This window comes from Crassostrea angulata, chromosome 8 (assembly GCF_025612915.1).
Source record: "Crassostrea angulata isolate pt1a10 chromosome 8, ASM2561291v2, whole genome shotgun sequence".
NCBI classification, from domain to species: Eukaryota; Metazoa; Mollusca; class Bivalvia; order Ostreida; family Ostreidae; genus Magallana; species Magallana angulata.
Window position 1 is genome coordinate 39,409,901 of NC_069118.1, and position 72,089 is coordinate 39,481,989.

The 72,089-nt window shown below is 33.7% G+C and overlaps 4 protein-coding genes across 8 annotated transcripts; 2 read left to right on the forward strand and 2 right to left on the reverse strand.

Moving 5' to 3' along the window:
• Positions 1-10,022: 10,022 nt before the first annotated feature.
• LOC128160175 (uncharacterized) lies at positions 10,023-12,488 on the forward strand. Its single transcript, XM_052823458.1, has 2 exons — positions 10,023-10,083; positions 10,618-12,488. Exon 2 carries the CDS (start codon positions 10,618-10,620, stop codon positions 12,340-12,342), a length of 1,725 nt encoding a protein of 574 aa, XP_052679418.1. The 5' UTR covers positions 10,023-10,083; the 3' UTR covers positions 12,343-12,488.
• Positions 12,489-15,659: 3,171 nt separating this feature from the next.
• On the reverse strand, positions 15,660-27,741 carry LOC128161200 (battenin-like). Of its 2 annotated transcripts, none has more exons than XM_052824426.1 (15): positions 27,624-27,741; positions 26,377-26,422; positions 25,617-25,719; positions 25,097-25,159; positions 24,772-24,851; positions 24,132-24,217; positions 23,241-23,313; positions 22,903-23,046; positions 21,992-22,098; positions 19,748-19,797; positions 19,406-19,474; positions 18,823-18,878; positions 18,628-18,721; positions 16,911-17,051; positions 15,660-16,436 (listed from the first exon to the last, which is right to left on the reverse strand). In XM_052824426.1, exons 2-15 carry the CDS (start codon positions 26,412-26,414, stop codon positions 16,308-16,310), a joined length of 1,233 nt encoding a protein of 410 aa, XP_052680386.1. In that variant the 5' UTR covers positions 26,415-26,422; positions 27,624-27,741; the 3' UTR covers positions 15,660-16,307. The 2 variants fall into 2 exon arrangements, with proteins under 2 accessions (XP_052680386.1, XP_052680385.1); XM_052824425.1 differs by lacking the exon at positions 27,624-27,741 and adding an exon at positions 27,162-27,267.
• LOC128161199 (uncharacterized) lies at positions 27,717-33,989 on the forward strand. Its single transcript, XM_052824424.1, has 7 exons — positions 27,717-27,999; positions 29,666-29,919; positions 30,030-30,176; positions 30,512-30,732; positions 31,318-31,623; positions 32,122-32,448; positions 32,708-33,989. Exons 1-7 carry the CDS (start codon positions 27,717-27,719, stop codon positions 32,994-32,996), a joined length of 1,827 nt encoding a protein of 608 aa, XP_052680384.1. The 3' UTR covers positions 32,997-33,989.
• A 330-nt stretch (positions 33,990-34,319) lies between these two features.
• Positions 34,320-39,808, reverse strand: LOC128161635 (GTPase IMAP family member 4-like). Of its 4 annotated transcripts, none has more exons than XM_052824952.1 (5): positions 39,673-39,808; positions 39,140-39,247; positions 38,301-38,378; positions 35,809-37,004; positions 34,320-35,223 (listed from the first exon to the last, which is right to left on the reverse strand). In XM_052824952.1, the coding sequence occupies exons 1-5, from the start codon at positions 39,674-39,676 to the stop codon at positions 35,131-35,133; spliced, it is 1,479 nt and encodes a 492-aa protein (XP_052680912.1). In that variant the 5' UTR covers positions 39,677-39,808; the 3' UTR covers positions 34,320-35,130. The 4 variants fall into 4 exon arrangements, with proteins under 4 accessions (XP_052680912.1, XP_052680910.1, XP_052680911.1 ...); XM_052824950.1 differs by having other exon boundaries at positions 35,698-37,004; XM_052824951.1 differs by having other exon boundaries at positions 34,320-37,004; positions 39,146-39,247.
• Positions 39,809-72,089: the final 32,281 nt, after the last annotated feature.

Consider the following 72,089-nt stretch of genomic DNA (forward strand, 5'->3'; position numbering starts at 1 on the left):
ATCAAGTGTTGTTGACTATTTTATTTGTAATGAAGATTTTTTTGAGTTTGTTAAGCATTTTGAAGTATTAGATGCCCTTTGTACTCTGATACCCACATGCCATTGACTTGTCAGTTAAATAACGAAAATTATAAGGATATATCCTACAGAAAGAATTAGATCATGGGATTCAACCAAGTCGAACGAGTTTTGCCAAAATTTAAATACATTAAATTTATTAAGAACTAATTCTACTACAGTTATTGCCGAGATCAAAAAGATGCCGCGGACATTATTCTCCAATATACCACGAACGTCATCAGTAAATTATCAGATCAGAAATACTTATTTGTCTCGCAATGACCATGAAAGTACAACTTTAAACCGTAAAAAGTTTTAAAATCATGTCAATTTCACGTGTTAGTTCCAGTCAAAACGATGTGAATTGCCTCAAATGTTTATTTTTAAGAGATCAATGCGGCTGTTCCTAGGACCTCCCCAGCACATTTTCACTGCGTGTTTTTACATAAAATATATAACGTGTAGTAGTTATAATCGTATTAAAATGCCCTTAAAATATTAGAAATATAACTCAAAGATATTTTATAAATAAGTGAAGAGTATTAAAAATCCAAAGAAAAATTATGTCGTCTGCATGTGATTCCTTTGATCGATACGCATGTACATGTAAACATTACTAACAAAACCATTGGGGTTACACGGAACAGCCGTCAAAATGACCTAGATCGTCTCTCTATAGGAGAAACGATCTGTATAAATACTGGACTATTAGTAGAATAGAAATAAAGTTCTTGTTATCGTGAATGTTGCAGGATAACCTCCTCGGTCTCGGCTTTTATATTTCAAAACAACATTTCTCGACCTCGGAGGTTATTCTGCAACATTCACGATAACTCGTACTTTATTTCTTAAACAGACAATAGATAATAAAGTACGCGACTCGACTATTATACTCAGCTAAGACTACGTTTGGAACATTTGTACCGCGTAATAAAACTTTAGTTAGAAATAACAATACAAAACTATGGTTTAATGCTGATTGTTTTAGAGGAAGAAAATTAGATACTGTTGTTAATAAATATATTAAATCATCCATCAATATCATGATACTATTATATGTAAAACTTTTTAATTTAGTGTTTGATACTGGTATTATTCCGGAAGTCTGGCTGGTCGGGAACATAAAACCAACATATAAGAAAAAAGGTAGTTATAGCGACCCACAAAATTATCGACCTATTACTCATTTGAGCTGTGTTGGAAAGGTTTTTTGCGTGGACCCTGAGGTCCACGCAGAAAATATATAAGCGAGGTTAAACCGGATGCTATGGGGAAAATTCAGGGTATCAGGAGAAAACGTACCCAGGAGAAAACGTACCCAGGAGAAAACGTACCCAATTTCTAGGGTACGTTTTCTCCTGGAGAAAACGTACCCGGGTACGTTTTCTCCAGGAGAAAACGTACCCTATGAAAATAATAAATATACTACTTAATAGTTTTTAATACTTTTAAATACTATTTTACACTAAATATTCCGGAAAGTATGAATTTTATAGATATATGAATTTAATACTTTATATATTTAAAGTGTTTGGACATATAAGATAGTTTTCAAATGCTACTTTTATGCATATTTTAATGCATAAATATATAGAAATGTATTCATTTATTTTAGTACGAATGACCTGTCATACATTGTTATCTGTCTACTTCTTCTAAGTTTTCCAATTTCCATTTACCGTAAGCCTTACATATTTGAGTATTTTTATGCGAGATCCCCTGATTGCCTTTTAATTATAGAGATAATCAATTAAATACCTGAACAGTTATTATTATGTAATGTTATGCATTGCCTCCACGCGCTAAGGAGGTAGAAATATTCACTCCCCACACATTATACATGTCAGTGCCATCGGAAGCAAATTGAAAGTGGGGGAGGGAGGGTAGGGGCTAGACTTATAGGGATTATTTATTTATGATCAGGAAATCACATATTTACTAAGACTGACTGTTCAGTGTGTTGTAGTTCATCTCGTAGTATTTTTCATATATATGAATCAAACAAATATTTAAAAGACTTGGACTTGATTTGAGCTAAAAAATTTCAACTTAGTTTTATAAATAATTTTCAATAGTTGATAGAATTTCAATGTTCGTTATAAGTAATCTCCTATAAACCTTTGAGACTTTCAAAGTATGGTCAATTCTTGAGACATTTCAGCAATGAAAACAAAAACTCTGAATATAGGTGACATATTATTTTTTTCGTTTATTTACAACCTATATATACATAAAACATGTAAAACGCGCTATCGACTTCTTGAGATACTCATCATTTAGTTCTCCAAATTAGATTGCAGTAAAATTCATTATTTAACGGTTTCCTTTATTGTGGATCAATTGCCGACTCAGGCGATGTTCGTGTATGTGAATGTAACAAATTATTGTCTAATTAAACAAAATTATTATCTTAATAATTTATGTACGTGTTATGTATTTAAAAACAACAGCAACATTTGAACAATGTTTGTTGTATATTTTATTTTGTTTCATCCAAGAATATTTATGAAAAATACAATTTATTATTTTCACAGGGTACGTTTTCTCCAGGAGAAAACGTACCCGGGTACGTTTTCTCCTGGAGAAAACGTACCCTAGAAATTGGGTACGTTTTCTCCTGGGTACGTTTTCTCCTGGGTACGTTTTCTCCAGCATTCAAATTCAGCCTGCGCATGAGCTAGCCTGGTTCCTGTGCGTAATGGGTAGGTCAGGGAACCAGGCTAACACAGTTTATCTGAATCGGGATCGGGATTCCGTGCCATATGCACACACATAAGTTCAAAGGTAATAGGCGCTATGATTGTAAAGTTATCGGTAAACAGTACAGAAACAAAGTATTCTTTTTAAGATCGGCATGTGATATGAACTGTCAGTATTATGAAATAAGTTATGCCGAAACTGCAATCTATGCATCAAATAGCATAATTTGCAATGTTTGGTTGTTTCCGAATACACATGTAACTTAACTTTACTTTATAATAGGCGAGGCTAGAGTACTTCCCGATTAATTTTTTTAAAGCATTTAAGTATGATTGAATAATTATGTCACTGTATAAAAGTTTAAATCTCAAGAAAAATGCATCAAAATATGAAATTTTAAATTTACACAAAGCTATCACTGCATAGTGAACAAAGTAGTGCGAATCGTATTGTGTGCGCAAATAGTAGAATTCACCGAATGCCTGATACTATACATGCAAACTTCATTAATAGATAGATCATAATTATTTTAGAAGTATGAACCCTTTAAATTCTGAGATAAAAAGTCAGGGCTACACATACATGTATACGTTATACAACGTACAAATTTAGTGGTTACAAGCAGGGGGCTAGAGTCGGTGGAATCTCTAACAATCTTAAGGCTTTAACGTTTTCGTTGAAAACTCATGCAAATGGTCCACGTATTGTAGTCCTTTTTTTAAGGACAGCAACTTGTACTTCTGTATTGTTTAGAAGGTTAACTACTTTTGCTGATAATGTTTATCTTATCAGGGAAAATCAGAGTGGTTTTAGGGAAAATTATTCTAGAATTGACAATATGTTTGTTCCTTACTCCCTAATTGAACTGTCTTGACTTAAGATAACATTTTTAATAAGATTTTAAAACCACTTAAGACGCTGATAAATTAGATATTGCATGTTCTTATCGAAAAAGTTTTCAACAGTTTGAGTCATTCAAATAAGTCTTTAGAGTGTTAACTATCATGTAATCTGTATTTTTCGCAAATCGAATCTGAGTGTAAACGAATAAAGCAGAATATTCACGCGGGAAAATATTTCCCTTATAACATTTTTTGTTTCCGTGCCATTGCTAATTTTAATATAATTAAAAATTTAAAAAATATGTAGTATTTTGTGAGAATCTCCAACTTTTATCCAACTTCCTATTTGCGTAAAATGGCAAAGGATTCAAATTTGTTGTAAAATACTTGTATATAAATTAAGTTTATTTCCTTAGTAGGACTGAATCAAAATATGTTTTAATTATTTCAACATGCGAAAGTAGTTTATTCTTTCATTATTCAAGTTTTTTTAACATCGATTAACGCCAAATAACAATTTTTATTGGCAGCTATACATATTTTCAAATGGTAGATATTATCATATAGTAAACACCCGTACAGTGAGGAATGTATGTTAAAAATGTCACTTGTTTGACATTTGATCTTAACTTTGTTAATTTTAATTTGTCTTTGTATTTGTACTATAAACGTGTATGTACGAATAAAGATAATCAATAAACGATAGCTTATGCATGGAATGCAGATAGTTCCTTATCATCATAAGCATATAATGTTAAATTAGATTGAAATTGATACTTTAACCAAATGGAGTTCTTCCTAAGTTTTATACTAAAAACAAACTCAATTCCAAATAATATCAAAAAATTATCTTTAAAAAAGAAATTTTAGAAAAAAGACAATTTTTCAAACTTTAACTGATTTATATTGAAAGACCAAAATCAATGGCTATTAAATAATCACGTAACCAACCCGTATTTATATCCCGATATACATCCAAAAATGATACCTTATTTCTTAAATAATCACCTCGAATGTAATTCGCTCCTCAGCCAAAACTGTTCTTATAGTCAGCTTTGACAAAACTCGTGCCTAAAGAGAGAATGTGCATAAATAGAAATATATTGATATATAATATTAAATCAACTAGATTAATCTGTAATATGTATATTTCAACTGGACAAGTTTTTATTCAGTACCCCCTCTCCAAGAATTATCTCCCCCGACACGGCACAAAGTCTGGAGATGGCCTGAAAAACACGAGACTGAATTATTAAATGTTCCAATTTGTTTTGATACTCATAACAAGTATAGATTGGTGAGAATGTCTACAAAATCGAAACATTGAATCAGTGACATCATGAAAATATAATTAATCTGATGAATCTGATTAAAATTAGTTATGACCATACCACCTGGTCCAGTTCTCCCTCAATGTCTCCACGTTTCTCATTCTCATGGTCTACCATCATCGATATCATGGAACATTTGTTCATCTAAAAGAAAAACAGGAGCACTTTTCCATATTAGTTCAACTCTCTCTCTCTCTCTCTCTCTCTCTCTCTCTCTCTCTCTCTTTCTCTCTCTCTCTCTCTCTCTCTCACTCTCTCTCTCTCTCATTGCATAATTAAAGATTTTACAAAGCGCAGCATAATGTCCAAAAATCAACAGCTCGATTTTTGTAAAATTGAATTTCATTTTTCAATGTAAGAACCACCTTTACACAATTATTTTTGGATCTGATAACAATAAATCATGCATATGGTCGATGTAAACGAGGGACCCGGTATATCCAAATCTCTGGTATGTTGAAATTTATAACATATGAATTGAAGTTAGTAGAGGAATAAAGAAATAATAAAGAACAATACAATTCATAATTACACATCAATAATTAACAATTCAGCGAAATGATAAACTTATAATTGCCTTGGGCTCTGAAGATTTCTCGAAACGTTCACATGTTGCATCTGTTTGTATAAATCCGGTTGCCTCTGTATTGATTTTCGGGGGCATGTTCTGTGTCCCTAGGTACCCGGTTTTAATCTCTTGGAACAGGTCGTGGGCACCTGTGAGCAAGTGCTCGGCCTCTGTAGGCGCAGTTGTCCCTCTTTTGTGAGTGCGTGATGTGCGTCGTTGGGCGTGATATATGCCTCTGTGGACACGTGCGGTGCCTCTGTAGGCACGAACTGAGCCTCAGTGGACATGGAATATGCCTCTGTAAACATAATTGCTTTGTTTCTTATATAGTGCCATAAAAAAATGGCATTATCATAATTCTAAAATATATATTTAACAATAGTTGTAAATATCGTAGAATATTTTTACTTCAAGCCAATTCAGATCCGGTTCAACTCCCCACCCTCCTTTATCCATCAAATTCGCCGCCCCAATATGAAATACCTTCCGACGACTCCCCTGTGTTTGAAATTTCTTGAAGGGGGTGAGTGGGCCCAGATTCCACTATCTATCTAGATACAGATACAACTAAATATATATTAAGTAGTATTTTTTTAATTCTGATATTAAAAAATATTAATTCAGAACTCTAGAATGTTAAATATTATATTTCAATTTTCACAATAAAAAAAGCCAAATATGGACCTCAAAATGCATATATTCCTATTGTGAAATCTAAAATAACGGTGACGATTGGACTATAGCATTGATTGCATTGCCTTTATCATGCAAAGATCTAGGACATAGTCAACGCAGGGGGGGGGGGGGGGATGGCGATTTTTTTTTGCAGGAGGGGTGTCAAGAAGTCAAGTATAATTTTCGGCAATTTCGGAAATTTTTAATTTATATGGGGAGGAGGAAAGGTCCCCACATCCAACTTAATCCATGCATGTCCCTAACGCACAGCATTAATAAAATCAGTCATTGAAATACAATTTACGCTCTAAGTATATCTAATTTCATGCAGTCTGTAAAAACAGTCAAAAGGTGCAATGATTTTAATGACATCATAATCGAAACATGAAACATAGATTTTCTGTCTAATTTTCTTAAAACCAAATAAACAACGTGGATTACATGAGCAGATCCAGAATATTTCCCAAAGGTAACTCGAGGCATACTTTTGTTTGCAAAGGGGGGGGGGGGGGGGGGGTAAAGGTTGAGACCTATTTTTGGTAACTGTGCTGCGCCTGTGTGTGTGTGTGTGTGTGTGTGTGTGTGTGTGTGTGTGTGTGTGTGTAGGGGGAGGGTGTCAAGACATACACAAACCCTGCCGACCCTCCCCCCACACCTTTCTAGTCTAGATCTGCTCATGGGTAATGCCTGTATGTTAATGCATTTGTGTGCCTAATTTCAATTAAATATTTCTGCCAAATGTCACTACTTTTTTTCCTTTTTTTGAGGGGGGGGGGGGGTGTTAGACTGACAATATGCAACCACTCAACCTTGGCATATTAAAATTTAAATTAAACATAAATATTGAAAACTTCTGGGCATCAAAAAAATTACAACATGTCTTTAATCTAAATTCAGGTAAATGTTTTAACTAAAAACTCAGAAATTGTGGTTGGTATATTTTATTATTTCCTTCATAAAGTGAAATAAACACCAAAGTCAGATACCATGTATCTTTGACTACGGGCGCTTTCTGTTTTAATCTTGCACAACTATTATGACGTCATAATTGATTTTAAGAATCTTTTTCTCGTATTTTACGGCTTAATAGAAATTATGTGGAAAATTAAACAATTTCTTGACATTCCATTTAAATGCATAGGAAAATTAATCCTGATATCTATATTGAAGTTGATATCATTTTAAAGAGGAGATGAAGAGCTTGTTTAATTCCGTTTTGGGGAGACTGTAGGTATTCTACATGTAGATATATTTTATTCGTCAAAAATGGATAAAACTCCGAAATCTGTTCCTCAGTTCCTTCATATTTCATGGAAAATGACAGTTTAAGACATGATTTTTCATTGTGTTTACGAAACATTTAGCCCCGGTTCACCCTTTCAAACAGCTTTTGTTATGAAGCATCATTGAAAGAATTTATATTTTAATTTTATGAACCTGTAGGTTTTCATTTACTAAATATTGACCTTTAAACTGTATAACGTACAATATACAGAATAAAACTATAAAATGTTGTCACAAATGTAAACAGATAGCCATGCTATGACCTTAAATTGAAAGTATTACATATTGGTCACTATGATATTTATGTGTACCTAGGTACTGCGCACTGAATGGTGTTAATGATAATTAACAGAATGAACTCTGTGAATCTTGTAGCACTGCGTTGTATTCCTAAATGATGTTATAAAATCAGGTGAATAATACGGGCATAATAATAGAGAGTTTAAAAACAAGTGTCATATTTGGCAATTCTGTGTCTGCAACGATAGCTCTGGTACTCTATATTGAGTCATGTATTGTGTATTCTATATATTAATCTTGGTAACCTTTTATTCCATGTATGAATGAACGTATTATGAGTAAGTGATGCCATACCTAGGTGGGGGACTCCGAGACTCAGGACTCGGAGACTAAAATCCTGCATCCGTACTCTCTGATTGGCAGTTTTGACAGTTTTGTTACTTATATTAATCTTAATTTTGAACACTAAATGTTCACTTATGATCGTCGTAAATGGGCCGGACTAGTCAGAACTGTCCATCATAAGTAAAATGTTATATATACCCATGTAAAATGATGTTAAACAGATTTAGAGATTCCGCTTATAGAGATTCTTAGACTCTTTGATTTGGGCTGCTTTTATTTGTTATAACTATACGATCATGCTTTAATAAAACCGCCTGAGAAAGAAATACTGCACTTGTGATTACTAAGTTTGAGCTTATCCTCAGTTGGATCCGTAAGACAGAAGGCTTACACAAATTACTGTCTGCAATGTTCATAATTTTTATAAGCATATGTTAAATAATATACACTATATATTAACATAATAAACAAGAAAATAAAGCAAGAATTTAGATGATTGACGTGTAGTATTCATGCATGTAGTTCTTTTTGACATGTATTGACATGTAGAAAGAGAGAGAGAGAGAGAGATACTTGTATATAAAAAAAATCTGCATTTGTTATAACTAAAAGCAAATCAACATTTCAATAACTTACTAAAAAAAAAGGCATATGTCACAGCAGTCAACAAAAATAAGATCAAAGTGTTTTCCTTATAACATGTTATAATTATTAATAAGCTTTTATCGAAAAATGTGTGATGTTTTCAGCATTCTTCGTAACTATTCTATAAAAATTTAACACCACCAGCACAGAAAGTGTGATCACAGAATAAAATTTACTGAGACAATTTAAATTGATTCTTACCAAATAATAATATTAAAAAAACCTACAACTATGAATATAAATTTCTGTGAATAGTTGGTGGATCTAGGTACTTGTGGATTTTTATTCCAGATTAAGTGGCATCTCAGTCAGCTTTCAAATTGACTATGTTTACAGCTTGCCAGTCATTCATTCTGTTGTACAAACAGGGAAAAGTAAATCTCCAAAAGAAATAGTTCATCTCGGCGTTTTAAGGACAAGCGGAGTTGTCCCTCTTTAGCCTCATCCAGACTGTTTATTGCACACGGGGTTTTTTCTGTTAACTTTTCCTTCAAACAACACAACACAACTTGTAAAAACAGGAATATAAAATAAAGTTTTTTAATGAAAATAAATTATTATTTAACATCTCTCTCTCTCTGTGTCTCTCTCTCTCTCTCTCTCTCTCTCATAAACACAGTTATTATAAATTAATAATGAAATCTACATGTAGACCAATCAAAACATGAACATTAATAACTGTCTGAACAATGCACATGCTTATTTTTCAGTTGTAATTTTTCATGTTAAACTTCCCAATTAAATACATGTACGTATTCAAGCTTTAATGAATGTTAACATTTTATCAATTTAAAACGATAAATTTGACAATGTTTGCAAGTTTTAATCTATCAAGAAAATATTTTTATAATAAGAGAAATGAGCATCTCTAATGTGAAACTTTAAATTGAAGGCTAATGTGCCATTCATCTATAAGTAGTCATGATTTTCCATAATTCACATTTCGGAAAAAGTTCAATTTAGAGTTTTTCAATTGATAGCTAGAAGGTGAAGGTACACTATTAACTTCCTTTTCAAATCTAATTTTTACACGGTCACGGGAAAGGAAAAGTGGGGTGCAAACTCCATGTTAATTAATTTATTTGTATGAAAGTTAACAAAAAATCTTTCCTACGCAAACAAGTAATCCCGCCCCCCATGCTACGTGCGTGTACTGTTAAATCTTGCATCACATACATTTACACTTTTGTTTACACACATCTATAGCACGCATATATCACAAAGACACCGGGTCCCTTTCATGCAAATAAATGACTATTTATTCAAGGTAAGAGGTCATACAACCAGGAAGTAAATTACACAAGTCTCGTATTCTCTCATTCCAATCTCATGATCAGGGCGTCATCCACCCGATTATGGCTGAAATAACTTAAAGGTCTCATTGATAGGCACGGTAAGTTACAACAAGTTTATTGATGTCTAATGATGTTAAAACGTTGACATATGTACACATACATTCGCTTGCCTAAATATTGGATTTCGTTTACGATTATTAATTTGATCAACAATGGACAATATTTACTGAACCGAAAGTAGCGGCCTTTTTCAAACATAGGGACATGCATTTTCTCGAACTAGCCCTCATTGACCGATATATTCGCCCATTTTTTTTTTTTTTTTTACAAAATTGTATACTTTTAATCAATTGTATATTTAATTAATACATAATTGTATACTATAAACCAAATGACCTGTGTCAGAAACTAACTGTGCAACCGTCAAACGCAACTAAATTGCAGGAGACGTTTCCCTAGAGAAAAAACCTCTGGATCCACGCATGATTAAGTGCCTTGCTATAAATAAAATATATAAAATTTCTGTTCAGCTCCAGGTATATATATACCTAGCCAGAAAAGAAAAGTTGGTAATTAATGAATAAATAAATGCCTTAACTTCCTTTAAATTGATTGTACTTTCCTAATTTCAGATGGCATTATCTGAATCACAAATTCCACCCGACGCCCAGCATTACTTGGTGTGTGGCACTGAAGACTGTGAGAGGAACTGCCAGTTTTACTGCAATGATTGTCACCAACCAATGTGTGAACAATGCAGAGATGAACATCAAAAGAGTCCAGAAACCAAGGGCCACGAAGTAGTACCTTATAAGCAACGCAAACGTCAGCTTCCGATGCAGAAATGCAAGATCCACCCCACAAAAGAAATCGTTATTCTCTGCGAGGAATGTCAAATTCCTCTTTGTTACAAATGCACAACCACAAAAGAACATCGCGGTCATGTGTTTACCGATCTAGAAATGGTCTTTGATGAAAAGGTTTCGCTATGTCAAGATGAAATTGCCAAAATTAGAAATTATTTCGAACCAACTTCTCAAGATTTGAAAAAGGGTATTGCTAGTGATGTCAAAGAAATAAAGAAGGTCATGGAATGTTTAAGAACATCCATGAAAGTTGAAGCTGAGTCAGTGAAAAAGCTGGTAGACGCAGTCACATCAGATAAGATAAATCAAGTCGACAAAATAGAACAAGCATTATTACAAACATTGAACGGCCAAAATCAAAATATTGATGATTATATCAACTATCTCAATGATTTAATCAAAACATTATATGGTTACCTATCCCCTTCAAACATAGAACAATTAACATTTGCTCTCAATTCAGAAAATCTGATCATAAGACCCATACCAGAGACTTTCAAACCAGTTGCGCCTGTATTCACTCCTGGTCAATACAGCAAGGAAGATATCGCCAAACTGCTGGGTAGAATAACTGTTCCTAATATCAAACCAGAGAACAGAAAAATAAAGCCCATGGAGACTGCCTCTACACAGTTGAAACCTACAGGGAAACAGAGAAAACAAGACAAAGAGAAATCTAATGTGAAACAAACACTGTCTCTGTCTTCCTCTGTCACCAAGGTCAGGGAGTACACAATATCAGGTGTTGACGGTGTATTTCATATATCACTGGGTAAATCAGGCAGACTCTGGGTCAGTGATAGAATTGGTAGCCTTGTCCAAACAGATCTACAGGGGAATCAGCTACAGAAGATACAAACCAGTGGTGGAAAAGAAGGCTACCACACAGTCACACAGGACGGAGATCTGATCTATACAAACAACAAAGTCATCAAAAGGATAACACCGGATAATACAATCACTGAATTCATTAAAACAGGAGACTGGGATCCACTCAGTATACACTCCTCCCACATCAACGGGGACCTATTGGTGGGGATGAGGAAGAATATAGAGGGTAAAGTCACCAGATACAACAAGACAGGGACAGAAATAAAAAACATACAGAGAGACAACAAAGGAAAGGGACTGTATAATAAACCACACTACATCACCGAAAACATCAATGGTGATGTCTGTGTATCAGACTATTACAAATATGCTGTAGTGACGGTGGATAAATCAGGACAACATAGGTTCTCCTACACAGGTCAGGGGTCAGGGATTCTTCCCTTTGGATTATGTACTGATGTGCTCGGTCACATCTTGGTGTGTGATGGTATCAGTGAAACAGTTCATCTCCTGGACCAGGACGGTCAGTTCTTGTCTCTACTACTCACACCACAACATGGGATAAAGTATCCCCGTAGTGTGTGTGTGGATGATGAGAACAATCTCTGGGTGGGACAAGATAACACCAACACAGTGACAGTGTACAAGTATCTACAGTGATCAATGCATATCCATACAATAATTACATATATGTACCGTGTGTATGTTGTGAGACAATGTAACAACAACATTGTGATAGTGTACAATGACTGGTATCTACAGTGTACATTGTAGTACATATCATTCATGTAAACATGTGTATGTTAATTCGTTATTATATAGAATAATTTCATTGCTGAAGAGTTAACTATTAAATTTACAGGTATTAACACTCTTCGTTTTTAGTCAGTAGTTTGTGGTATTGTTATTTTAATTGGTGCAATAGGTTTATTAAAATATATTAACTTTTTTTTAAAACAAACATACACATATACTTGATCAGCATAGATTTGCTACATTCAGAATCTTTAAATAGAGATCTATCAAATATTTAAATCCTGTGTTAATAGATATACCCCCTTCCCACTGCTTTTAAAAAATTTAATTCTTGTCAATTGTGAATATCCAATTTTTTTTTTATAAATCCGATATTCTTCAGATAATGTTTGTTTGACACCTCTTGGTGAAAATTTTAAAGGAAGCTGTCGCAGATTAAGAGTTGTAAATTTTTAAAGAAATTGTTGGAAATAAGAAGGTGTCAATTTTAAAAATTGTCGATAAAAAAAATCAAATATGATCAGAACAATATCGGAAATCTCTTGTATCACAAATATTCTTGCCTAAGTGGGAATGAAATTATTATTATTACACTATAAAAGTTTACTTTGAGAGAGAGAGAGAGAGAGAGAGAGAGAGAGAGAGAGAGAGAGAGAGAGAGAGAGAGGGAGGGAGAGGGGGTTGGAGGAGTTGTAATATTCTATATGATAATTCAATATCATGAAAAAATCCCAAGTTTTTTTTTCGTAACGCCCCCTTAAGCTTGTCATTTGCGTCGGCGGATGATGTAATTGTTTTTGTAATAATCGCTACAATTGTACCCTCATAACCCAAACGAATGATCAAAAGTTTCGTTAAATTGTTTACTAAAGGTCTTCTGTTTGAAAGCACCTTAAAAATGGGATAATTTTCATATTCTTTGATTTCTTCAAATTTCATATAATCATCTCCAAGGAACTCAATAGAAGTATTTACACGGAAACTAGATATGTCGTAACGCCACGAATGCCAGGTGACCACAATTTCAAATGCATTTCGTATTAATAACATGTGTTTGATTGCAGAATACTTTCTTTAAATATAGATATAGATATATAGATATATATAGCAAACATTGATTTTTTCAAAAGAAAAAAGAAGGGAGGGGGGGGGTGTCAAAGAAATATATTCAATAGGTACATGTAACTTACTACGTGAACTCAATACGCCTGGATTTTCTAGTGGAGGGAGGGGTATTCCCTTCCCCCGGTAGACCCTTGATACTCCCCTCCGTGCATGCATGATCGGGGCCCGGGGATTTTCAAGCGACACATCATTAAAACGGGAGCACCGAGGATCTGATTTTAATCAGATTGGGGGGATTTTTTAATTGTTATATACATGTATTTTAGCCAGATATTTTAACCGATGTGAGAGTTATTTCCCTTTAAGGTTTTTGAAAAGGGGGGAGGACAATTTACGCTTTCCAAAGTATGCGATATTTTGTTAAAAATGAGCAAATATCGAGCCACTGAGAATTATGTGTGTAAAACAGACGAATGTATCGGGCGTGGTGCCACTGGCAATGTATACAAAGGTGTACACAAGGTAAACTGGTAAACGATGTTCCTTGACTCTCGTTTTCCTGAGTTTTTGGATTCGGCGTTTTTTTTCATCAGTTGCCAATTGTTCATACACCTTAAAAACTGTTGCTCTTTTTAGACAATATCATTCTTTGAGAAGAGCTTTGTATAAATAAAGAGAAAAGAGAAAATCCAAATTTGAAAGCATTCAGAAATTAAAACAAATCTTTTTTTGGTGAAAACAGGATATCTCAGAACCTAAAATTCTACCAAAGAAGTTCAGGTAATATATTAAAGCAATTTTTGAGATAAGAATTATTTATGAAAAATGAAAATTGTCGTTAGACGATATTTTTCAAATATATGAATAAAATTTATAAGATATATACATGTATCGATATATCAGTGGGGAAAACTTATATGTAGCCTGTTTCTCTAGCTTACCCATAATGCTCCGCAAAAGTAGCATTGTGGGTAGTTCAGGGAAACAGGCTATCACGATGGCAAAAACCACTTTCAACAATCAAACTTTATAACGCGATTTAAATTAGGAAGGATCACATCAATATAATATGAAATATTTGTATAAATAAAAAGACACAATTTTTTGTATGTTGATAAGACGATAAAAATTACAACATGTCAATGTATTATAATAATTTCTTTATCCAACCAATGTAGACCCCAAATACGCTCCCGTGTCCATCTGATAACTTTTAAATGCTAATCTGGATTATAAGATTTCGGTGATATTTTGGTTTGTTTTTTTTTTACCCCAATATGTGTCAATTGTATTCCATATTGGTTATATGTATGTGTGGACAGCATAGACAATCTTTAAGTAGCCGAGTGTTACACAAATAAAGTGAAAAAAACTCAATATATACAGACAAACCAGCCGCAATAACACATGTACGAAATATTGAAGTAATATGTTCCAGGCGCTATGTCAAGTGGATAATACGCAGTCATTCTTTTAGAATATAGATAAAAACCTTTACCGTTGTAGTTATGGGTAACATGACCATGTATGATGGTAAACTTAATCAACCCTGTTTATAAACTTCAGTGGAATATAAACTTAGTAAATCTCGTGATCAAATCTTGTGAAGCCCAAAGGAATATTTAACACACTTAGTTAATGTATTTTTTCTGCAATGCTTGCTACATGTACCTTCATACTCTCATGAACTACCGAAAAAAATCATTTTAATGTTTAAAAAATGTTTAAAATTTACTGCTCTAACATGTGTACTAATTAAAAGAACTGATACATAATATTCAAATTAAATCAACAATTCAAAATATGTTCAATACTAAGGTGTGATTGTTCTCTTATATGCACAAGATAAAATAACCGGAAGTAAAAAAAAATAATCATAAATGTATTAGATTTGCATTTTTTGGCACATTTTATAGAAATAAATTAAGCATGAACATGAATATAATATAATTTAATACAAAGTAGCTTTTGCACATAATATTTTCACATGTACACATTTTCACATGTACACATATATTAAATGTACATGTTTTGTATATCAACAAAGAAAAAATAAACTAATTCCTTTTAAAAAAAAAAGGAATTTGTGTTGAACTAAGAATAAAAACAGAGTTTGTTAAGTCAGGACAAGAGAATATCAAACAATATATGATAATTTTATAACTACATTTTCTATTCTCAAAAATACAGGACCTTGCTACCTAAATTTGATGAACATGTTGGATTTAATAATCCATTTGAATGTACAGTAAACGTTTTATTCTGACAATTTAAGACAAAGTTTTTAAAAGTTGTTACACAGATAATTGCACAGATCAATGTTAAAACATTCTCTATAAATTAGTCATTAATTCTGCAAAGAGTTATCTTTCTTAATATAGAGTCAAATATTATGTATTTCGCATTTGGAGCTTATATGCTGCATAAATATTTCAAGAGTAAATATCCATTTAACAAGTAATCATTATTCAAAATTATTTCATACATTTTAGCAACTTAGCAACACACACACAAGCCTTTGAATATTCATAGCAACTTAACCTTTATGTTTAAGAGAAATATTGACATTTCATCACAGACTATTTAAAATTCCAGCATATATTAGTGCATGTAGTATCCCTTTCAGGGTATAGAAAGGAGAAGAGAAGGGCAGACAAGCTAACATGACATTCGAAAAAAATTATATGCCATCAAATTAAAATACTTGTTGTCTTTTAAGTATATAGAAATTAATTATGGTTAGAACAAACAAAGCGTTGGAGAATGTCCATACAGTCATCATTTTTACACAATACAGGAGACATTCACATTTTCAGATTGAGTGAACATATACGGTTGTGAGCTGGAATGGAGATCGCACCGGCGATAGAAATTCCCACGGAGTCAGCAATGGTAGCAGCTGACAGGCTAAATTCCTTGAATTCTGCCTCAATCTGTAATAGAAACCCCAAAACAAAATAAAAACATATCATTAACTTTCAAAACATAAAAACCCTGGTTCAATTTTACTGAGGCACTTTCAATGCTGTTTGTTTATAATTTATATGCCTTATAATTCTCAAACTTTGTGTTACTTTGAAAAGAGAAGAAATCATAATTATGTCTCATTTAAACTATGAAGAATGTTTAATTGGAAAATTACATTATGAAGATAAAAATAATGCCTAATTTTTCTTTATTAAAAAACATTGGTTTTGCTCTTTCAATTACATGTACATCAAATTTTGTCGTCTCTTTCTTGAACATGCTTCTAAACAATGTGCACCACTAAACATCTGATCCACTGAAATTGCATCTTGACACTAAAGTACCACAAATAAAAGAATTATATCCGCAATATAATTTTAATCAAAATTACATATATCAAAGTTGATCAGCATTTGGAAGTACTATATACATGTACTCACATCCTCTGAGATCTTGTAGAACGTATTGACAAAGGCGGCTCCCCCCAAAAGTCCCTCAAACAGGACAAGGGCGAAGATGATCCAGATATTGGGGATGAACCGCAGAAAGACTTGGGCTGTGAGTATTGCAACATTAACACACTGCAAAAAACCAAATTGAATTTAAAAGTCTAAATGGTTTGTTATCTCTTAATTTGTAAGCTCAGTTTTTTTAGCCTTTGACAAAGTACATGTATTTTAGATAGTTGAGGTAATCCCTTTTAAAGCTGATTGGTCTGATTTTATATCAAATTTTGTGACCGCTTTTAAACAATGGTTATGCTAAATATGTGTATAACTAGTGGGTATTGTTTTTTTTACAAAAAAACACATGTCTCCCCTTCTCCCCAAGGATTGTAATATGGGGGAAATTTAACAATTAAAAAAAGAATGATGTCAGCTATATGTTACCCAGACCCAGACAAAATTATACTATCTTTTTCTTAATTTGACCTTGAGTAAAACATGGTCAAGGTCATATATAAATAAATAGTACACCTAAGTGTATTATTATTGTTCTTTGTTTAAAATTTGAAGTCCTCTGTCAAAGTATATTCAGGAGTTGAACAATGAAGTTTTTTCTAATTTGACCTTGAAATAAAAATTCTAGGTCAAGGTCAAACATTTTGGTAACATTCAACTAGGTTATATACCATCTATCCATGATACAAGTTAAAAGTCTGTATGTTAAAGGAGTCTTGTGTTATGGTCCGGACAATATTTTTTATGAAAAGCTTGACCTTGAAGAACAAAATAGGTCAAGGTCAAAACTTTTGGTGGCGTGCATTCTTAATACCATCTACCTATGTTCCAAGTTTGAAGTCTTAATGTCAAAGGGTATTTAAGTTACGGCCTGGACAAATTTGGATGAAGAAGAAGAATAAGAAGAAGAAAGTCGACAAAAACAATATGTCTCCCCTTTGAAAGGGGAGACATAATAATTAATAAAAGACATTGCAGTAGTTTTCTTGGTCAGTTAAGCCATATTTCAATGATATAAATGATGTACAAAATTTGTTTTAAAAACGAACGAAACAAAAGGTACTACGTTTAGGCGGCTACATGTATGATTGTATTACGATTTTGACATCGCTATAAGTAAAGGTCAAAATGTTTTGGCAAATCAAAAGAAAAAAAACCTGTGTACATTTTGTTCACTAATATATCTGAAGTTTGTTTTGTTTACAATCAATGCATATCATGCGGGTTGAATAGACCGACTCTGCTGGTGTAAATAGGCGAAAGTCTATAACTTTCTAAGATAATTGGTTTGTAAGGAAATTTTATTATCAATAAATGTAATAGCAAAAAAATCAGACCATGCAGCCTAAAATGGAAATAATTAACTCATTGACTTCAAAGAAAAAAGCCAAACTCAGACATAGTTTTATCACATAAATTGTCTCCTTCCTACCCCCTATTTTTCCTCTCTTTTTTTGGTGCTTTGCTCACATTCCTTTAGTTCTTTCTCACAATTCTTTTGTTCTCTCTCATTCAGAAAACATCCTCTTTGTGCACCTCTTTAGAGCTCTATCCCTTCTTTTCTCTTTCTTTATGTACCTCTCTTTCTATTTCTACCCTAATCTCTCTCTCTCTCTCTCTCTCTATTTGTAACTACCCTCTCTCTCTTTCTTTGTAACTACCCTATCTCTCTCTCTCTCTCTCTCTCTCTGTGTACCTGTAACACTGGAAGAGTCCACAGTTTGTTGATTTTGAACACATTGACAGATGACCTGGAGACGAACACGCCTAACTGGTAATCCACTTGATACCTATCAACATAAGAAACAGTCATATATAAAACTAACCTGGTACTGCTTTTTCTTGTATGAAGATTTAATTCCAAATTTTGGGAAATGATCAAAACACTTACCATCTATACTGTTCTTTCTCCGAGAGCCAAATGTGATTAAAATACAGAAGTTCATACTGAAAAATTCAATTACCATCATTTTATTGAACAGCAAAATGGTTCAAAACACTTACAAGGCACAGAGTTATCCGTCATTTAAAACCTTATCGAGGCTTAAAGTGCTTTTTAACAAAAAAATTTCATAAGATTGCATTTTGTCATAATACATTATATAATTATAATTAAAAAAAATTGAATACTGGTTTAAGAGAAATAACTTTTTTGGTTTCAAAGCTGCATTGAGAAGTTTAAAAGTATTTTTTTTTTAAGTGCATTTATTTAACAACATTTTTGCTTTGCATTTTGTCATAAAACATTTATAGTTAAAAACCTGGTTTATGAGAAATAATTTTTTTGGTTTCCAGTGTGGAGAAGTTCTAAAGTGCTTTTAAAACAACATTTTTGCATTGCATTTTGTCATAATACATATATACATGTATCATTAACAAAAAAAAACCCCAAATACTGGTTTAAAAGAAATAATTTTTTTTTTTTGGTTTCAAAGCTGCTTGGAGAAGCTTAAAAAGTATTTAAATGTACTTACTAATCCTTGATTGATAAAGTATTCAGCGATGTACACTAAACACAGAGGTATCATGTATTTCATCAGTGGCTATAAATAAAACAGCTGTTTGAATGATAGTAAGTAATACACAGACAATCACGCACGTTATATACATGTACATAATAGTCAGTCATAAATTAAAATTATTCTGATTTTAAAATTTCTTCAAATTATATTCATCTTTTTTTCATCTGGATATTTGATGTTTGCCCTATGACTTGTATTCAAGGCCATTTGATAAGGTCACCTCATATTCTATTTCTTGCTAAATTATTGTACACATAGCAAGTACATGACATTGTATAATTTCAAATAACTTACTTTTAAAAGGAGTAATTTTTCTTTCAATGTTAATCTTCCTTTTATTTTATCTGAAAAAGAAAAACAGCAGTATAAATTGAGGGTCCACGTCTAAGGTTTCAGATCAAAAGTTGTTCTTAACTAGAGGTACTGTGAGCAAGCTCACAATCGATACCCCCCGCTAAGATAAAAATCATAATGCGTGTATTTTTCCAATTATAGAAACTATTGGATGAATCTATTTCACCGTCCATTTTCCTTCAATAACAACTGCTCTATTTTTTTAAAACTGTTGGTTATAAGCAATATTTGTGTGAAGTAAGAACATTTAATGCTTCTCCATAAGAAATATAATGACTGGACACAAATTTTTCACCTTTTCTGCCAGTGACCTTGACCCTGCCAACCTGACCTTGGGTCAAGGTCATGACACACCTGGAGGTCCTAAGCAATATTTGTGTGAAGTTACAACGTCCAATAATTCTCCATAAGGAAGATATTGACCGGACACGAATTTTATACTATTTTTCCCAACGACCTTGACCTTGCCCAAATGACCTTGGATTAAGGTCATGACACACCCATGGGTCATAAGCAATCTTTGTGTGAATTAGGAACTTCCAATGGTTCTCCATAAGAAATATATGGACCAGACACAAATTTTGCACTTTTTCTGCCAGTGACCTTGACCTTGCCCGATTGACCTTGGGTCAAGGTTATGACACATCCTTAGGTCATAATCAATCTTTGTTTGAAGTAAGAACTTCCAATAATTCACCATAAGAAAGATATGGACCGGACACGAATTTTGCACTTTTTCTGCCAGTGACCTTGACCTTGCCCAAATGACCTTGGGTCAAGGTCATGACACACTATTAGGTCATAATCAATCTTTGTGTGAAGTAAGAAATTTCAAGAATTCTCCATAAGAAAGATATGGACTGGACACGAATTTTGCACTTTTTCTACCAGTGACCTTGACCTTTCCCACTTGACCTTGGGTCAAGGTCATGACACACCCTTAGGTCATAAGCAATCTTTGTGTGAAGTAAGAACTTCCAATAACTCTCCATAAGAAAGATATCGACCGGACACGAATTTTGCACTTTTTCTGCCAGTGACCTTGACCTTGCCCGAATGACCTTGGGTCAAGGTCATGACACATCCTTAGGTCATAAGCAATCTTTGAGTGAAGTAAGAACTTCCAATGCCTCTCCATAAGAAAGATATGGACCGGACACGATTGCACAGACAGACAGACAGACGAACCGACAGACGGACAAGGTGATTCCTATATACCCCCCCAAACTTCGTTTGCAGGGGGTATAATAATTGAACTAACTACATTTATTCACATTTTCCACTGTTTTAGCCTGTAATAATAATATGTATCAATTTTGTACTAAGTAAATAACCCATAACTTCAAATGAAGCCAAACTGAGGAACTAGCGGGGTTTGCTTAATTATATTTAAATATTTAACCGTACGATGGTTTAAAATGATATAAATATAAGTAATTAGGAATCATTCTTTGAATATTATGAGGTGATAATTTCGGTCGGGGCATGATCAAATTTATCATAAAGCCTTTCGGGCTTTATTGGATTGATCACGCCCCGACCAAAATTATCACCTCATAATACTCAAAGAATGATTCCTTATTCCTTATGTAATACATGCACATGTAACATCAATCAATAATCAGCAAAATGTTAACATTTCCCGTATGTATTTGTCTTTATTTCGATGTTTTATGCCAACCCATCAATCTTGCAATAACATTTGATCTTACTAGTAATAGAGTTACTCTATCTTCTTTATTTGATGAAGCGATGAACTGAATCCTGTATCAGTCTACAATATGTATATACAGATTTGCCGGTGGACTGTATTCACAGCAGCTATTTACTCATCATTTAATATTAAATTTTGCAAACAGCCGACTAAAACAATCTTTGCTTGCAAGAGTTTTGAATCTGCTTCTCCCCTAATGTGAAGAAGAAAGAGCAGTGGATTGAAAACCCTTGTCTAGTGAAGATGGCCAAAACCTAAACCAAGGCGATGAATCCAAACAAACGTCAAACAAGTACATGACCATGCAATCAATTTACATATTTTTTTTTACGTAAAGAAGTTAACAATTGTAAGCAACAATTAACATTCACAAGCAGTGATAACACAAAAATCTTGATCAGGTTAACTTTACAATATACATGTATCTCAAGAATGTGATTTCTTAAAATCAAGATGGTGGATTCGCTTACCATCTGCATCTTCTGATTCTTTCAGCAGACTACTGGTGTCCTCACTGTATTTGACAATGTATTCTTTTTGATAGAACTGTCTAGGTTTCTTTATCACAATAAAGAAGCTGAAACAGAATTAAATGGCTTGTTCGTATTGATTGATATTAGATTAATAGATTTCATTTCTGTCGAGGGTTATTGAGAGAGAGAGAGAGAGAGAGAGAGAGAGAGAGAGAGAGAGAAAGAGAAAATAATAGTATGAGATTTTGTATGTACAAAATATGGGGCATTGAAATTAGTAACAGGAAGCATAAAACCTAGTTATTCCCTTTATCTTGTAATCGCACGGACAACTGATATCACCTTTAAACAACCTGTAAACAATCATGGTCCTATTAAACAATAGCCAACCCTGACTAATTTCTTTAATCCATGTTACCTTGAACTTAATCAATATCTTTGATCCACATGAAGTCTTTATCTTGTCACAAGGATGTTCAATAGCAAGGAGGAAGTTTAATAAAATAAGTTATCAGAATATTGGATTTCTGGCCAGACACAACACGCTATACCATATATACCTGACATTGTGTATATATTAGGTTATACATTACCTATTACCTGTACCTCTGAATATACTGTGGAATCATATTTATTTATGGGGGTCAATGTTTGAGGGTAGCCAAAGTTTTCCTGTTTCATGGGGACGTAATTTCGTTGGTTGTGAAATCGAGATAATTTTAATAATTATTCAACAAACAATTGTGTATAGGTTTGGGGTGATGTCAATTTGTGGGCAAGGGTTACCCACGAAAGCCTGATATTGGTCCCCCACGAACAATGATGATTCCACAGTATAAGGTTAAATACATTACCTGTACCTGTGTATATATTAGGTTGTACATAACCTGTACTTGTGTATATATTACCTGATAAACATGAGGGCAGGTATGATAGTCATCACAAGTAACGTCTTTCTAGGCGACAGACCGGCCGACGTCACACCAGCATACGATAGAGCACCAAATATCCCAGCGCCCCCAGTTCCTGACGAGTACGCTGATATAACATTCCTGAAACAAGGAATAATATTAATAAACTTAACTTTTATTTTAAAAAACTGATTTTAGAAAACATAAGCTTAACAATGCAGAAATGGAGCTTGTTCTCGCTTAATATTAAAAATATACCATGTGTAATGAAACTTCTTTCAAAGATACTTCATAACCTTGTTTGTTATTTTGTTTTTTTTTTAATTTTGACCTACTTTTCAAAAAAGGAAGAGAATGCAAAATAAGTTGTTTCCCCTAGACCACCACTGATGCTGGCACAAACCACTCCTGTGAACAGATATCTAATACATTATCAAACTTCAATAGTTATATATCCCTAAAGTAAACATGAATATATTAATTTAAATAAAAACCCAAGTACATTATTTAATATCCTTCAGTTAGATAATTCATAGTTTTCTAAATATTAGATAAAAGATTAAGATAACATTATATTTCAATTTAACTTATCAACAATAGAATGTTTTGAATAAATAAAGACTTTGGTTGCATGAAAGGTTAACACCAAATCTGATTCAGTTTAACACAGTTTTATTAAAACAGTTGAACTTCAATATCTCGAACACTGATAACTCGTAAACAATGGATATACTGGCAGTATGTCAAAATTGCAGTCTATAACAAATTTAGGGCTATAATGAAGTACTTTTCAGATTCCCGCTGGCACAATTTTAACGTAATTTATCATTCATATAACGAATATGTTTCATTACCATTGATGGTACATGAACATTAGGATGCACATAAAAAAAATATATAACTCATATACATGTATTATCATAATTTTGACATTTTTTGTAAATTACAATGAATAAATATTGATTTTTTATAATTTACGATAGTTTGAAGTATTATTAGCTAATTATTTTATAACAAATTTGCTATAAGATTTGTTACAAATTTGCTATAAACTTGTAACGAATTACGGCTATAAGGAAGTTTGTTCTATGGTCCCTTGGAATTCGCTATAAACGAGTTTCACTGTTACACAGTATATCACCACTTATGGTAAACATGCTAAATAATGCTAAATAATGTACATATTAATATCTCTTTACTGATAATCATTAACCCTCATACCATACCTATGATGCTCATCCATATTCCTGTAGAATAAGACACTACCAGAAAACTTGCCAGTGAAAACAGCACACAGGTCAAAACGCGTATTCTGTAGGAAAAACAGAAAAATAAAACATTTGAAAATTAAATTTTGATTAATTCAATTCAACTTAAGTTTTAGTTAATCTTTGGGACATCCAGAAGTAAACTTTCATGCAGGTAATAAATTGAAATTCATGCAACTTTTTAAAAAAATGTACTTAATTATGTTATGGAATGCCATAGCTGCCTTATGTGGCTATTTCATGTGAAGATGGTGCTTTATTATATTAAGATGGTGCTTCATTTATATAATAATAAAGCACCATCTTTATATAATAAAGCACCATCTTCATATAATAAAGCACCTTCTTCATATAATAGGGCACCACCTTCATATAATAAAGCACCACCTTCATATAATAAAGCACCACCATCATATAATAAAGCACTATCTTCACATGAAATAACCTCAGCATAATAAAATAAAGCACCATCTTCTTATGAAATAGCCATATAAGGCAGCTATGGCATTCCATAGTATGTAATCCAAAAGAATATTTTGCTTGTAAGGTACACAAGAGGGCGCTTACAGTTCTACCAGTAGAGCTGTTTTGTACTTACTTGTAGCTGAGGTGCAGAATAAAGAAAGGTGCTGTCAGCTTTATAATTAGTGTGGGTAAAATATCGGCCAATAATATCGCCTTCAAATAAAAACAAAAAAGTTACAAAAACATAATATGAAATATAATTTTATAAATTAAATGCATGTATAGATTTAAAATCACAGCTGAAAACTGTACATTTACCGTCGAAAAGTTTTAACAATGATAATTTATTTTTGAAAAAAAAAATGTAAATCTTCTGGATTTGAAACAAAGTTTGTTGCCAAATTATTTTCATCTAAATATTAATGGAAAATCAGAAATCAGCATAAAACAAATCTTACCCCTGTAGAAATTTCATTACATTCCAGGTAGGACTCATTGACAGGAGCTGGGGTTGTTGTAGTCTACAAAATGGTTGTTATAAGTAGTATATTAATTATCACAAATAAATAAACTGTTCCAACACTCTACACAAACAAACAGATTTCCCTATAGTTTTGACTAAAAACAAAATAAATCTATAGCAATCATAATGTGATAATGTTGTTGAACTTAATACAAACAGGTAATGAGTATAATTATAAAATTAATGTACAGGTAATGTCGAATGGAAGGGGGGTGTGGATAGAGGTGGCCATGTATATATACGTGTTGTACATGTACCATTATCAAAATTCATTGTATAGAATTTATTTGATAATTTTCAAATTTATAAAAACAATTTTAAAGTTTTTTTTTGTCAATTTTTTGTCCTGTCCAATTTTTAAAAGGTCCACTACCAAATGTCACCATTTCAAAAGTCATTCACTGATCATTAAAATTCTCAGTTAATTATTTTCTGTTATTATATATATTAATTACATTGTGACTTCCTACGTGATCTTTCTGTTCCTGGTCTTTTAAGATGTCATGTGCCGCACTCAACATAATCACATAGGCAAAGTTATTGCACAGCCCTAGAATCCTGTATGAAAAAAATAAACCAAATTCAAATCACCAAAATTATTACATACATGGTACATAAAGGCAGGTTGTACAGAGCAAGCCCTGGCCACTTGGGTTTCATTATTACGGGTACATGATGTTCTCTAATTTAGTTCTAGTATGTAATTTGAAACAGGTGGTAGAAAATCATGCTTTATACTGAACGTTTAGAGTCCTGCACGATTTACTGACTAATATTAAATAATCACACACAAAAACACCTGTTTACTAATTACAAATGTAACATTCCTCCTCTAACTTGGAATTAGTCCTCTTAATGTTCTAGAACAACAGGAAATGCTGTGAGGCATATTCCCAGGAAAATAATACCATAAAGAAAGTTGTTTTCGCATAATTTTAAAAAAAGAAATAAATAAGAAAACATATTATTACATATAACTTACAAGGAAGAACAAAAACTGCAATTTTAAAAGAAAACTCATTTATCAATTCATGTACTGATGCAAGTACATTTAAATGCACTTATGGTACAATACACTTACAGTACATTGCAATTTGAAAATCTTATTTTGAATGACAATTAATTATCAAAAGTAAATGTATATATATCAAGATCTTTAAAAAATTGTTATCAATAAACAAATAAACCATGAGAAAGATTAATATGCAAACTTACCAGAAACCAATAAGGTTTCTCCATTTTTCAGAAATCATCTGAGAAACTGAAAAAGATAAGAAACACTGAAAATAAAAATATTAAGTAGCCAAGGATAAAAGTTCACCCTTTAGCTGTTCATATGAGTATAACAATGATGTATGATATAGTGTTTAATTTTTGTGAAAAATGATAACTATATATATATATATATACCTGTATCTATCTTATCTATCTACACTTAAATTATCACACAATACAGTCAATACCATTAGTAAAATAATTACCATTACAAATTACAACGATTACAGTTTATCTATTAACCAGTTTGCATGTAACTAAATCAGGAGATTCAATGTGCTGGACCTGTACATGTATATTACACCCCTGACAGGGTTATAAGAAATATAACACCATGCTTAAAATTTTATTTGATTCTAAACTCTTCAGATAAGAAATATTTTGAGTCATGTGCTTTTGGCCTACAATGACAGTTTGAGACATACATGTAGTTACCCACTGAATACTTTTTTTGGACCACCATGTACAGAATTGCAGAAGTGAGTTCAAAAGAGCAAGCGCTCGTGATCGCTCGCCAAAATTTATGCTGCGTGTATAGCGAATTTTTGGCGAGCGAGCGAAAGCGCTCGCTTTGTTGGACTCGCCTCTAGTATGGTATATATCACCAGCTGATCACTATATGTACATGTACCCTGTCCTCTACTTAGCCTACAGCATGAAGAGCGATCAATCTCTTCGCAGTAATTTATTTAATGATGTTTCAAATATCAAATAAAATATCATACCTGTAATCTAACAGGTGCATAAAACACAGTAAAACGATATATTATTCGCATCAATAAGTATAAATGCCACAAAACTTTAAAAAAAAATTCCAAGTGACAACCTCACAGTGAGGCTCACTCATAACTGTCTCATTCACTGTCATTATTCGGCATAGGAAGTTCCGCGAGGTGTTCCGAAATAATTACTTTTCTACCTCCACGCCGAAAGAGTGAACATTACTGGATACATTGAACATCAAATAACTCTTATTTTCTATCGTTACCAACAAGAATGCTATCGTTTTACAAGAATAAAGAATACTTTTACAAAAAAAAACTGCGTGAATCATATTCTAAATTTAGAAATGCAATAATACATTGTTTCAACGTGTTTCATCATGTCATTCAAGAAAATACTAGATCATTTCTAGGTCTTGCGCAACCGATCGAAACAAAGTCCGTACTACATTGTCTATAACTTACCAGCTTACTGTAACAATTCAGAAAGCGACATTGGTACCACAAAAAGTAAGCAGAATAGAAGAGAATAGAAAAGAGAGAAGAAAAACAAAAACAATGCCAGGGCGAAACTGGAGACGAGGAAGAGGGGGGAGGGGGTCGCGTGGAAGAGGGGGCGGATCTAGGAGATTCGTTCGTGGCGGTGATCAGGGTCCATCGACGGACGACAAGAAAACAGAGCTTGCAGAGAGCACATCAGCGAATTTCAGGGAAGATACAAGCGGGTTCTTTACCAAAAACATTTCTTTTGATTCTCATGTGAAAGCACAGACTGACGATCGACTGTGTTACTGTGCCACGATCCGCGCCCTGGAGGAATGGCAAGTCGACATACCACAGCGTAAGTGAACTTATGTCAACTTGCTTTAAAAATTATATGATATTCAACGGCAATGGATTGTAAAAAAGAAAACTAAAACTGTTGAGTACAACCGTGATTTAAATAAATAAACATAAAAATGAATATAATAGGTATAGATAAATAAATTTATCATTTAATAATAAATAAATGAATGGATGAATGAATAAATGAATAAACAAATAAATAAATAAATAAAATGACTAATTGGGAAACAATTTCACGTAGTTGTGACATAAGACAAATTTATCGCGGAAGACAATTCTCATCATTTTCTTGTTTTGTGTTTTTACTGTCAACAGAATATCACAGGCACGTAGCATCGTTTTTGAAAGTGGGGGGGGGGGGGGGGGGCAGACTCATCCAAACAATCTTGACAAGCAAAAAAAAAATTTCCCAAAATCTTCAAAATCCTAATCCATGGGGGGGGGGGGGGGGGGGGGGTACGATGAACTTTACTTCCAAAAAAAAAACTCTTACCTACCAAAAATTTTTTTTTCACCAAATCATGAAATTCCTTATCCGTGTGTGTGTGTGTGTGGGGGGGGGGGGGGGTGTAACTTCAATTCGACTCCTCATTTCGTTATTTTCATATCTATTTTTTATATGAAACACTTAAAGATGGCAATCTTGTTACTTATTTATTTTTGAAAACTAACTTCAGACTGGAAAAGTATTTAACTATATTAAGACCTGAATACAGAAAGCCAATCTGTAGACTGCGGATATCAGCGCATAGACTTTTTATTGAATCGGGCAGATATAATAACACACCTAGAACAGAAAGAATATGCAAAAATTGTACACTTAATAAAATTGAAGATAAAGAACATTTTCTTATCCAATGCAGCAAATTTACAAAAGAAAGAGAGGAACTATTTGATTTAATTTCATCTAAAGCAAAACATTTTACTAGTTTAGAAGATAAACAAAAATTATTTTGGATTCTAAACTGTGAAGAATTAGATATATTAAACTCTGTTGGTAAATTTTTACAAAAGGCGTTGCCTTAATTTGTATTTCCTATTCAAATATTGGTTTTTATTTTTCAATCATATGATAAACTATTTCAAATTTGTATGTGCATTTGTATCTTGACATATTTATGTATGGTGTTTAACATAAATATATAGAAGACACTATATTGAATGTATGGAAACATACATAATTATACATATATATATATACATATATACTATTTAATTGTTCATGTCTGTCATAGTTCTTTAAATCATCCAGCTCTTTCCCTCTTGTATATGTTTATTGAATGTTTTATGTTCATTGGATGTTGTATGTCAACAGTCTTCATGTTGCCCCTTGAGGGCCCTTAATTGGTTAATAAAGAAATTGAAATTGAAATATACTTCAAAAAAGTGTGGGGGGGGGGGCAACTCCATGTTAATTCACTTTTTTATCTGTAAATTTTAAAAAATTTGTTGCTGCGAGAAAAAGTGGTGGGGGGGGGGGGGGGCAGTGGGGGCCTGATGCTACGTGCCTGTATCAAACTATATTTACTCGAAGAAATTCACCCCCCCCCCTCCAAAAATAAATATTAACAAAACTGTGGCGTGATTTCACATATGCATAATATATTTCTATAGCGTTTAAAGTACTTCATGAAACTAAAGGATATACTCTATAATTAAAGATACAAAGGTGAAGACATTAGCGGCCGCGTGGGCTCGGGGTGACCATGAGTTAGCGGACCTGCTTCTCAAGAGGAAGAAAATGTTTGGGGTGGTGGAGGTCTATAAGGCCGTGACCTTACTGGACTCCGGAAGGACGGCGAGGGCGTTCGAAAAGAAACTCAAGAGACTCCAGATTCAGAAGAACAAGGTCAAAGCAGACACGATGGGGAAACTGAAATCAAACATCGACAACCTAATGACAATAAAACCTACGGTAAAGCATTAATTAACTCTCTCTCTCTCTCTCTCTCTCTCTCTCTCTCTCTCTCTGAAATTTTTAGATTTAATGACAATTTAAAATCAATTAAAAAAAACCTCTTACAGATTGGATCCTCCAGTGGAGCGGTATGTAAGCATGTCAAGCGCTGGACTCGCACATTAACTAAACAGGAATTAGAATTTTTTGCGCTGTTCTTTCCTGTGGATTTATGGAAGAAATTAGCTGATGTCTGTCATTTTCATCCAGTCAAGGTAAGAGAAGAAACCGTATTAAAATTTTGTAAACCGTTCTATACTTGAAAATGGTGGTTGGTGTTAAAATAATAATATGTTGTAACCCAATTTCACTACTATTAGCGTCATGTTTATGCTGAAAGCGGTATTTTCAGTTATTTGCAGGTGTGCTTTGTATCCGCTAATTATAAATTGCTCGCGAATTCGAATTTTGGTAATATTTATCGCAGTATATATATCATGTATATATTTTATTAATTTAGAGTAAATGGATAGCACACAAATCATATTTAAAAAAAACCTTGATTAATTACATAGTTGCCTAAACTTAATTCTAAAGAAACCTATTGCAGGATTTTTCCGTTCCTTGGTTTCTGCCGTTCTGTTTCGGTGAATCTCCACCGGAAGACAGTCTGGTACACAAGTTTCGGAGCATCACCGAAAGCAACGTAAACGAACTTCTCCGGGACCACGATGTTCCTTACACTAAAGTAAAGCCACTGATAGGTCACATCACAGATGAAATAAAAGGAAAAATTGCGCAAAGGGAAGGACAACTGGATACTATTTTGTGGTGAGAATTTATTTATTCATAAATGCATATGCTATATTGTAATTATTGCACTGTCTTGAAGGATACCCTGTCTAATTGATGTTATCTAGCAACTGACTTCTTAATAGAAGAATAAATCATGAGTAAATTTTTAGATATTACTTAATACCTACTAATCTGGTGATTTGTTGGGTTTTTTTAATTTTTAAGTAACTAATTTATATTTGCAAGAATAAAGTTTTCGCTCATGAAATTATTGGGTTTTTCTTTCGCTATTGGATAGAAACTTCTACAATTATCAATATGCTCTGTATATTTAATATAACTGTTTACAGGGGTTTTTTTTTCGCCCCGTGTAATTTTCACCCTTCTTCACTTGCTATCGGTTTTGCCCCGTCTTAAATTCTCCCAAACATAATTGTGTTTTAATTAAGAAAGACTATTTCAGACGGTAAAATTAACCCAGTCTTAAATTCACCCGGCGAAAATGATGGCGAAAAGTGCGAAAATAAAACAGGGAACAATGTTTTCTTGTAAACAGCTAGTATAACATTTACAGTTAGAAGTAAATTTTTATATAAGGTTTGTTTATTTGTTACCATGAAGGTATTACGAGGATTTGAAGTGCCCAGAAGTAGACCGAGAAATTGAGACCCGTCTGGAGAGAGGGGACCCAGTCACACTGGCCATCGGAAAACTACTGGACCGTGTCCTCCTCTTCCACCTCCTACAGGCGGGTCACTCCACAAACATCGCGGACCGCGAGAAAGAGATATGCGAGGTTTACAATACATGGGATTGGGACACAAAGCCAGAGGGCCCGGGCGAGTGGGAATGTGTTCCAGACCCAGATGTCGCATTGTTTTCAGCAAGACTTGAGAACATTGCACAAAAACAGATAGAGAAAATTAGGTAATTATCGGTTCCTTTTTCTGCTTACGTTTTGTATCTGTGAGTTGATATGAACATTTGGGCAGGTACATGTACATGTATTCATGTGCGGATCTAAAACGTCAGGTGAGTTCGGAAACCCCCTAAATCGCTAAATTGAAACTTATTGAATCCAATTCATAAAGTGACCAATGACACTTTAGACTCCCACCCCTGCAAACAAAATTCCCCTTCAGACACTCCCTAGAAAAATATGGATTCGCGCTTGTTTTTATCATGAATTTGCTTTGAAATTATTGGAAACGCATGACTGTATTTGTTTATTTTTGGTGATTTTTTTTTTATCATGAATTTGCTTTAACAACGCATAATAGAAAGCAAACGCAAGTACATTACAACGTCCAAAACACGAATTTCAAATCCAAAGAGTTGCGATATATCGTCAACAATTTCAGTTTAAATTTTCAAGTATCTTAACTACATCCCTATTTTTTTTTTATCTTGAATTCTTTCTCACAGATTTTCTGTGGAGTCTCCGGTAGTTATTCTAGGAGACAAGTCGGGATCTATGGACATTGCGATACGAACCAGCTCCATCATTGCTGGTATTCTGGCTGTCGTCACTTCCGCTAAACTCATTTTTTTCGACGACAAGTGCATGGACGCCCCCTACGTTCCGATTTCGGTACAGGAAGTGATTAAACTCGCCATGGAAGTTAAAGCAGGAGGAGGGACCTGTCCGGCTGCTGCGCTGCTTCCGTTTTACGACCGGAAGGAAGTGGTTAAGACGTTCGTGATTGTTACAGACGAAGAGGAAGCGGAAAGTGAAAGTTCGACTAATCTTAAGTAAGTCCTTTATAGAATATTATTTAATGAATTGAGGAAGCTTATTTTCAAAATTTTGGGTTTTCAAATAAACATAATGCGTGCCTAAATATATTTTTTTAATAAATAAAAGTGCCATTTATAAACTTTGTCTGGAAAAATTACATAATACAAAAAAACCCCTCACGCTTAACCCTTTTCAAGCACTTGATCTTAACGTTTTTCTCTTACATGAACTGTGTATAGAAAGTGTGAAAATTATCTAATTTTATATTTTTAGATTTTCTGAGCTATACAAACAGTACCACGATGAAGTGTATCCAGCTAAACTCATTCTCGTCTCTTTCCTGCCCCAGAATAAACAAGGTGATATGGTTGAATCCCTGCGTGCTTTAGGGTTCTGTCCTTTGCAATTCAAATTTGACGGTACGAGACCAGATTTATCCAAACTAGACAACCTGTTTGCGCTCCAGTCCACCGAGACAGCGATTTTTCAAGACGATGTGGAAAAGTTGGAGAAACGGATGACAGTCGAAGGAATTGCTGCTGTTTATCAGGATATAGAATGATGCGGAGATTACTGATTATCAGTTATCCATATGAATTAATCCGTGAATCACTGAATGTACATGTGTATACTTTTAGGCTAAAAATATTGTCTAGTTAATAGATCGTATATTTTTAGAAGGCTCAAAGATTCAGTTTATAATCTGAAGCAACCTTAATTGAGATCATGGTGCATAATTTCTACACATGGAACTGGGGGGATTACAAAGTTCAATGATAAAAGTGATCGCCGTTGCCTAATACAGCCATTTATTTAATTTTTATTTATGGGATTCGTGAAAGAATAAGGAAGTTTATCAGACAAGGTTATTATTTGCCATTACATTATTTTAGGAAATAAGACTGAATTTTCCTACTTTATCCATCGGATCAACTCGCCCAAAGTAGTGTGCGTCGGAAAAGGGCGAGGTAATCCGATTACTACTTTATGAGAAATACAGGCATGGCTTGATGCAAGAGCTATAGCTGGAGTCAGGCCCCGCCCAATCGTGCACAATCTTTGAGATACAGTACATCTTTTTATTATACGTCTAGACTTCCAGCATGGGTCAAGTTCAAATTACATGTACCATAAGATGTTGGATCCCCGAGTTTTTCAGTTATTGAATCCGTCTTGCAAAGTAAGACTCTGAATTGTGAGATGACCCTTTCCTCTCTACTTGTTACTTTTGAGACAGTTTGATTTTTGTTAAAGCTGTTATGTTTTTAGAATTAAGATTTTATCATATCAAATGCCCATACTTGTTTATCGTTTGTAATATTTGCTCAAACTTTGTATTATTTTAGATGTCGTAGTACGTACAGATATATCTTGCACAGGTACAAATGAGGGTTTTAATTCCCTATGGTGCAAAATAAAAACCAAATAAAACCCAGAAGTTTGTTATGAGAACTTACTCGTAAATCTCTGAAATAAATGAATAGTAGATCTTAAACTTCTTTTCAAATAATATATTACTCAGTATTGTTTGTATTTTTGTATGATATAGCATAACCTAGCCATTGTTCATAGATTATTAAAAAGAACATATATAATTAATATTTTAAAAACTTTATTCCAACAAACTTTTGTAACAATCTTCTTATCGGGTATTGATTAAGTACTCCGACATGACATAGTATGTGCAAGATCGTTTGACGTTCCTTCATACAGATACTATATACGATGCAGAAGACAAACTACATGTAAATAAATCAAACAAAAACAAGAAACCACAAAGATTTTAATTACCGAAACGAAAGAAAACGGTTTTACAGTTTTGTACATGTATATAGTAAAACAATTAGATAAAGTGCTCATCTTTTTTAATAGCAAAGAAATCAAATACTGTTTTTATTTGTAGTCCGACATTAATCTTCTAACCTTTTTTCTCACTATCAAGTATAAACAAAATCCCGCATCATATATAATTTTGCTTTTAATTTAGAAAGAATGTTCACCGTAGGGCGAAAAAAAGTATAATTCGAGTTTGAGACCCAGGTTACTTTTCTCACACGTTTTACTTATCAAGTATACTCTTAAAGTTATTTTTATTTTTTGATATAAACATTTTTATTCAGAAATTATTCTTGAAAACCACGTACATGTAACATACATGCATGATACAATCAAGAATTATTTCCTCTTCGGAGAATTTTTGCATTGAAATATTTCCTTTTTGTTCAGATTTAAACATCTATATTTATAGAAAACCATACAGCAAAGTACTTCAAATGTAAAAATGTTCTTCCCTGTTCATGGTTATTCTTGATAATAGTATAATGAATATCATACATAATCGAACCTTAACTAGAATTGTTGTGTATTTATAATGTTATGTATCGTACTAGGCATTCTTAACAATGGGTCGTGCTTTATTTGCTTAAATTGTTCTATGAACAAATATGACATAACACATAAAAAGTAAAATAAAATAGATCACAGACAATCGTCAAACACATATTACATCATGTTATACCCTATATATAGCTTATTTCTCAGTTGAACAGAGTTATAAACTAAGTTTTCCAACATAGCAGGGAACTTGCTAAAAATACATGTCATGAAAAAAGAATCATTTCATATAATAAGCGTTATAAAGCTAGCGCTATTTCCTCTTTACAGTTTAAAAAACTCAATTTATATACAGTGTACGTTTAGTGTTCAGGGTAGACTAAGTAGCACGGGTCTTGACCTTGACCTTGACCTCGTCTTCGCCCTCGTCCTCGCCTTCCCCGTCCCCGAGGTGACTAAAGGATGACCAGGAAATCACTGACATTAACTATTTTTTTGTTTTATAGCATGTACATGTTTATTACAACAACATGTAATATTTAGTTTGTTTTAATACAACCAGAATGAAAATACTCGACAATGAGTTTTTAAATTGAATTTCACTGTAACGTTAAAGTTTTATATATACATGGATAAAATGTTTACGAGCAATGACCGAGTTTGGTTTTTCAGCAATTAAGCTTAAAGTATAGTTAATTTAAAACAGTACCGAGAGTATCAATCTAATAACTTGTATATATACATGTCATATACATTTACGTTACCAGTACATATTTTCATTTTGTTTATGTAAATCATTGACCGTTAAAGAAACCCTGTTTTCTGTGACCTGTCCCTACGAACATATGAATACTTAAAACAACATGACTGTGACACTCTAGATTGAATAAAGTACGTTGAACTCCATAAAAAACACAAGTGAAGCATACCAGTTAGAATAACATTTGTATTCCTTTCCAGATAAGCTTCCCTATGCTCATAATACCACCAAGCAAGGCTTCACCCACATTCCCACTTCCGGACTCCACTTCCGTTCTTACCTCTGTGCGGGCATTCTGGAGCTGGTTGTACTTATGATCCAGCTGCTCGAGTCTCTCCTGGTATATCCTGTCTTTCTCCTTGTTCATTTTCTTGGTTTGTTTTTGCATGCGCTTCAGTTCGTGTCTTAGGTCCTCGATCTCTCTTTCCGAAGCTGCTCCTCTTCCAGAACTAAGCTGTGTACGCTCGTCTTCTAGATTCCTAAGTTTTGCCACGAGTTTTGAACTGGGGGATCCGTATTTTCTTTTTTCGTAGTCTATTTCGTCTTCAAGCTCCCTGACTTCTCTTTCAAGAGCAGTCGATCGGTGCGCGTAGTGATCTCGCATTGATTCTAACTCCGCTACTCTTTGTTCTAAGGCACTTTGGCTTTTATAGTGGGAACCATATTGGCCTCTGTACTTTTGTTCAACCTCGCGTTCGATTTCCTTTCTTTCTCGTTCCCGTTCCCGTTCCCTTTTCTTCTCAATTTGATATTGCCTTTGTTTCATCACTTTCTCAGCTTCCGAGTACATTTCATTAGTGTAACATTCTCCGTGATTTTGACGTAAAATTTCGTCAATCATCTCAAGAAGATCTTCAACTTGATCGTGCCGAGCAGGACTTGGAGCCCGATTGTTAAACGCAATGCAGCGATGATCGCATTGGCCAAGGATTTTCTTTAGACTGGTCGGAACAGTCCGTAGGTGATCGTCCAGCGTCTTTCCATGGTGATCAAGATCATCTTTTCGTGTGAAGAGAACGATAAAATAACGAAACACGCGTCTTCCAAAATAGTTGACAAAGTGGTCGATGCTTTCTTCCTCCTCTTGTGTAAATCGAGTGAGTCCAAGTACTAATAAGAAACAATGGGGACCAGGGGAGGTCATTCCGATACATTTGACAATTTCTTTCTGCACAACATCATTAGGTAAGTTGGTATCAAATATTCCTGGCGTATCAACTACTTGGATTTCCTTTCCGAATCTCTGAGCTTGCCTGCTGGTACAGCGTGACGTAATGGATGAACCGGATGTTGTGGATGCGAACAATTCACCGTTTAGTATGGTATTACCTGTTGCACTTTTCCCACTTCCAGTTTTTCCAAGAAGTACAATGCGTACTTCGTTGTCAATTTCTCGTCCGTATCTTCCTCGCCCTCCTCGCCCACCTCGCCCTCCACGCGGTGAATGACCATCATCCTGCCCATGGCCATGACCTCCTTCAAAACACCACCGAACACATAAGTTATCCTTTTATTTGATTTTTGTAATTCAGAAAAAAACCAATCACAGCAATCTCATATACACATGCTGCGCACAATACTACTTATTGTGGAGTCATTTTAGCCGGGCTCTGCTGAAAGCAGAGTCCTGGCTGTAGGCAGGCAAATCGCCAATGTTACTATAAATAGCACAACTTCAACAGTAAACAAAATCCAAACAGCGTCAAAGTAAAAGATTCCGCTATACCAAATAGTATTACAGAAAGAGCCACGTTTTGTCAAAAGTGTTGGCATTTTGTTTCTTTTTTTTTAATTTCGAGAGAATTGTCTATCTTTAATTTTAGTTTTCTTATTAAAAACAAAACTATGCATTTTGGACAAATAAAATGCGCAAGAATTTTCTTGAATTACTTGATGCGCGTTGAAGAAACGGGGATTGAATATATAACGCCTGTTGCAAAATTCAAGGCAGCAACTGTTTTGAATTTTTTCTACTACACAGACATATTTTTATTTATAGCCGCTTACAAAATTTGGTCGCTCTTTGACGTTTTGCCGACATTAAAAGCATGAGAGAGAGAGAGAGAGAGAGAGAGAGAGAGAGAGAGAGAGAGAGAGAGAGAGAGAGAGATTTTCAGTCTTTACTACACAATATGCGTAAACACCAAAAGAGTCCGGTTTTCATTACTTCGGTACTTTGATTATTCTTGGGGGTCAATTTTAGTGGGTAGCGAAAATTTTACTGGTTCGTAGGGACGTAATTTCGTCGGTGGCAAACTCTATTTTTGTAAATATATACTAAAATATAGTTCGTAGGGATGTAAATTTGTGTGAAGGGGTTACCCACAAAAGCTACGAACGTCGGTCCCCCAAGAACAAAAATGATTCCACAGTATAACGAATTACCTAACAACAAAATATTATGAAATGCCCGTAAAACGATGCAGTGCGTTCGTTTGTCCAAACCTGTTTAACCTTAATACAAGACCCAATGATTAGATATCTGTAGGCGGCATTGTCATTCTAAAAGAACCTGACTGTACCAAGTTTTATTAAATATCAAGCAAAACGATCGCTAAATTATAATTCAACGTCTACCTATGCTTAGAGAAGTCTGAGTCTTGAACTTAACAACAAATTAACAAAATAACGAAACAATATTTACGGTCCAATCCGGTTTATTCGTAAAGGAACCTTAAATTTAAATGTCGTCTGTAAAATTAACGTCAGTGATTACCTAAAAGCATATTATGTAAGCAAATTCAAGGAGAATAGTTTTATAGAAGTACATACCATTGTATGCCCCGCAGGCACTACATTTGGATCTTTGCCCCTCGTTGATAAACGTACATTGAGAGCATCGCCATGTGTCTATAACCAAAAACAACAACAACAAGAACAGTAAAGCATTTCTAAATCACAAATACGTTAAAGTAATATGAGCTGTATTATTTAGAATTTTATTTTGCTGTAAATACTGCTAGTATGATAAGTCTGCATATAATGTAAACTTTTATGATAAATAAGGTGTAAAAAAAAATCATTATTTTTTTTTCAGGGGAAATATATCTCTTCTAAGGAACATGTAGCAAATCAATTTTTGTACAGGATGACAATAATTCAATTTTGCTCCAATTAAGGCTCCTTAACGGCCTTTTCACAAAAATTTGGCGAAAAGAAATTTAAAAACCATGATAGTTTTGTCATTTTAGTAAAAAATGACATTTTCTTTAAAAAAAATTTCATCATGAAAATTGCAGCTCATATTGCTTCAACCAAAACATAGACCAGTACATAACCATATGCATGTTTATAGATGATTGAAATGGGACAATTTTGACGGGTAAAATACATACATAAGGACAAATGAAAATAGGGGGAAAAATGACAAAGTCAAAAATTTGCTTCTCATATATAAATTCAACATTCCAGTTATTCTTGAAACATACGTGTATCGATACAAAGTAGTTAGGTGTATTAACATTTCCAACAAATGGTAAAATAATCTATATTAACCATAGATAGAACTTATTGATTACATCGAGTCTGATAGATTTACAATCCACAAAAATAAGTTTTTCGCTAATATAAATGATTTCAACATTTTAACATTTGAATAATTGGAAACTGACCCCCACCTCCTCCACTGTAGCCGTTCTTCGTCGTTCCACATTGGACACATTTCCTCCTTCCGAATTCGTTTGAGTGAGTGCAGCCGTTACAACACCAGTAGTTAGAAGCTTGTAAAACAAGACATAAACGCCTTCAAGTCAAATAATTGTGTATTTTGTTCATTTCTTGATATAAAATTTAGATAAAATTAATTGTCTTGTGTCTTTACCTGACTAGATTCAAAACAATATGAATAAAAAACAAAACAAAACACCCCTCCCCCCCAAAAAAAACCAAAAAACAAACAAACAAACAAACCAAAAAAAAATCAAAAACAAAACAAAACAAAACAAAAAAAAAAACCAAAAAAGCAAAACAAAACACAAAATAAGAAATAAAGAACGAAAAAAAAAAAACAAAAACAAAAAACTGGCACTAAATCAACCTTATTCAAATCTCTTGTGGATGTAATTTTATCGCAGACGAGGTGTTTTATAAGACAGGAAAAGAAAAAAAAAGAGAAAAAATAAAAAAGACAAAAATAAACACTTACCCATTTTTGTGTTGTTCTGTATGCAATGTTCACCCAGTGATTGCTAGTAATTTTCTATGATATTTACACAATTTTCCTGCATTATTATCCATCGAAGTTCTTCGTTTCCTTCCTTGCTTCAATGGACAAAGTCGTGATATCCTGATTTATATTTTTAATAAAAATTTATAAATATGTTAATCAACTGTTCCAAACCATTTATAAATGAGAGTAACCTTATAAGGTTAACCTATAAGGCAGAAGAAACAAGTTTTTTGATACATACCATTTGTTTTTATTACACGATAAAACAGATTATCATTAGTAACACAATTGAAAAGGGGCTCTACAAAGCTAAGTATCTCATTGTAATAAAACCCCCCAAAACCACATATTTTTTTCTAACAAGCATGTCCTTTGACATCGATATGATTTTGTTTTGCAAGTAAAGGAATAGAAATATAATTAAAATCATGTGTAAGAATTATCTAACAGTAAGTGTAGTTTTAAACTACATGTACATGACCACGATTGAATGAGAAGAAATTCAAATTTGGTATGACGCCTCAAACCCACTTGAATTCTCATCATAATGTAGCCACTGAAATTGGATGTGAAAATAGCACTGCATACTTTTGTCAGCGGCCATAGAAAATGATGTGATAGAAAGAGAGTGGACTAATTGAAATCATTACGAACAATAAATATTACTAGAAGGAAATAAAACAGCATCAAAATGCATTGACAATAGGAGGAAGCGAATTTTGAAGGTATACCGAGTAAATTACTAGCGAAGCAGAAAGGGCGACAAACAAAAAAGTATGTGCTTGAGATTCGTCTATTTTGAGGACCTACATGTACATTAACAATTGCAATTAGACATAGGCATTGAGAGGCTTTTTAGCAAGATTTTACTGTCACACTATTAAAAATTCGCTTTATCACATATTCATAATGTAAATGAAGATTTTTATAAAAAATATAAAAAAAAAAATATAGTCACTGAGGTTTTTCCGTATATTCTAATTTGCAGGGATTTTCCATCTTTTGATAGTCAAACGCTTTCTAATGCTGATAGATAAAACGATAAAATGTTTGTTTCGAAATTTTGATACACCTCTTTGATTTCTGGAAAAGGAAAAGAGTCGAGTTGATTAGCACAAGACTAAGACAGATAAAAAAATTCAATATTACGCTTCTTCAGTTCCAGAGTCCTGTACTTAAACATGACATAAAACTGTTGCTTTCCTAAGTTGCTCAACTCTGATTTTATGGGGAGAAAAGCTAGTTTTCATGCCTTGGTCACCCATTCTTAAATTAAACCACTATTATCAACATCATTAAAATTCTTTACTTATCGTTTTAAATGATACAGCAAACTTATTTGATAATTCTTCAATTCAGTGTAACTGATTTTGTCATTCTTTTAATAGACTTACGTATCAATATTGATCCAATTCACACCAACTTCTACATGTATAACAAAAGCTCATTTAGCTATTATTCTGAAAGAGATCAGGAGGACAATAAAAAAGCCACAACAATACAGTCTTCTGAATCATTCTATTCATTTACAGTCTTACTTAAGTTATGTTTTTTAACTACATGTACAGTAAACAAGAGCAGCATCTTAGTTAAAATCAACGAATTTATCTAGTTAGCTCTGAACTTTCTCGTCGAGTACAATACGTAGTGCTGCTCATTATGATATTAAAACCGGAATTGCCATTTCATGCTCTATTATTTTGGGACTAAGACATTACAAACTGTTTCTTGTAGTGTTGAAAAATTTAAAACACTAGAAATTCCTCAAACTATTCTTTGTCCAAATGCAGATTAAAAGTTTTAACAAGTTTTTCCTGATACTTATCGTAAGTGGTATGATCTGAGTACATATTTATATATATATATATATATATATATATATATATATATATATATATATATATATATATATATATATATATATATATATATATATAACTACGGTTCCCGGCTTAGCGCCGGAGTATGTAAAATCACTGTCTTGCAGGCTGTCGGTTAGAAAGGAACTTTTGCAAATATTTTCTATGATTTTTACGCGCTAATATGTTAGAGTGGACTAATCTAAGGGTGTTCTTAAGATTTCAAAAGGTTTTGAGAGCTGATAAAAAAGATATATGAATTTTAATTTTCACCATCCTCTAAGGAATATGAAGTAGTTTCAAAAATTTTTACTTTAGATGCCTGCAACTTTTTTTCACATTTGACCAACGTTAGCGGCCGTTAAGGGGGAAAACTGTAGCAGTCTTATTTACATCTACGCTGTTATAATGTAAATAATAAGTAAACATAAGTTAAGAAAACTCAAACATATGGATGCTTTAGTGTTTGAATAACAGATTAATGATTTAAAAAGATGGAATATTACATTGATATCATTGGAAAAGTTTCTCATACAGGGTATCGTCTTGTTTACTATATGACTGTTATATAGCTTGTTGTCGATCGTTTTTTAATTATTCATTTTTTTGCACATAAGGATAGCGCAAATGTGCAAATTGTTGTCGTTTCAAAGAAATCGTTGTCTCTTATATTTACTTCAAGTAACAAAACATGCCTTAAGTTTGATTTAAATAAACACAAAACGCCGTAAACAATGTATCGCGCAGTTAGTTTGAAAGAGTTATCCTTCGTTTTAACCCACATTATATATAAATCAAAGTACTGAGAGCATTGCCAGTCTTGCGAGTCATAATTTGATTATTTAAAAAGCTTAACTTCTTACCTTGTACATGTAATTGTGTCCTCCGGCAACAATGTATGTATGTAAAAATAAATATTTTTAATATATGTTACGCCCACAGTGATCTGATAGTTTTATTGTTTTTAATCAACAAATTTAATTTAAAAAGAGTTCATTAATAATATACTCGTTCATATTATTTCTATGATTTTCCTATTAATTTGAGGATCGACTTTTGTCAAAAAAATATAATAAGTTGTAGTAGTAAAAGAAGTTGTAGTAGTAGTAGCAGTAAAAGTATTAATTATCAAATAAAAGGTAAATCTTTTTAAATCAAGGTATTATTGTTTCAACATTTGTTATATAGTTATCATTAACATCGTTTTAATAACATTTTTTCATATATTATAATTGCATTAAATCATCAAATGAGCATTAAGTGTTTTATCCGCTCATTAGATTTGAGTTATATCACGAAGACGAGGTCAGAAAATAGTTCAATTTGTAAAATAGGAACACAGAATTACTGTTCATATAAAAAAAATGGCAGGAATTAACAGTAATTTATGGATGTAATGGGCTGAAACAGATGAAACCGTTTCTATATGAAGACATTGATTATAAAAATACATGTAATAAAAACATTTTACTAATAGACTTATGTAAGCACTTTAATCAATAAGAACTATTTCTTTTCAATAGATTCATTCGTCTATATAAGACTGCACATTTTAATAGCAAAAAATTCAGCACTTACCTTGATAACAAAATACATTGATGTCAAAAATTAAATATTAACTAAAGATTAAAATGCTATAAAATGAAAGCTATGAGAATGAAATATTCGTCTACAAAAAACCCATTTAATTCATTCATCTATATACATTTAATCTGACCGGCTTTTCTATGGCAGGTAAAAATAATAACATAAAGAACATTAAGAACCAGGAAGCTGCATTCGTATCGAGAAAATAACTTTTATTTGCATTTCTATAAGTAAACATATTTTTTTTAATCATCAAAGAAGATTTTCGATATAATTAATTCCTTTTTTTTTGGAGGGGGGGGGGTAGATTTCATAGATACAAAAATTTATCAGTATGTTTATAAGCAATTGTAATTTCAAATGTAATTTGGAAGAATACATATAGAACTTTAGATTAAGAGTGAATTGAAATACAAATAAATGTACATTGATAAAACTGTTATCAAACAGTATTTTTTTTTTAGACAGAAAGCATTTAAAAATAATGTATATGTCATTATCTCTAAATGAAATTTAAAGCTCGGGACATTAAAAAACATCTTGCTGCTTTGTAAGTAGTCACGCCTTAAATAGAAAATATCTTTTACGAGTATTATGACGCGAGGCAAACACGTCAACACAGTTTTATTTCTAGGGTATTTGATCCTGGCGAAAACTATGAATTTCCCAGAATTGATAAATACCAAATTTATATTTTATATATTTTATAGTTTTAATAACAACGAAGGACCAAAAACCTCATATACAGTTTATTTACAATAAAAAAATAACAAACTGTCAACCATCTAAAAAATCCTTAAAACGAAATACAATTTCAAAGCAGAGCGCCACGGAGGTAGTATCAGGTGCCTAGGAAGAGTGAACATCCTGTGCTGACCGGTCACACCCGCCGTGTGTTCTTTGTCTTAATCGGGAGAATAACGGAAAAGTCCGTAGACAACATGGTGAATAATTATGTTCAAGCAATTAGTACGAAAAACGTCAGTCAGCATGCGACCCAGATACTCGATATATTGAGTCGGCATGCTATAAATCTAAAAATAATAATTTGATATTCTTCATCTAATAAACAAAAATACGCAATAAATAGATTATTAATCAATGAAACACCTCGGAAAATGTTGTGGTGATGTTTGGTGATTTACTTGGCAACCCAATCACACAGACTCCACCTTGGTAAATATTTAAGTGGACTCGGTAATTAACCAAGTAACCAAACTACCAAAATATTTTACCTTGGTTAATATTTAGGTGCAAACCGGTTAATTTTATATAACAGGGGAAAGATAGCCATTTAATTAAAGGCTATCACTATATTATTTATCAAACAGTCCTTGGTGTGGAATAATTTTACCAAGAACGTCGGTAATATAAATAGTGCCACTCGGTAAATCCAAATAAATAAATAATGTAAAACTTAATTACAAATCTATCTAGTGCCCGTCTAGATTGAGCCTCCGACATCTTCAACACTAGACTACACCGTTTTAGGCAATTTACATCTATTTATACGGACTACTCTACCCCTGCAAAGGCATTTACAGATTAATAAAGTTGCTGGTGAAGTATGTTCCCCTCCCAGACAGCACCCCACAGTTAATCTCGAGAAGTTTAAGGGAGGTTACAAATTAAAAAAAACAACATATCAATCAGTTCATAAATAAATATTGTAGCAATTCACTATTATCATGAACCATGTAAAATTATACAATAAAATGGTTAACAATACATTTAAGGAAGGGGTCTTCTCGTTGTCAAACATACTTCTTATAATAAGAAATTCATGAAATTTTGACACAGTTAAACTAATCATATTACCAAATAACTTATCAGTTTAATCAAATTAAACCTTTTTTGTTTTCACAAAAAGGTCAGGTCAAGGTCACTACCTTTTTCCTCAACGTAAAGGATGATAAAAATAAGTGTTGCTCTTTGAAGTTCTGTAGACATTTGTTTAAGATTTGAAGATTCTATTCTTCAATGAAATGATAGAATATCAGAATGTCTATCAGCTTATACTACTAAATTGGAATAAATATTTAAACTAAAATTGATATTGGTTAGCCCGTATATCCTCTAATTTTCTTAAAATTTGATTATTTTTTTATGCTTCCAATAATAAAATATTTCTAATTTTATGTATAATGAAGACTTTATATAAATAAATAAATTGACAGAAAAGCTAATATATTGACCCTTTAATAAGAGAGAAAACTGATTTTAGTGATTTTTTCACAAAAATCAATGTATAGAACGGGAGCGTTAAAAGGTTTAGAAAAATGTAATTTGATAGGCAGATCATATTTCAAAAACATATTCTGAAACCCAAGTATCATATCATCAGTTCACATTAGTAAAAAAAAATTCCACATTAAGGGTGTTGTTTACTCAGGGTTTGAGTTCTCGAATTCGGATTGTTATAAAGCTCAATGTCATGAGTAAAATTTGTTCTAAACACAAAAAGTATCTGTGAAATGAATTATTATTGACATAACATTTGATATTTCTACTATATTATGAAATTATGCCAAAACGAAAATAGACTTTTAGTCAAACAGAGGAAATTCGGACTAAATTTTGCAGATTTTGTTTTCTGCTAAAACACTTTTGGAAGTACTCTAATATTAAAGTTAAGATTATATATTTTAGTCTATATAATTTTGCATATTTTCTGGTAGTTTTTCCTCATTTATTCATTATAATAACCGTATGGCATAAATTCAAAAATATTGAAATATGCTTAAAAACGAGAAAAGACACCATATCTCAAAATGTTGATCATTGACCTCATATAAATTATATGCCAACAGAATAAGATCAATATAAGTAGTTTAATACTATAAATGTTTTTGTATTATCATCATTCAACTTTTTGTAAAATTGGACCAAAAATGGGTAGGAATTTGAAAAGTGATAGAGGAAATTCGGACTGGAATATTTATAAAAATTGTGAAGGAAAACCTAATTCTTTGTATGTATTTAGTGTTATTGCCATTCATGAATTGTATTTCATTTTCAAAAGTGTTGAGCAATTTGTATTATTTTCACAATTAAGAAAATCTTAATCATAGTGTAAAATTTTAAGTGATTTTCCTTTAATTTTCCAAAAATATACAATGGACATTAACTCAAAAAGTAGGTCATTGACCTACTTTTTTGAAAAAATGAAAAATGACACTACAATAAAAGGTCTATAACACACAATAGTTGGTTTTTCATTATCATCAGTGGAATTTTTTTTCATTCTGAGTAAACGTCATCCTTAATGTTATTGTTTTAAAATGCTAAAATAGACTCATTAATCTGCAGCCATTCTGAATTGCAAAACATGTGATATTTTCCTACGCCAATATTATGCCAAAAAATATAGTCCTTGTTAGATTCTAAACATTGATTACTTTTTCTATGCCAAGTTGTATCATAATAAAAAAGAAAGTAAAATATACTATTTTAATATACTTTCATCTTGATTTAATGAACAATTAATCAAATTTACGTTTGACAAGTCGAAAACCAGAAAAGATCCTTTCCTTGAAAATATTATTAAGAATTGCATACCTTTTGTAACGTTGCAGCGTTAAACCATTTAAACACATTTTCTTACGATTTATTTTTTTGCAAACGGGATTTGAAGTGTAAAATTTGATTACGCGATTTGACTTCGTCAAGGCAAAGTATTTTGTGGATGCACTCTGTCCTGTTTGACAATCTTTAGCTAAACGTATGACTCTTTGTCAGATTGGTCTTGTGAATGCCCAAAACTATTGGTTTACGAGTTAATTATTTTGTTTGGAGATACATAATATAAAGGATCAACTTTAGGCCCCTTTAAACTGATAATCGCAAGATGACATTCTGTGGACATACCTTTTTTCAAATAATAATCACTGACGAACAAGCTTAAACTGTTTGCCATTGCACTAACATTTGAATTAAAAAGCAAGCATATTGATGTCGAAATAAAAAACCAAATAAGGGAGTTTTGACAATATATTCTCATCCATTTCCTACCTTTGCTATTTTAGATTATATAAGTGACGTGCATTTAATTCTCTCTGGAATTGTTCATTCAAGTGTATCATTTACACTTTATTGTGTATAAAGTTTGTATGCTTGGACACTTTTATACCGAAATGAATGTTCCTATTTCAGATGAATAAACACATATGACACTTTACTATAACAAATTATTAAACACGTTTTACATAAGCCTTTTCCTACAGTCAGCTAACATTCTGTTTCAATTAACTTCAATCGTGTTGCATCAAAGTTTTCAAACTCCCAACTAAATTTCGTTCCAAATAGGTTCACAATTTTATGAGCCTCTTGAGGAGTTAAGATGCACTCAGCTTCAAATTATCTAGTTTTAAGTTTATCTTTGCTGAAAGCTCAATAAGGTCTTCTGATCACATTTTGTCTGTCGTCCGTCTTTATGTCTGTCTGTGTGTCCATCTGTCCGTAAACTTTTCACATTCCCAACATCTTCTCCAACGGGCCACTGGGCCAATTTCTACAAAACTTAGCACAAATATCATTAGGGAAGGAGGATTCAAAGTTGTTACATTTAAGGACCACGCCCTTTTACAAAGGAAAATAACTAGAAATTATTGAAAATGTTCGTGAATTTTTTTATTAAAAACATTTGGCCAGGAAAGCCGAAACTTATGTAGAGGCATCCTAAGGTAGTTTGGATTCATAGTTGTGAAAATTATGATGGAGCCACGATGGGACGTCGAATTTTTACATAGGAATATATTGAGGAAAGCTTTTAAAATCTTCTCAGAAACCTTTCAACAAGCAAAGCTGAAACTTATGTGGAAGCATTCTTAGGTATAGTATAATATATTCAACCTTTTGAACATCCTGATTCCCCGGGGTAGGGTGAGACCACAGCGGGAAGGCGAATTTTTACATAGGAATATATAGAGTAAATCCTTAAAAACATTCTTCTAGGAAATCAATCAACCAGCAAAGCTGAAACTTATGTGGAAGCATTCTCAGGTAATGTAGATTCAAATTCAAATTAGGACCCCCGAAGGTATGATGGGACCACAACGGGAGGTCGAAATTTTACATAGGAATGTATTAAGTAAATTTTAAACAAAAATCTGTTCAGAAAACAATCAGCATGGACAGCTGAAACCTGTGTGAAAGAATCCTCAGCTTGTATAAATTCAAATCTGTTTAACTCATTATCTCCGAGGGTAGAATTGGATCACGACAGGGGGAACTTTTAATAGGAATATATAGATAAAAAAAATTCTTAAAAACCATTTGCTTAAAAAAATGCAACTTTATCGGAAACAACTTCAGATAGTGTAGATTCAAATTTTTTTAAATCAAAATCCTGAGGAGTCGGTTGGGGCCAATCTTGGGCATCCCATTGTACTAAGGAAAAAAATTTAATTATTCACAAAACCTGAAATGTTATCACATACATGTATGGTTTTACCCATATGCAAGCATTTTGTCACATTGCTTATTCTTGTAAAATGTTAAGACTTTCGCGTCTGGACGATTCTTGGGTCTCACAAGGAGTTTAAAGTTTAATGTAGATTTATTTCTTAAAGAAAGCAATTGTTTAGAGGTTTTTTTTAAAATCTGCAATGCTCAACATGTATTTTGACTATAGAATCATCATATTCAAATGGCACTTGATTATAAACATAGGAACAACCAGGTGGAAAATAGATTTTTATTTATAAAGGGTTGACATTTATTATACCATATTGTCTATATATGTTGTATGATGACTCAATTAAGCTGGTTTTATCATGCCTATTGTTGCTCAGGTGTGCGATATGGCCCCTGGGGTTCTTGTCATTATCGACTGATAGAAGTTAAGATATGGCAAAACATATAGCTAGCGCTAGTTATCAAATGAACAGTCCCATCTACGGGGCGAAATTTTGGTGTCCAAGCTTTTGCGTCTTTTTTTTTTTTGTTTTTCTTATCGCTGTTGAATACAAAAAGGGAACACATTAAAGATTTTCCTGATTAGCAACAGCTGGATGGCAACAGTAATTGAGTAAACACTGTCTTGCCGGTGAACAACCTTATTTCAAATAACTATCACTTTAGAACAGTCTTAAACGGATTCCCCTTTGCGCTCACATTTGAATTGAAATTACCTATAAGAAGGTTAGTAAAATACATAATTAGAATATTAGAGTGTCAACAATCAAGTCTCTTCCATTTTTTTTTCTTTACAAAATTACATGCTTTCAATTCATTCTAATTGGATAATTTTCAAACAAGTGCATCATTTCTGCACTTGCTCTGCCTTATATCAAGTTTGGTGCTTGTGGTATCACTTGTGATCTACTGTGTACTATGAAGTTTGTGTGCTTGTGTTGTTTTGACAACAAAACAGTCACAAACAAATGAAAAGCATGCAGGTTCGTGAATGTTGCTACTTCAGATGCCTGAAAGACAGTGAAAAGTCACAATTGATAACAAATTTTTTAAAAGTGTTAAAATCGTATCGAATCAACGTTGCCCAACTCTCAGCTAACATTTCGTTCCCATTGTGTTCACAATTTGTGGTACAAGTACATACTTTTCACGTCTAATCTCGACAAGTAAAAGAGATTTTTAGCAACACAAATGTAACAACAGTTTGTGCTACATTGAAACTGCGCATGGCTCCAGACTTTTCAGTTTTCATTTATCTAACTGCAAAATCGATAGATTTATATCAGTGCCCACCAGAGGGATTCGAACTCAAAGACATGGCTAAACATAAAGCTAGCGCTTGTTATGGAGTCAATTGTAACAACTTCTGGACGTGCTTTTAGTGTCGAACCTCTTGCACCTTCTGTTTCTTATCGGTATTGAATATATATCGGAATCATATTTGAAATATTTTGATGGCAACAGTTATCGAGTAAACACCGTCTTACCTGTGAACAACCTTATTTCATATAACTATCACTCTATATAAAGCTTAAGGTGACTCCTCTTGCCCTCACATTTATTGAAATTGAAATTAACTATAATAAGGTTGACGACATACATTCTTGGAGTAATAGAGTGTCGAAAATGAAGCTTGATCTAGTTTTCACCTTTGTGAATTTCATGTTTAAGTGTTGCACGGTTTATTCTAATTGTAGAATTGTTAGTAAGGTGTATCCTTTATGTTCTAGTGTGTATGAGGTTTGTGTGCTTGTGGTATTTTGATAACGAAATAGTCAAATAAACAGCCTGCAAGTCCGTGAATGTTTATACATCAGATGCCTGCAAGACAGTGAAAAATCACACTTGATCACATACTATTCAAAAGTGTTAAAATCGTATCGAATCAACGTTGCCCGACTCTCAGCTAACATTTTGTTCCCATAGTGTTCACAATTTGTGGTACAAGTACATACTTTTCACGTCCAATCTCGACCAGTAAAGGAGTTTTTTAGCGACACAATTGTAACAACAGTTTGTGCTACATTGAAACTGCGCATGGCTCCAGACTTTTCAGTTTACATTCATCTAACTGCAAAATCGAGTGATTTATATCAGTGTTCGCTGTAGGGATTCGAACTCCAAGACATGGCTAAACATAAAGCTAGCGCTCATTATGGAGTCAACAGTAACATCTTCTGGACGTGCTTTTATTGTCCAACCTCATGCGCCTTTTGGTTTTTGTATTACCATTGTATTTATAATGGAATCATATTTGATATAGTTTGATGGCAACAGTTATCGAGTTAACACCGTCTTACCTGTTAACATCTTTATTTCAAATAACTATCGCTCTAGATAAAGCTTTAAAGTGTTGCGCATTTTAGTCTAATTGGATAATTGTCATAAAGATGTATCCTTTATGTTCTACTGTGTATCAAGTTTGTGTGCTTGTGGTATTTAGATAAGGAAATAATCACAACAAAATAAACAGCCTGTAAGTCCGTGAATGTTTCTACTTCAGATGCCTGCAAGACAGTGAAAAATCACACTTGATAACATACTATTCAAAAGTGTTAAAATCGTATAGAATCAACGTTGCCCGACTCTCAGCTAACATTTTGTTCCCATTGTGTTCACAATTTGTGGTACAAGTACATACTTTTCACGTCTAATCTCGACCAGTAAAAGAGAGTTTTAGCAACAGTTTGTGCTACATTGAAACTGCGCATGGCTCCAGACTTTTGAGTTTACATTCATCTAACTGCAAACGCGATTGATTTATATCAGTGTCCGCTAGAGGGATTCGAACTCCAAGACATGGCTAAACCTTAAGCTAGCGCTCGTTATGGAGTCAACAGTAACATCTTCTGGACGTGTTTTTAGTGTCCAACCTCAATACCTTTTGTTTCTGTTTTTATTACCATTAAATATATATGGCAACAGTTATCGAGTAAACACCGTCTTACCTGTTTACGACTTTATTTCAAATAACTATCGCTCTAGATAAAGCTTTAAAGTGTTGCGCATTTTAGTCTAATTGGATAATTGTCATAAAGATGTATCCTTTATGTTCTACTGTGTATCAAGTTTGTGTGCTTGTGGTATTTAGAAAAGGAAATAATAACAACAAAATAAACGGCCTGTAAGTCCGTGAATGTTTCTACTTCAGATGCCTGCAAGACAGTGAAAAATCACACTTGATAACATACTATTCAAAAGTGTTAAAATCGTATAGAATCAACGTTGCCCGACTCTCAGCTAACATTTTGTTCCCATTGTGTTCACAATTTGTGGTACAAGTACATACTTTTCACGTCTAATCTCGACCAGTGAAAGAGATTTTTAGCGTGTATGAGGTTTCGCTTTCATGTGTTGCACGTTTTATTCTAATTGGCGAATTCTCATAAAGGTGTATCCTTTATGTTCTACTGTGTATGGTGTTTGTGTGCTTGTGTTATTTTGATAACATAATAGTCATAACCAAAATAACAGCCTGCAAGTCCGTGAATGTTTCTACTTCAGATGCCTGCAAGACAGTGAAAAATCACACTTGCTAACATACTATTCAAAAGTGTTAAAATCGTATAGAATCAACGTTGCCCGACTCTCAGCTAACATTTTGTTCCCATTGTGTTCACAATTTGTGGTACAAGTACATACTTTTCACGTCTAATCTCGACCAGTAAAAGAGAGTTTTAGCAACACAAATGTAACAACAGTTTGTGCTACATTGAAACTGCGCATGGCTCCAGACTTTTGAGTTTACATTCATCTAACTGCAAACGCGATTGATTTATATCAGTGTCCGCTAGAGGGATTCGATCTCCAAGACATGGCTAAACGTAAAGCTAGCGCTCGTTATGGAGTCAACAGTAACATCTTCTGGACGTGTTTTTAGTGTCCAACCTCAATACCTTTTGTTTCTGTTTTTATTACCATTAAATATATATGGCAACAGTTATCGAGTAAACACCGTCTTACCTGTTTACGACTTTATTTCAAATAACTATCGCTCTAGATAAAGCTTTAAAGTGTTGCGCATTTTAGTCTAATTGGATAATTGTCATAAAGATGTATCCTTTATGTTCTAGTGTGTATGAGGTTTGTGTGCTTGTGGTATTTTGATAAGGAAATAATTACAACAAAATAAACAGCCTGCAAGTCCGTGAATGTTTCTACTTCAGATGCCTGCAAGACAGTGAAAAATCACACTTGATAACATACTATTCAATAGCGTTAAAATCGTATAGAATTAACATTGCTCGACTTTTAGCTAACATTTTGTTCCCATTGTGTTCACAGTTTGTGGTACAAGTACATACTTTTCACGTCTAATCTCGACCAGTAAAAGAGATTTTTAGCAACACAAATGTAACAACAGTTTGTGCTACATTGAAACTGCGCATGGCTCCAGACTTTTCAGTTTACATTCATCTAAATGCAAAATCGAGTGATTTATATCAGTGTTCGCTATAGGGAATCGAACTCTAAAACATGGCTAAACATAAAGCTAGCGCTCATTATGGAGTCAACAGTAACATCTTCTGGATGTGCTTTTATTGTCCAACCTCATGCGCCTTTTGGTTTTTGTATTACCATTGTATTTATAATGGAATCATATTTGATATAGTTTGATGGCAAGTTATCGAGTAAACACCGTCTTACCTGTTAACATCTTTATTTCAAATAACTATCGCTCTAGATAAAGCTTTAAAGTATTGTAAATTTTTATCTAATTGGATAATTTTTATAAAGATGTATCCTTTATGTTCTAGTGTGTATGAGGTTTGTGTGCTTGTGGTATTTTGATAAGGAAATAATCACAACAAAATAAACAGCCTGCAAGTCCGTGAATGTTTCTACTTCAGATGCCTGCAAGACAGTGAAAAATCACACTTGATAACATACTATTCAAAAGTGTAAAAATCGTATAGAATCAACGTTGCTCGACTTTTAGCTAACATTTTGTTCCCATTGTGTTCACAGTTTGTGGTACAAGTACATACTTTTCACGTCTAATCTCGACCAGTAAAAGAAATTTTTAGCGTGTATGAGGTTTCGCTTTCATGTGTTGCACGTTTTATTCTAATTGGCGAATTCTCATAAAGGTGTATCCTTTATGTTCTACTGTGTATGGTGTTTGTGTGCTTGTGTTATTTTGATAACGTAATAGTCATAACCAAAATAACAGCCTGCAAGTCCGTGAATGTTTCTACTTCAGATGCCTGCAAGACAGTGAAAAATCACACTTGGTAACATACTATTCAAAAGTGTTAAAATCGTATAGAATCAACGTTGCCCGACTCTCAGCTAACATTTTGTTCCCATTGCGTTCACAATTTGTGGTACAAGCACATACTTTTCACGTCTAATCTCGACCAGTAAAAGAGATTTTTAGCAACACAAATGTAACAACAGTTTGTGCTACATTGAAACTGCGCATGGCTCCAGACTTTTGAGTTTACATTCATCTAACTGCAAACGCGATTGATTTATATCAGTGTCCGCTAGAGGGATTCGATCTCCAAGACATGGCTAAACGTAAAGCTAGCGCTCGTTATGGAGTCAACAGTAACATCTTCTGGACGTGTTTTTAGTGTCCAACCTCAATACCTTTTGTTTCTGTTTTTATTACCATTAAATATATATGGCAACAGTTATCGAGTAAACACCGTCTTACGTGTTTACGACTTTATTTCAAATAACTATCGCTCTAGATAAACCTTTAAAATGTTGTAAATTCTTATCTAATTGGATAATTTTCATAAAGATTTATCCTTTATGTTCTACTGTGTATCAAGTTTGTGTGCTTGTGGTATTTAGATAAGGAAATAATCACAACAAAATAAACAGCCTGTAAGTCCGTGAATGTTTCTACTTCAGATGCCTGCAAGACAGTGAAAAATCACACTTGATAACATACTATTCAAAAGTGTTAAAATCGTATAGAATCAACGTTGCCCGACTCTCAGCTAACATTTTGTTCCCATTGTGTTCACAATTTGTGGTACAAGTACATACTTTTCACGTCTAATCTCGACCAGTAAAAGAGATTTTTAGCAACACAAACGTAACAACAGTTTGTGCTACATTGAAACTGCGCATGGCTCCAGACTTTTGAGTTTACATTCATCTAACTGCAAACGCGATTGATTTATATCAGTGCCCGCTAGAGGGATTCGAACTCCAAGACATGGCTAAACGTAAAGCTAGGGCTCGTTATGGAGTCAACAGTAACATCTTCTGGACGTGTTTTTAGTGTCCAACCTCAATACCTTTTGTTTCTGTTTTTATTACCATTAAATATATATGGCAACAGTTATCGAGTAAACACCGTCTTACCTGTTTACGACTTTATTTCAAATAACTATCGCTCTAGATAAAGCTTTAAAGTGTTGCGCATTTTAGTCTAATTGGATAATTGTCATAAAGATGTATCCTTTATGTTCTAGTGTGTATGAGGTTTGTGTGCTTGTGGTATTTTGATAAGGAAATAATTACAACAAAATAAACAGCCTGCAAGTCCGTGAATGTTTCTACTTCAGATGCCTGCAAGACAGTGAAAAATCACACTTGATAACATACTATTCAATAGCGTTAAAATCGTATAGAATTAACATTGCTCGACTTTTAGCTAACATTTTGTTCCCATTGTGTTCACAGTTTGTGGTACAAGTACATACTTTTCACGTCTAATCTCGACCAGTAAAAGAGATTTTTAGCAACACAAATGTAACAACAGTTTGTGCTACATTGAAACTGCGCATGGCTCCAGACTTTTCAGTTTAAATTCATCTAACTGCAAAATCGAGTGATTTATATCAGTGTTCGCTATAGGGAATCGAACTCTAAGACATGGCTAAACATAAAGCTAGCGCTCATTATGGAGTCAACAGTAACATCTTCTGGACGTGCTTTTATTGTCCAACCTCATGCGCCTTTTGGTTTTTGTATTACCATTGTATTTATAATGGAATCATATTTGATATAGTTTGATGGCAACAGTTATCGAGTAAACACCATCTTACCTGTTAACATCTTTATTTCAAATAACTATTGCTCTAGATAAAGCTTTAAAGTATTGTAAATTTTTATCTAATTGGATAATTTTTATAAAGATGTATCCTTTATGTTCTACTGTGTATAAGGTTTGTGTGCTTGTGGTATTTTGATAAGGAAATAATCACAACAAAATAAACAGCCTGCAAGTCTGTGAATGTTTCTACTTCAGATGCCTGCAAGACAGTGAAAAATCACACTTGATAACATACTATTCAAAAGTGTTAAAATCGTATAGAATCAATGTTGCCCGACTCTCAGCTAACATTTTGTTCCCATTGTGTTCACAATTTGTGGTACAAGTACATACTTTTCACGTCTAATCTCGACCAGTAAAAGAGAGTTTTAGCAACACAAATGTAACAACAGTTTGTGCTACATTGAAACTGCGCATGGCTCCAGACTTTTGAGTTTACATTCATCTAACTGCAAACGCGATTGATTTATATCAGTGTCCGCTAGAGGGATTCGATCTCCAAGACATGGCTAAACGTAAAGCTAGCGCTCGTTATGGAGTCAACAGTAACATCTTCTGGACGTGTTTTTAGTGTCCAACCTCAATACCTTTTGTTTCTGTTTTTATTACCATTAAATATATATGGCAACAGTTATCGAGTAAACACCGTCTTACGTGTTTACGACTTTATTTCAAATAACTATCGCTCTAGATAAACCTTTAAAGTGTTGTAAATTCTTATCTAATTGGATAATTTTCATAAAGATTTATCCTTTATGTTCTACTGTGTATCAAGTTTGTGTGCTTGTGGTATTTAGATAAGGAAATAATCACAACAAAATAAACAGCCTGTAAGTCCGTGAATGTTTCTACTTCAGATGCCTGCAAGACAGTGAAAAATCACACTTGATAACATACTATTCAAAAGTGTTAAAATCGTATAGAATCAACGTTGCCCGACTCTCAGCTAACATTTTGTTCCCATTGTGTTCACAATTTGTGGTACAAGTACATACTTTTCACGTCTAATCTCGACCAGTAAAAGAGATTTTTAGCAACACAAACGTAACAACAGTTTGTGCTACATTGAAACTGCGCATGGCTCCAGACTTTTGAGTTTACATTCATCTAACTGCAAACGCGATTGATTTATATCAGTGCCCGCTAGAGGGATTCGAACTCCAAGACATGGCTAAACGTAAAGCTAGCGCTCGTTATGGAGTCAACAGTAACATCTTCTGGACGTGTTTTTAGTGTCCAACCTCAATACCTTTTGTTTCTGTTTTTATTACCATTAAATATATATGGCAACAGTTATCGAGTAAACACCGTCTTACGTGTTTACGACTTTATTTCAAATAACTATCGCTCTAGATAAAGCTTTGAAGTGTTGCGCATTTTAGTCTAATTGGATAATTGTCATAAAGATGTATCCTTTATGTTCTAGTGTGTATGAGGTTTGTGTGCTTGTGGTATTTTGATAAGGAAATAATTACAACAAAATAAACAGCCTGTAAGTCCGTGAATGTTTCTACTTCAGATGCCTGCAAGACAGTGAAAAATCACACTTGATAACATACTATTCAATAGCGTTAAAATCGTATAGAATTAACATTGCTCGACTTTTAGCTAACATTTTGTTCCCATTGTGTTCACAGTTTGTGGTACAAGTACATACTTTTCACGTCTAATCTCGACCAGTAAAAGAGATTTTTATTCTAATTGGCGAATTCTCATAAAGGTGTATCCTTTATGTTCTACTGTGTATGGTGTTTGTGTGCTTGTGTTATTTTGATAACATAATAGTCATAACCAAAATAACAGCCTGCAAGTCCGTGAATGTTTCTACTTCAGATGCCTGCAAGACAGTGAAAAATCACACTTGGTAACATACTATTCAAAAGTGTTAAAATCGTATAGAATCAACGTTGTCCGACTCTCAGCTAACATTTTGTTCCCATTGTGTTCACAATTTGTGGTACAAGTACATACTTTTCACGTCTAATCTCGACCAGTAAAAGAGAGTTTTAGCAACACAAATGTAACAACAGTTTGTGCTACATTGAAACTGCGCATGGCTCCAGACTTTTGAGTTTACATTCATCTAACTGCAAACGCGATTGATTTATATCAGTGTCCGCTAGAGGGATTCGAACTCCAAGACATGGCTAAACGTAAAGCTAGCGCTCGTTATGGAGTCAACAGTAACATCTTCTGGACGTGTTTTTAGTGTCCAACCTCAATACCTTTTGTTTCTGTTTTTATTACCATTAAATATATATGGCAACAGTTATCGAGTAAACACCGTCTTACGTGTTTACGACTTTATTTCAAATAACTATCGCTCTAGATAAACCTTTAAAGTGTTGTAAATTTTTATCTAATTGGATAATTGTCATAAAGATGTATCCTTTATGTTCTAGTGTGTATGAGGTTTGTGTGCTTGTGGTATTTTGATAAGGAAATAATTACAACAAAATAAACAGCCTGCAAGTCCGTGAATGTTTCTACTTCAGATGCCTGCAAGACAGTGAAAAATCACACTTGATAACATACTATTCAAAAGTGTTAAAATCGTATAGAATCAACATTGCTCGACTTTTAGCTAACATTTTGTTCCCATTGTGTTCACAATTTGTGGTACAAGTACATACTTTTCACGTCTAATCTCGACCAGTAAAAGAGATTTTTAGCAACACAAACGTAACAACAGTTTGTGCTACATTGAAACTGCGCATGGCTCCAGACTTTTGAGTTTACATTCATCTAACTGCAAACGCGATTGATTTATATCAGTGCCCGCTAGAGGGATTCGAACTCCAAGACATGGCTAAACGTAAAGCTAGCGCTCGTTATGGAGTCAACAGTAACATCTTCTGGACGTGTTTTTAGTGTCCAACCTCAATACCTTTTGTTTCTGTTTTTATTACCATTAAATATATATGGCAACAGTTATCGAGTAAACACCGTCTTACCTGTTTACGACTTTATTTCAAATAACTATCGCTCTAGATAAAGCTTTAAAGTGTTGCGCATTTTAGTCTAATTGGATAATTGTCATAAAGATGTATCCTTTATGTTCTAGTGTGTATGAGGTTTGTGTGCTTGTGGTATTTTGATAAGGAAATAATTACAACAAAATAAACAGCCTGCAAGTCCGTGAATGTTTCTACTTCAGATGCCTGCAAGACAGTGAAAAATCACACTTGATAACATACTATTCAATAGCGTTAAAATCGTATAGAATTAACATTGCTCGACTTTTAGCTAACATTTTGTTCCCATTGTGTTCACAGTTTGTGGTACAAGTACATACTTTTCACGTCTAATCTCGACCAGTAAAAGAGATTTTTAGCAACACAAATGTAACAACAGTTTGTGCTACATTGAAACTGCGCATGGCTCCAGACTTTTCAGTTTACATTCATCTAAATGCAAAATCGAGTGATTTATATCAGTGTTCGCTATAGGGAATCGAACTCTAAAACATGGCTAAACATAAAGCTAGCGCTCATTATGGAGTCAACAGTAACATCTTCTGGATGTGCTTTTATTGTCCAACCTCATGCGCCTTTTGGTTTTTGTATTACCATTGTATTTATAATGGAATCATATTTGATATAGTTTGATGGCAACAGTTATCGAGTAAACACCGTCTTACCTGTTAACATCTTTATTTCAAATAACTATCGCTCTAGATAAAGCTTTAAAGTATTGTAAATTTTTATCTAATTGGATAATTTTTATAAAGATGTATCCTTTATGTTCTAGTGTGTATGAGGTTTGTGTGCTTGTGGTATTTTGATAAGGAAATAATCAAACAAAATAAACAGCCTGCAAGTCCGTGAATGTTTCTACTTCAGATGCCTGCAAGACAGTGAAAAATCACACTTGATAACATACTATTCAAAAGTGTAAAAATCGTATAGAATCAACGTTGCTCGACTTTTAGCTAACATTTTGTTCCCATTGTGTTCACAGTTTGTGGTACAAGTACATACTTTTCACGTCTAATCTCGACCAGTAAAAGAAATTTTTAGCGTGTATGAGGTTTCGCTTTCATGTGTTGCACGTTTTATTCTAATTGGCGAATTCTCATAAAGGTGTATCCTTTATGTTCTACTGTGTATGGTGTTTGTGTGCTTGTGTTATTTTGATAACGTAATAGTCATAACCAAAATAACAGCCTGCAAGTCCGTGAATGTTTCTACTTCAGATGCCTGCAAGACAGTGAAAAATCACACTTGGTAACATACTATTCAAAAGTGTTAAAATCGTATAGAATCAACGTTGCCCGACTCTCAGCTAACATTTTGTTCCCATTGCGTTCACAATTTGTGGTACAAGCACATACTTTTCACGTCTAATCTCGACCAGTAAAAGAGATTTTTAGCAACACAAATGTAACAACAGTTTGTGCTACATTGAAACTGCGCATGGCTCCAGACTTTTGAGTTTACATTCATCTAACTGCAAACGCGATTGATTTATATCAGTGTCCGCTAGAGGGATTCGATCTCCAAGACATGGCTAAACGTAAAGCTAGCGCTCGTTATGGAGTCAACAGTAACATCTTCTGGACGTGTTTTTAGTGTCCAACCTCAATACCTTTTGTTTCTGTTTTTATTACCATTAAATATATATGGCAACAGTTATCGAGTAAACACCGTCTTACGTGTTTACGACTTTATTTCAAATAACTATCGCTCTAGATAAACCTTTAAAGTGTTGTAAATTCTTATCTAATTGGATAATTTTCATAAAGATTTATCCTTTATGTTCTACTGTGTATCAAGTTTGTGTGCTTGTGGTATTTAGATAAGGAAATAATCACAACAAAATAAACAGCCTGTAAGTCCGTGAATGTTTCTACTTCAGATGCCTGCAAGACAGTGAAAAATCACACTTGATAACATACTATTCAAAAGTGTTAAAATCGTATAGAATCAACGTTGCCCGACTCTCAGCTAACATTTTGTTCCCATTGTGTTCACAATTTGTGGTACAAGTACATACTTTTCACGTCTAATCTCGACCAGTAAAAGAGATTTTTAGCAACACAAACGTAACAACAGTTTGTGCTACATTGAAACTGCGCATGGCTCCAGACTTTTGAGTTTACATTCATCTAACTGCAAACGCGATTGATTTATATAAGTGCCCGCTAGAGGGATTCGAACTCCAAGACATGGCTAAACGTAAAGCTAGCGCTCGTTATGGAGTCAACAGTAACATCTTCTGGACGTGTTTTTAGTGTCCAACCTCAATACCTTTTGTTTCTGTTTTTATTACCATTAAATATATATGGCAACAGTTATCGAGTAAACACCGTCTTACGTGTTTACGACTTTATTTCAAATAACTATCGCTCTAGATAAAGCTTTAAAGTGTTGCGCATTTTAGTCTAATTGGATAATTGTCATAAAGATGTATCCTTTATGTTCTAGTGTGTATGAGGTTTGTGTGCTTGTGGTATTTTGATAAGGAAATAATTGCAACAAAATAAACAGCCTGCAAGTCCGTGAATGTTTCTACTTCAGATGCCTGCAAGACAGTGAAAAATCACACTTGATAACATACTATTCAATAGCGTTAAAATCGTATAGAATTAACATTGCTCGACTTTTAGCTAACATTTTGTTCCCATTGTGTTCACAGTTTGTGGTACAAGTACATACTTTTCACGTCTAATCTCGACCAGTAAAAGAGATTTTTAGCAACACAAATGTAACAACAGTTTGTGCTACATTGAAACTGCGCATGGCTCCAGACTTTTCAGTTTAAATTCATCTAACTGCAAAATCGAGTGATTTATATCAGTGTTCGCTATAGGGAATCGAACTCTAAGACATGGCTAAACATAAAGCTAGCGCTCATTATGGAGTCAACAGTAACATCTTCTGGACGTGCTTTTATTGTCCAACCTCATGCGCCTTTTGGTTTTTGTATTACCATTGTATTTATAATGGAATCATATTTGATATAGTTTGATGGCAACAGTTATCGAGTAAACACCGTCTTACCTGTTAACATCTTTATTTCAAATAACTATCGCTCTAGATAAAGCTTTAAAGTATTGTAAATTTTTATCTAATTGGATAATTTTTATAAAGATGTATCCTTTATGTTCTACTGTGTATAAGGTTTGTGTGCTTGTGGTATTTTGATAAGGAAATAATCACAACAAAATAAACAGCCTGCAAGTCTGTGAATGTTTCTACTTCAGATGCCTGCAAGACAGTGAAAAATCACACTTGATAACATACTATTCAAAAGTGTTAAAATTGTATAGAATCAACGTTGCTCGACTTTTAGCTAACATTTTGTTCCCATTGTGTTCACAGTTTGTGGTACAAGTACATACTTTTCACGTCTAATCTCGACCAGTGAAAGAGATTTTTAGCGTGTATGAGGTTTCGCTTTCATGTGTTGCACGTTTTATTCTAATTGGCGAATTCTCATAAAGGTGTATCCTTTATGTTCTACTGTGTATGGTGTTTGTGTGCTTGTGTTATTTTGATAACATAATAGTCATAACCAAAATAACAGCCTGCAAGTCCGGGAATGTTTCTACTTCAGATGCCTGCAAGACAGTGAAAAATCACACTTGGTAACATACTATTCAAAAGTGTTAAAATCGTATAGAATCAACGTTGCCCGACTCTCAGCTAACATTTTGTTCCCATTGTGTTCACAATTTGTGGTACAAGTACATACTTTTCACGTCTAATCTCGACCAGTAAAAGAGAGTTTTAGCAACACAAATGTAACAACAGTTTGTGCTACATTGAAACTGCGCATGGCTCCAGACTTTTGAGTTTACATTCATCTAACTGCAAACGCGATTGATTTATATCAGTGTCCGCTAGAGGGATTCGAACTCCAAGACATGGCTAAACGTAAAGCTAGCGCTCGTTATGGAGTCAACAGTAACATCTTCTGGACGTGTTTTTAGTGTCCAACCTCAATACCTTTTGTTTCTGTTTTTATTACCATTAAATATATATGGCAACAGTTATCGAGTAAACACCGTCTTACGTGTTTACGACTTTATTTCAAATAACTATCGCTCTAGATAAAGCTTTGAAGTGTTGCGCATTTTAGTCTAATTGGATAATTGTCATAAAGATGTATCCTTTATGTTCTACTGTGTATCAAGTTTGTGTGCTTGTGGTATTTAGATAAGGAAATAATCACAACAAAATAAACAGCCTGTAAGTCCGTGAATGTTTCTACTTCAGATGCCTGCAAGACAGTGAAAAATCACACTTGATAACATACTATTCAAAAGTGTTAAAATCGTATAGAATCAATGTTGCCCGACTCTCAGCTAACATTTTGTTCCCATTGTGTTCACAATTTGTGGTACAAGTACATACTTTTCACGTCTAATCTCGACCAGTAAAAGAGAGTTTTAGCAACACAAATGTAACAACAGTTTGTGCTACATTGAAACTGCGCATGGCTCCAGACTTTTGAGTTTACATTCATCTAACTGCAAACGCGATTGATTTATATCAGTGTCCGCTAGAGGGATTCGATCTCCAAGACATGGCTAAACGTAAAGCTAGCGCTCGTTATGGAGTCAACAGTAACATCTTCTGGACGTGTTTTTAGTGTCCAACCTCAATACCTTTTGTTTCTGTTTTTATTACCCTTAAATATATATGGCAACAGTTATCGAGTAAACACCGTCTTACGTGTTTACGACTTTATTTCAAATAACTATCGCTCTAGATAAACCTTTAAAGTGTTGTAAATTCTTATCTAATTGGATAATTTTCATAAAGATTTATCCTTTATGTTCTACTGTGTATCAAGTTTGTGTGCTTGTGGTATTTAGATAAGGAAATAATCACAACAAAATAAACAGCCTGTAAGTCCGTGAATGTTTCTACTTCAGATGCCTGCAAGACAGTGAAAAATCACACTTGATAACATACTATTCAAAAGTGTTAAAATCGTATAGAATCAACGTTGCCCGACTCTCAGCTAACATTTTGTTCCCATTGTGTTCACAATTTGTGGTACAAGTACATACTTTTCACGTCTAATCTCGACCAGTAAAAGAGATTTTTAGCAACACAAACGTAACAACAGTTTGTGCTACATTGAAACTGCGCATGGCTCCAGACTTTTGAGTTTACATTCATCTAACTGCAAACGCGATTGATTTATATCAGTGCCCGCTAGAGGGATTCGAACTCCAAGACATGGCTAAACGTAAAGCTAGCGCTCGTTATGGAGTCAACAGTAACATCTTCTGGACGTGTTTTTAGTGTCCAACCTCAATACCTTTTGTTTCTGTTTTTATTACCATTAAATATATATGGCAACAGTTATCGAGTAAACACCGTCTTACCTGTTTACGACTTTATTTCAAATAACTATCGCTCTAGATAAAGCTTTGAAGTGTTGCGCATTTTAGTCTAATTGGATAATTGTCATAAAGATGTATCCTTTATGTTCTAGTGTGTATGAGGTTTGTGTGCTTGTGGTATTTTGATAAGGAAATAATTACAACAAAATAAACAGCCTGTAAGTCCGTGAATGTTTCTACTTCAGATGCCTGCAAGACAGTGAAAAATCACACTTGATAACATACTATTCAATAGCGTTAAAATTGTATAGAATCAACGTTGCTCGACTTTTAGCTAACATTTTGTTCCCATTGTGTTCACAGTTTGTGGTACAAGTACATACTTTTCACGTCTAATCTCGACCAGTAAAAGAGATTTTTATTCTAATTGGCGAATTCTCATAAAGGTGTATCCTTTATGTTCTACTGTGTATGGTGTTTGTGTGCTTGTGTTATTTTGATAACATAATAGTCATAACCAAAATAACAGCCTGCAAGTCCGTGAATGTTTCTACTTCAGATGCCTGCAAGACAGTGAAAAATCACACTTGGTAACATACTATTCAAAAGTGTTAAAATCGTATAGAATCAACGTTGTCCGACTCTCAGCTAACATTTTGTTCCCATTGTGTTCACAATTTGTGGTACAAGTACATACTTTTCACGTCTAATCTCGACCAGTAAAAGAGAGTTTTAGCAACACAAATGTAACAACAGTTTGTGCTACATTGAAACTGCGCATGGCTCCAGACTTTTGAGTTTACATTCATCTAACTGCAAACGCGATTGATTTATATCAGTGTCCGCTAGAGGGATTCGAACTCCAAGACATGGCTAAACGTAAAGCTAGCGCTCGTTATGGAGTCAACAGTAACATCTTCTGGACGTGTTTTTAGTGTCCAACCTCAATACCTTTTGTTTCTGTTTTTATTACCATTAAATATATATGGCAACAGTTATCGAGTAAACACCGTCTTACGTGTTTACGACTTTATTTCAAATAACTATCGCTCTAGATAAAGCTTTAAAGTGTTGCGCATTTTAGTCTAATTGGATAATTGTCATAAAGATGTATCCTTTATGTTCTAGTGTGTATGAGGTTTGTGTGCTTGTGGTATTTTGATAAGGAAATAATTACAACAAAATAAACAGCCTGCAAGTCCGTGAATGTTTCTACTTCAGATGCCTGCAAGACAGTGAAAAATCACACCTGATAACATACTATTCAATAGCGTTAAAATCGTATAGAATTAACATTGCTCGACTTTTAGCTAACATTTTGTTCCCATTGTGTTCACAGTTTGTGGTACAAGTACATACTTTTCACGTCTAATCTCGACCAGTAAAAGAGATTTTTAGCAACACAAATGTAACAACAGTTTGTGCTACATTGAAACTGCGCATGGCTCCAGACTTTTCAGTTTACATTCATCTAAATGCAAAATCGAGTGATTTATATCAGTGTTCGCTATAGGGAATCGAACTCTAAAACATGGCTAAACATAAAGCTAGCGCTCATTATGGAGTCAACAGTAACATCTTCTGGATGTGCTTTTATTGTCCAACCTCATGCGCCTTTTGGTTTTTGTATTACCATTGTATTTATAATGGAATCATATTTGATATAGTTTGATGGCAACAGTTATCGAGTAAACACCGTCTTACCTGTTAACATCTTTATTTCAAATAACTATCGCTCTAGATAAAGCTTTAAAGTATTGTAAATTTTTATCTAATTGGATAATTTTTATAAAGATGTATCCTTTATGTTCTAGTGTGTATGAGGTTTGTGTGCTTGTGGTATTTTGATAAGGAAATAATCACAACAAAATAAACAGCCTGCAAGTCCGTGAATGTTTCTACTTCAGATGCCTGCAAGACAGTGAAAAATCACACTTGATAACATACTATTCAAAAGTGTAAAAATCGTATAGAATCAACGTTGCTCGACTTTTAGCTAACATTTTGTTCCCATTGTGTTCACAGTTTGTGGTACAAGTACATACTTTTCACGTCTAATCTCGACCAGTAAAAGAAATTTTTAGCGTGTATGAGGTTTCGCTTTCATGTGTTGCACGTTTTATTCTAATTGGCGAATTCTCATAAAGGTGTATCCTTTATGTTCTTCTGTGTATGGTGTTTGTGTGCTTGTGTTATTTTGATAACGTAATAGTCATAACCAAAACAACAGCCTGCAAGTCCGTGAATGTTTCTACTTCAGATGCCTGCAAGACAGTGAAAAATCACACTTGGTAACATACTATTCAAAAGTGTTAAAATCGTATAGAATCAACGTTGCCCGACTCTCAGCTAACATTTTGTTCCCATTGCGTTCACAATTTGTGGTACAAGTACATACTTTTCACGTCTAATCTCGACCAGTAAAAGAGATTTTTAGCAACACAAATGTAACAACAGTTTGTGCTACATTGAAACTGCGCATGGCTCCAGACTTTTGAGTTTACATTCATCTAACTGCAAACGCGATTGATTTATATCAGTGTCCGCTAGAGGGATTCGATCTCCAAGACATGGCTAAACGTAAAGCTAGCGCTCGTTATGGAGTCAACAGTAACATCTTCTGGACGTGTTTTTAGTGTCCAACCTCAATACCTTTTGTTTCTGTTTTTATTACCATTAAATATATATGGCAACAGTTATCGAGTAAACACCGTCTTACGTGTTTACGACTTTATTTCAAATAACTATCGCTCTAGATAAACCTTTAAAGTGTTGTAAATTCTTATCTAATTGGATAATTTTCATAAAGATTTATCCTTTATGTTCTACTGTGTATCAAGTTTGTGTGCTTGTGGTATTTAGATAAGGAAATAATCACAACAAAATAAACAGCCTGTAAGTCCGTGAATGTTTCTACTTCAGATGCCTGCAAGACAGTGAAAAATCACACTTGATAACATACTATTCAAAAGTGTTAAAATCGTATAGAATCAACGTTGCCCGACTCTCAGCTAACATTTTGTTCCCATTGTGTTCACAATTTGTGGTACAAGTACATACTTTTCACGTCTAATCTCGACCAGTAAAAGAGATTTTTAGCAACACAAACGTAACAACAGTTTGTGCTACATTGAAACTGCGCATGGCTCCAGACTTTTGAGTTTACATTCATCTAACTGCAAACGCGATTGATTTATATCAGTGCCCGCTAGAGGGATTCGAACTCCAAGACATGGCTAAACGTAAAGCTAGCGCTCGTTATGGAGTCAACAGTAACATCTTCTGGACGTGTTTTTAGTGTCCAACCTCAATACCTTTTGTTTCTGTTTTTATTACCATTAAATATATATGGCAACAGTTATCGAGTAAACACCGTCTTACCTGTTTACGACTTTATTTCAAATAACTATCGCTCTAGATAAAGCTTTAAAGTGTTGCGCATTTTAGTCTAATTGGATAATTGTCATAAAGATGTATCCTTTATGTTCTAGTGTGTATGAGGTTTGTGTGCTTGTGGTATTTTGATAAGGAAATAATTACAACAAAATAAACAGCCTGCAAGTCCGTGAATGTTTCTACTTCAGATGCCTGCAAGACAGTGAAAAATCACACTTGATAACATACTATTCAATAGCGTTAAAATCGTATAGAATTAACATTGCTCGACTTTTAGCTAACATTTTGTTCCCATTGTGTTCACAGTTTGTGGTACAAGTACATACTTTTCACGTCTAATCTCGACCAGTAAAAGAGATTTTTAGCAACACAAATGTAACAACAGTTTGTGCTACATTGAAACTGCGCATGGCTCCAGACTTTTCAGTTTAAATTCATCTAACTGCAAAATCGAGTGATTTATATCAGTGTTCGCTATAGGGAATCGAACTCTAAGACATGGCTAAACATAAAGCTAGCGCTCATTATGGAGTCAACAGTAACATCTTCTGGACGTGCTTTTATTGTCCAACCTCATGCGCCTTTTGGTTTTTGTATTACCATTGTATTTATAATGGAATCATATTTGATATAGTTTGATGGCAACAGTTATCGAGTAAACACCGTCTTACCTGTTAACATCTTTATTTCAAATAACTATCGCTCTAGATAAAGCTTTAAAGTATTGTAAATTTTTATCTAATTGGATAATTTTTATAAAGATGTATCCTTTATGTTCTACTGTGTATAAGGTTTGTGTGCTTGTGGTATTTTGATAAGGAAATAATCACAACAAAATAAACAGCCTGCAAGTCTGTGAATGTTTCTACTTCAGATGCCTGCAAGACAGTGAAAAATCACACTTGATAACATACTATTCAAAAGTGTTAAAATTGTATAGAATCAACGTTGCTCGACTTTTAGCTAACATTTTGTTCCCATTGTGTTCACAGTTTGTGGTACAAGTACATACTTTTCACGTCTAATCTCGACCAGTGAAAGAGATTTTTAGCGTGTATGAGGTTTCGCTTTCATGTGTTGCACGTTTTATTCTAATTGGCGAATTCTCATAAAGGTGTATCCTTTATGTTCTACTGTGTATGGTGTTTGTGTGCTTGTGTTATTTTGATAACATAATAGTCATAACCAAAATAACAGCCTGCAAGTCCGGGAATGTTTCTACTTCAGATGCCTGCAAGACAGTGAAAAATCACACTTGGTAACATACTATTCAAAAGTGTTAAAATCGTATAGAATCAACGTTGCCCGACTCTCAGCTAACATTTTGTTCCCATTGTGTTCACAATTTGTGGTACAAGTACATACTTTTCACGTCTAATCTCGACCAGTAAAAGAGAGTTTTAGCAACACAAATGTAACAACAGTTTGTGCTACATTGAAACTGCGCATGGCTCCAGACTTTTCAGTTTACATTCATCTAACTGCAAACGCGATTGATTTATATCAGTGCCCGCTAGAGGGATTCGAACTCCAAGACATGGCTAAACGTAAAGCTAGCGCTCGTTATGGAGTCAACAGTAACATCTTCTGGACGTGTTTTTAGTGTCCAACCTCAATACCTTTTGTTTCTGTTTTTATTACCATTAAATATATATGGCAACAGTTATCGAGTAAACACCGTCTTACCTGTTTACGACTTTATTTCAAATAACTATCGCTCTAGATAAAGCTTTAAAGTATTGTAAATTTTTATCTAATTGGATAATTGTCATAAAGATGTATCCTTTATGTTCTAGTGTGTATGAGGTTTGTGTGCTTGTGGTATTTTGATAAGGAAATAATCACAACAAAATAAACAGCCTGCAAGTCCTTGAATGTTTCTACTTCAGATGCCTGCAAGACAGTGAAAAATCACACTTGATAACATACTATTCAAAAGTGTTAAAATCGTATAGAATCAACGTTGCTCGACTTTTAGCTAACATTTTGTTCCCATTGTGTTCACAGTTTGTGGTACAAGTACATACTTTTCACGTCTAATCTCGACCAGTGAAAGAGATTTTTAGCGTGTATGAGGTTTCGCTTTCATGTGTTGCACGTTTTATTCTAATTAGCGAATTCTCATAAAGGTGTATCCTTTATGTTCTACTGTGTATGGTGTTTGTGTGCTTGTGTTATTTTGATAACATAATAGTCATAACCAAAATAACAGCCTGCAAGTCCGGGAATGTTTCTACTTCAGATGCCTGCAAGACAGTGAAAAATCACACTTGATAACATACTATTCAAAAGTGTTAAAATCGTATAGAATCAACGTTGCCCGACTCTCAGCTAACATTTTGTTCCCATTGCGTTCACAATTTGTGGTACAAGCACATACTTTTCACGTCTAATCTCGACCAGTAAAAGAGATTTTTAGCAACACAAATGTAACAACAGTTTGTGCTACATTGAAACTGCGCATGGCTCCAGACTTTTCAGTTTACATTCATCTCACTGCAAAAGCGATTGATTTATATCAGTGTCCGCTAGAGGGATTCGAACTTAAAGACATGGCGAAACATAAAGCTAGCGCTCGTTATGGAGTCAACAGTAACATCTTCTTGACGTGTATTTAGTGTCCAACCTCAATACCTTTTGTTTCTGTTTTTATTACTATTAAATATATATGGCAACAGTTATCGAGTAAACACCGTCTTACGTGTTTACGACTTTATTTCAAATAACTATCGCTCTAGATAAAGCTTTGAAGTGTTGCGCATTTTAGTCTAATTGGATAATTGTCATAAAGATGTATCCTTTATGTTCTACTGTGTATCAAGTTTCTGTGCTTGTGGTATTTAGATAAGGAAATAATCACAACAAAATAAACAGCCTGTAAGTCCGTGAATGTTTCTACTTCAGATGCCTGCAAGACAGTGAAAAATCACACTTGATAACATACTATTCAAAAGTGTTAAAATCGTATAGAATCAATGTTGCCCGACTCTCAGCTAACATTTTGTTCCCATTGTGTTCACAATTTGTGGTACAAGTACATACTTTTCACGTCTAATCTCGACCAGTAAAAGAGAGTTTTAGCAACACAAATGTAACAACAGTTTGTGCTACATTGAAACTGCGCATGGCTCCAGACTTTTGAGTTTACATTCATCTAACTGCAAACGCGATTGATTTATATCAGTGTCCGCTAGAGGGATTCGATCTCCAAGACATGGCTAAACGTAAAGCTAGCGCTCGTTATGGAGTCAACAGTAACATCTTCTGGACGTGTTTTTAGTGTCCAACCTCAATACCTTTTGTTTCTGTTTTTATTACCATTAAATATATATGGCAACAGTTATCGAGTAAACACCGTCTTACGTGTTTACGACTTTATTTCAAATAACTATCGCTCTAGATAAACCTTTAAAGTGTTGTAAATTCTTATCTAATTGGATAATTTTCATAAAGATTTATCCTTTATGTTCTACTGTGTATCAAGTTTGTGTGCTTGTGGTATTTAGATAAGGAAATAATCACAACAAAATAAACAGCCTGTAAGTCCGTGAATGTTTCTACTTCAGATGCCTGCAAGACAGTGAAAAATCACACTTGATAACATACTATTCAAAAGTGTTAAAATCGTATAGAATCAACGTTGCCCGACTCTCAGCTAACATTTTGTTCCCATTGTGTTCACAATTTGTGGTACAAGTACATACTTTTCACGTCTAATCTCGACCAGTAAAAGAGATTTTTAGCAACACAAACGTAACAACAGTTTGTGCTACATTGAAACTGCGCATGGCTCCAGACTTTTGAGTTTACATTCATCTAACTGCAAACGCGATTGATTTATATCAGTGCCCGCTAGAGGGATTCGAACTCCAAGACATGGCTAAACGTAAAGCTAGCGCTCGTTATGGAGTCAACAGTAACATCTTCTGGACGTGTTTTTAGTGTCCAACCTCAATACCTTTTGTTTCTGTTTTTATTACCATTAAATATATATGGCAACAGTTATCGAGTAAACACCGTCTTACCTGTTTACGACTTTATTTCAAATAACTATCGCTCTAGATAAAGCTTTGAAGTGTTGCGCATTTTAGTCTAATTGGATAATTGTCATAAAGATGTATCCTTTATGTTCTAGTGTGTATGAGGTTTGTGTGCTTGTGGTATTTTGATAAGGAAATAATTACAACAAAATAAACAGCCTGTAAGTCCGTGAATGTTTCTACTTCAGATGCCTGCAAGACAGTGAAAAATCACACTTGATAACATACTATTCAATAGCGTTAAAATCGTATAGAATTAACATTGCTCGACTTTTAGCTAACATTTTGTTCCCATTGTGTTCACAATTTGTGGTACAAGTACATACTTTTCACGTCTAATCTCGACCAGTAAAAGAGAGTTTTAGCAACACAAATGTAACAACAGTTTGTGCTACATTGAAACTGCGCATGGCTCCAGACTTTTGAGTTTACATTCATCTAACTGCAAACGCGATTGATTTATATCAGTGTCCGCTAGAGGGATTCGATCTCCAAGACATGGCTAAACGTAAAGCTAGCGCTCGTTATGGAGTCAACAGTAACATCTTCTGGACGTGTTTTTAGTGTCCAACCTCAATACCTTTTGTTTCTGTTTTTATTACCATTAAATATATATGGCAACAGTTATCGAGTAAACACCGTCTTACGTGTTTACGACTTTATTTCAAATAACTATCGCTCTAGATAAACCTTTAAAGTGTTGTAAATTCTTATCTAATTGGATAATTTTCATAAAGATTTATCCTTTATGTTCTACTGTGTATCAAGTTTGTGTGCTT

Excerpts from the sequence above, each read along its gene's own strand:
- LOC128161635 (XM_052824950.1), bottom strand. Across the intron at positions 38,379-39,139 it reads CTACAGTGGAGGAGGTGGGG|ACACATGGCGATGCTCTCAA; the intron begins GTCAGTTTCCAA and ends TTTTGGTTATAG. Across the intron at positions 37,005-38,300 it reads TGCCTGCGGGGCATACAATG|GAGGTCATGGCCATGGGCAG; the intron begins GTATGTACTTCT and ends GGTGTTTTGAAG.
- LOC128160175 (XM_052823458.1), top strand. The coding sequence starts at position 10,618 with ATGGCATTATCTGAATCACAAATTCCACCCGACGCCCAGCATTACTTG.
- LOC128161199 (XM_052824424.1), top strand. The coding sequence starts at position 27,717 with ATGCCAGGGCGAAACTGGAGACGAGGAAGAGGGGGGAGGGGGTCGCGT. Across the intron at positions 30,177-30,511 it reads GTCATTTTCATCCAGTCAAG|GATTTTTCCGTTCCTTGGTT; the intron begins GTAAGAGAAGAA and ends AACCTATTGCAG. Across the intron at positions 31,624-32,121 it reads AAACAGATAGAGAAAATTAG|ATTTTCTGTGGAGTCTCCGG; the intron begins GTAATTATCGGT and ends TCTTTCTCACAG.
- LOC128161200 (XM_052824426.1), bottom strand. The coding sequence starts at position 26,414 with ATGATTTCTGAAAAATGGAGAAACCTTATTGGTTTCTG. Across the intron at positions 24,852-25,096 it reads GTAATGAAATTTCTACAGGG|GCGATATTATTGGCCGATAT; the intron begins GTAAGATTTGTT and ends TTTTATTTGAAG. Across the intron at positions 19,475-19,747 it reads AAAAATTACTCCTTTTAAAA|CCACTGATGAAATACATGAT; the intron begins GTAAGTTATTTG and ends TTTTATTTATAG.